The 72089-nt window shown below is 41.3% G+C and overlaps 1 long non-coding RNA gene across 1 annotated transcript; it reads right to left on the reverse strand.

The window, feature by feature from the left end:
- Nucleotides 1-20051: 20051 nt before the first annotated feature.
- Nucleotides 20052-56011, reverse strand: LOC146570450 (uncharacterized). Its single transcript, XR_014892999.1, has 4 exons — nt 55890-56011; nt 30307-30475; nt 26462-26631; nt 20052-26334 (listed from the first exon to the last, which is right to left on the reverse strand). It is a non-coding gene; the product is annotated as an uncharacterized LOC146570450 (long non-coding RNA).
- Between the last annotated feature and the right edge of the window lie 16078 nt (nt 56012-72089).

The raw sequence follows: 72089 nt of genomic DNA on the forward strand, positions 1-72089 counted from the left end.
TGCAGCATCTCCTTTATCCTGGTAAAGGCAGCAACTATGGCAGGTGAGTCCGGGAGCTGGAGAAGGCGGGGATCCCTCTCCATAATAGCTTCAGCAACGTTAACCATCACCAGCTTGCTCTTCAAATCGGGCGCTGTAAAGATGCGGTCGAGGATCGCTTGGATACGAGCCGTCTCCTCCAGACACTCGACGAGAGCTGCATCCGCTGGGTCCATACTGGTCGGTTCGTTCTGTCACGGCGGGGTGTGCCGGTGTGTGTGGAAACAGGACCCAAAAGCAGATGACGATGAGGAGTACTAAGGTTTAACAGAAAGGTGAGGCTTTATTTAAATGACGGCAGGGTTAAACCAGGAAACCAAAACAAACTGGCAAAACACTAAGAAACAAAACACTAAACTGGCAAAACACTAAGAAACAAAACACTAAAGGTACTAAGACCAAAAACTATAACTATAACTGAGGTGGAAAATAACAGGCAAAGACTAAGACTATAACTGTAACTCTGGTGAGATAAACAGACTAAGACTAACGTGGAATTAACAGACGAAAACTAGAACTATGGCTGAGGTAAACAGACGAACCGACAATGGCATGAAGAAAACAAAAGGCTTAAATACAGACATGAGGTGATCAGGGGAAGTGGGGACACATGAGGGAACAGCTGACAGACATAAACCTAATGACAGGACCAGGAGAGGAAAGCTAAATACAATGAACAAAGAACACATGACATTGTCAAAATAAAACAGGAAATACTAAAACTAAACATGACAACACAACTTAACAGACCTAATACGTGATGAATAAATACAAAACCCCAAAACATAGAAAACCCAGGAACAATAACTGCCTAAACTAAAGGCAGATAGGAAATAACACAAACTAAATCACATAACAAAATGAGACAAATACAAACATGAACTCAGAGCGCTGGGTCAGAGACCCAGCCTGTGACAATGTCCATACTTCTGGCTTATTTTGTACTTTATTTAGTTCAAATTGAACAGAAAGAGAGTTGTTTTTTTTTATTCAGTCTTTCACCTTTCTTTCCTTCCCTGAGCCATGCACCCTTGTTTCCTCTCATCTTCACTGTCTGATTCCCCCTTCATCCGTCTTCGTCTCCCCCCTTTGCTCTCCTCCTTTAATCAATCACTCTGGCCACTCATCTGTCCTTTCCCTCTCTGTCCCTCCCCCACTCGCTCTGTGCTACAGATCATCCATTTTAAAATCCTCACAGGTGTATTTCCTCCTGCTGTTTGGACTCTTAGTGTCTCGTGTCCACATTTATTTAAAGTACTACCAAATACTGCAGAGCAGGATAGTTTTTTTTAATAAACATATTTGTAATGTTTAAAACTATTTGCGTAATATGATCTAAAGAAAAAGTCTGATGCAAAGGCAGAGAGAAAAATAAGAGTGAAACATGTAGGCTGTTCAAATGAGCTTCAGGAAAAGATTCACTGAGTGCAGTGCAGAGAAGGTCTCAGCCTTGGCCGTCAGTCATCTTGACTTATACATCCATCGGAAGGTTCAGATTTATGCTGCACCTTATGATTGATTTCATGATTGATAATCTGTCCATTACTGTGTCAATAAGACACATGGAAGCAATAAATTATGCCTATCCAGAGCTCAAGGCAACAACTTTGCAACATAATGACTTAAGGCTTCAGCCCACAAGGCAAGACATGTAGTGATGTTACCAATTAGAAAAATCACAGAAAGTATTTTCCATTTTTCAGTATAGCATTCTGACAAGCACTGATGCATTTTTCTTCTTCCTGCTCAAAATGTTTATTGTGCTCAATATTTATGGCAAAATCTGATGTTAACACTTTTCCCATTTGTGCAGAAAAAGCTACTTTCACACAAGACAGTCTTTGGAGAATCAGATCACGACATCATCCACTGCTGTCTTGATATGTAGTGAAGGCAGGACACAAAATATACTCTTTAACTGTGGCTTTACTGGTCCTTTACCTGTGTTTTTCTCATGGACTGGCAGGAAGTGGAACGCGAGAAATCCAGGTAGAAATGACAGGTAGAAACAAAGAGATGGCAAACACATGCTAAGACAAAGGCTATATATATGTGTATATGTGTGTGTGTGTATATATATATATATATATATATATATATATATATATATATATATATATATATATATATATATACTGATCACATGGAAAAAGATAAGATCTTCTGGAGGAAAGTTCTGTGGTCAGACGAAACAAAAATCGAGCTTTTTGGCCACAATGCCCAGCAATATGTTTGGAGGAGAAAAGGTGAGGCCTTTAACCCCAAGAACTCCATGCCTGCAATCAAGCATGGTGGTGGGAGTATTATGCTGTGGGGCTGTTTTGCTGCCAATGGAACTGGTGCTTTACAGAGAGTAAATGGGATAAAGAAGAAAGAGGATTACCTTCAAATTCTTCAACATAACCTAAAATCCTCTGCATGAAGGTTGGGTCTTGGGCACAGTACGGTGTTCCAACAGGACAATGACCCCAAACACACATCAAAAGCGGTAAAGGAATGGCTAAATCAGGCTAGAATAAGGGTTTTAGAAAGGCCTTCCCAAAGTCCTGACTTAAACCCCATTGAAAACATGTGGACAATGCTGAAGAAACAAGTCCATGTCAGAAAGCCATCAAATTTAACTGAACTGCACCAATTCTGTGAAGAGGAGTGGTGAAAGATTCAACCAGAAGTTTGCTAGAAACTTGTGTATGGCTACCAAAAGCGCCTAATTGAAGTGAAAATGGCTGAGGGACATGTAACCAAATATTAGCACTGCTGTATGTATATTTTTGACCCAGCAGATGTGATCACTTTTTTCTGTTAACCCATAATAGAGTCATAAAGAGTTTTAGAAATAACGGGACACTCAGTAGAGCCATTATATTATGTTCTTTACAAGTGTATGTAAACTTTTGACCACAAGTGTATTTGCAAAAGTGCTCCGACGTTTTTGTAGACTTTTGTTACCCACCAGCTCAATAGCTGGCCAGGAGGTCAAGGCTCACTAGAGCCAGCAAGAACAGCGGACTCCTGGCACATCGTTTTCAGACGCTATGGGGTTTTTCGCTACTTAAGTTAAACATGATATATAAGTCTCTTAGATAACTTAAAAATGTTATTGTTGGGCTTTTTTCAGTGTTTTATTTGTTCCTTAGTAAATCGGTTTGTCTGAGATTAAAGTTATAGTTTTCACACAGCTAAATAAACGTCAAACAGAAAACCGATTAAACAGAAGTGTGAGATGACAGAGAATTTACTCCAATGTCATGTTATATTTTAGATAGCAAGGAGCGGACGTCTGACTTTATTAAACTCAGCTGAGCCAGCGGTGATGCAAATTTAAAGGCTAGACCGTCCCATTTCACAGCCTCGCCCTTCCGGCCTTCTGAGGACCCGGCCCACGTAGACCAGGTCCTCTGAAGGATGCAGCCCCTGAATTGAGACACAGCTTGTGTTCTGTCTCTGTAAAGACATTTGTAGTCTTGTCCCTGTATCCCCCCTTCGTGTTCCCTTGTTCTTCTCTCTGTGCTTTGTCCCCAGTGTGGTCTCTGGCCTGCTGCAGGGGAAGGGTGGCACAGTGAGCTCTCAGGGAGGCTCAGAGGTGTGCCGGAAGGGAGGTGCATGTGCTCAGGCTAATGATCCTTTTTTCCTTCTCCGCGCATTTAGTGACGAGAGAGTCGGAGGAGAAGGAGGTTTTTGCCAGCAGCTAAGGAATGCCTGTTCCCTGTGTACTGCGTACCAAAACAACAGAAAAGGCTGCTGAGGGTTGAATAAAGCCGTGTGTCGGGTCCATTCCTCACAGTCCCATTGTCTCCTCAGTCTGTCCCAGTCCTCGTCTCAGGTTCACATGTCCTAGTCTCAGGTTCACATGTCCTAGTCTGAGTTTCTGTGTGTGTGTCTTCCTGTTTAATTTTGATAGTGTCCTCTCTCGTGGATGTGGTGTTCAGTTTTGTGTCCCCTGTCTCATTAGTTATGATTCTGTTCAGCTGTGTTCCCATGCATCTCTACTTCCCTTACAACTTATACCTGTAAGTTGATTTGTAATCAGCCCCAAGAGATTAAGATTTATAAACTCTAAACTCTAAAGTTTATCTTAAAAATTTTCTTTAAAAAAAATCTTTTTTCCCCCAACCAATTTCTTCCTTTCTTCAAGAAAAAAAAACTCAAATTTTGCATTGATTTCACCTTTGGCTTTCCTTTGAACATCACATCTGCTATCTGAAAGACCCGCAGAGCGAGACGAAAGCAACACTTTGTTAAACAGCTGCTCTTAATTCCTCACTCATCACACTGTATCAATCCATTTTGCTTTAGAGCTTCAGCCCTCACCTTTTTCCCCTGTCTCTTCAGTCCACGCTCTGTAATCATGGCACAAGTGGCCTTGAAATGAGTTTTGCAGGTAATTTTCTGATGTTTTCATCAGGACTCTCAAAACGTCTCATCGGTTGAGGGTCTCATTTATGTGCTCTTTAACAAACAGGAGAAGTGTGATTTTTAAAAAATGACAAAGACGAGAGTAATAGAAATGAAGGCTTTCAAAGTCTCTTCTTTATTCACGCTGTGTGGAAAAGTCAAGGTGTCCTGAACTGTCAGTTAAAGCCTTTGTCGTGCTCCAAATTAAATGCAGTATTTTTATGTCTCCATTTTTGCTACTATGAAACAAAAGACTTTCTTCTCATGTGTACAGGACACCTACTAAAATTCAGGACTGGCTGCTGTGATGTTTGTTTTTTTGTTAATAACAAAGACCTGTTTTGCTAGATCTGGGGTGAGTTTTTAAAAGACAACAACTGTTGCTTCATTATAAGATCTTTTTCTCCGAGGAAAATGGAATAGCACCTTTGAAAGCACATTTGAGTCCGGACTGCTATAATCAAAATGGTTTTTGTAACTTGTGTTTTGTGGTGTATGTTTGTCCTCTTCCATGTACATCCCCGTAGGCTAGAGTAACAGCAATACGCCAGAGCAGAATAATGTGAGGCTGAAGTTCCAATAACCCTAAGACCTTGGTTATACTCTCCTTTGGATTTAAAAAAAAAAAACACACTGTAATGGTATTTTTCTGCCAGTACATTATCCTTTTTTAAAAGATTTTTTTAATGAAAGTTCACAGACTTCCATCAATGATAAAATGGAAATTTCCAGCATATTTTTCATACCATTAACGAATACTTCCTCTACTGGTAAAATTGTGTTTATAGTATCATATATGCATCTCCTTTCACTGTTAAAAAAAGTCACTCATTAAATGTACTCCTTTATATCCTTAAGCAGTGTTTGGAAGGTTACTTTTAAAATGTATTCCACTACAGATTACAGACTACATGACCCAAAATGTATTTTGTAACGTATTCTGTTACGTTACTCAATGAGTGTAATATTCTGAATACTTTGGGCTACTTAATATTATCATGCTTTTTACAACTACATGAATGTTGTAAATAGATTTTTGAATCTTAATATAAAATGAGTAACAGTAGGTGGACATTAGGTAAGGCTGCACTTTTTGCAGCGATCTCGTATAGAAAACTATTCCGCACATATATAAAACACGTCCGCGGCTCCGAACCGTAGTAAAGGGACCTCTGGCTAATACGTTGGACTCCGTGTCAGGCTCGTAGCCGAAAACTAGTTTTACTTTGTTAAACACAAACACAGTGTACAGTCGAGTCTTAATAGCTTACTTACAACTGGGCTCATCAGGCACTCTTTTTGGCTGCAGTGGTTATTAATATATTTACCTGCTTCCGTCTCCCATTTCTGCTCGGTGACAACTCATACTTTTCGATTCTTTTTCTCCCTCCCTCGCTCACAGACACATAACAGGTATGGCAGTTCATTCTCCCTGCAGCACGGACTACACTGCACATGAGGCTACATTCTTTAGGGCGATACCTGTAACACTCTGCTATTGCCTTCATATTAAATAATTTTTTGAATAATTTTTAAAAATATTTGTTCATGTCATTATGCGGGCCCCAAGTAGGGGGTGACATGGGCCGCTAGATTGGGGTCCGAAGGGAAGGTCCAAGGCGGGGGTACACATGTTCCTCTTCAACTTAATCCACAACTCACTTAGAATGTCCACTCCAAAATGCTCACGCTCACTCACACACATCCACAGAAATCCAGACAGCAGGGAATCTAGAAGGCGCTAGGTAGTGTGACAATCCAGCGAGGAAGCAGCCTCTCTTGCCATCTTAAGTAGTCTGCCAGGATCAGTGTGAATGAGCCACAGGTGTGTGTTCAGGGCGGGTTCAGTGGTGGGGAATCAAGGTCCAGTTCGGCCCTGGTGGGAGAGGTGAAGACAAAAAACACACACCATGACCTCTCCAGATCTTGAAAACCATGGCACTTCAGTTCTTAAGCACTTCAGTTCAAAATCCTCCTTGTTGCACAGCATTTTCTCTGCAGTTTTCAAAAAGCTCTCATCTGTTTAACTTTTGGTAGGGGAGAAAGGCTTGCTATATTTCATGACCATTAAACGTTAGAGTAGCCTCTGAAAATGAGGTCACAGTCACATCCAGTACAAAAACCTCTCCCTGCGGATACAAGATTCTAAATCGCAAAAAATAAGATAATGAGACTAAGTGATACAGGAGGGTAGGGGAAGCGCAAACATGGAGTAAGATGCTGTGTCTGTGAACACAGCTTTCAATCTGCATGTTCACTCAGTCACGTTCCACCTGAGCTTTGGAGAAAATAAGCTCAACCTTTCACTGGATTTTCAGAGTTAATACAACTCTGGCAGTCTGAGTAGATGTGTTGCTGTTTTGTTCCTCTGTCTGTTTTGAGCTTTGTCACAATTGTTTTTATCAGATAAAAAATAAGGGAAGCTATTTTTTTTATTGTTGTTTTTCTTTTAGAGCAACAACCTTTGTTTGATAAAGGTACTCACAGAAATACACAGCAGCTCTAAAACAGTTAGCAGTTCGACCAGTAAGGTGCTGTAGCCCAATCACTGGTGGCTCGGTATGTTTCCTTTAAAAAAAAAAAAGAAAAAAAAAGAAAACAGGTCCCTTGGTTAGACGAGTCAGAGTTTTTCCAGAACTTTTTTGTGCAAGCACTTTAAGTACAAAACCAGAAAATCTAAAGTCCCCACCAGCAATGTCTGCTTTTCACGGACTACTGGCTGTTTCTGTTGTGCGGGACGGTATGTGTGGACTCTAGATTGATCACTCCTGTCATAGCAGGATTGCTGCAGAGTGCTGAACACAAGCTGCTAATTGATAGAGCCTCTCTGGGCCTCATTCACTCCGACAGCCTGGAGACGAGACAGAAAACTCTCCAGGTTTAAAAGAACGACAGAAACAAAAAGAGCCCAGTAAAACCTAATCTACATGGACGGATAATATGTCATAACCATGGGCATCAGAGTCATTTCAGGTAAATACTGATAGGGGTGATTCACTGCCTCTGAAAATGTTGGATTAAATGTCATTTTAGGGCTATGAAGACCTCTGTCTGTAGGTAATTGTTGCTGAGAATGGAAGAATTTATCATCAGTACCAAAAGTGAGACAAGAAACATCACTGTCTGAAATGTGGACATAGCTGCTGTAAAGTAACACGCTGTGAACTATGTTAATTAAAGCTTCCAGTTACCTGAAGCTGACTGACTGTCACGGTCCGTGGAGATAGACCGTGTGGGAATGTGTGTGTTGGACCCAGACGCGAATACAAGCGAAGATGCAGGAGTGGATTAAACAAAAGCGAGCCTTTTATTATGGCTGATAACAGAACAAACCAGAGCGAGGGCAGTATAAGGGTAATAGTTCAAACAGAAAACCTAAACTGGACATAAACTAAGAAAAAGCTATGGCTGGAGATATGGAACACAGGGGGTGGTAACACAGACGACGCGACACAGACTACATGAAACACAGAGACTAAATACACAAGAGGAATGATCAGGGGAAGTGGCCACACATGGGAACACAGCTGACACAGATAAACATAACAAGACATGGCAGGAGTAAACAACACTGACGGGAGACTGTCAAAGTAAAACAGGAAGTACACAGGTGCAAACAGGAGGAGAGAGAGAGCACGGGCATAGTGGGCTGGGGAAACATGGAATGAAACAAGGAGGGGAGATGAGGGCTCACAGATACATAGAGGGGCACACAGGGGATAAAAGTCACAAGGGGAAGTCAAATAAGGAACACCACAACAGGACAACTTAGGAAACATGGCCTAAATAAGGAACGAAATACAAAAATACAAGAAACTAAGAATACTGGGCCCACATGGCCCAGGACCATGACACTGACGTTCCATTAGCCCTACATCCTCTATGAAATTCCAAAAATGTCCCCAAGCCTTATTATATATTCCTTGTTTGTCCTCCAGTACAGACACACTATTACTTGATTACTGTAGGTAGGTACACTTGTTCAACTTGTTAATGAAAATATCTATCAATATCAATCACATGACAGCAATCCAGTGCACTGAGGCATGCAGACATGGTCAAGATCACCTACTGAAGTCCAAACCATGCACCAGTATTGGGAAGACAATTTATTTAAGTGGTTCTAAATGTGGTGTAGTTGTTGATGCCACACGTGCTGGTCTGAGTATTTCAGAAACTGTTTATCTGCACAAACTAACATCTCTAGGCTTTACGGGGAATGTTCTCAGGGCAAAAATGCTCTCCTGATGATGCAGGTAAGATAAGATAAGATAGAACTTTATTAATCCCTCGGGTGGGTTCCTCTGGGAAATTCGACTTCCAAAAAGCACAGCAACGACCGAAGTTACAGTTACAGAATTGTTATATATATATATATATATATATATATATATATATATATATATATATATATGTACACACACACACACACACACACACACACACACACACACACACACATATATAAATACAGAGACAAATATAAATAAAATATACAAAGGGGATAAATAGAATAAATAGGAATAAAAAATAAAAATACAAGTGAATTGCACATTTCAAGTATTGAGTCTATTGCACTGTTGACTATTTACAAAAAGTATTGCACAAGGTATTGTACAGTGAGGTGAAGAGGCACTACAGCTTAGTTGTTCCCCCCTCCTTTGTCCTCCTGTTTCCCCTCCCTCTCCCCTCCAGAGAGGAGTTAAACAGTTTGATGGCGTGTGGGACAAAGGAGTTTTTAAGTCTGTTAGTTCTTGTCTTGGGGAGAAGCAACCTGTCACTGAACAGACTCTTCTGATTGTTTATGGCCGTGTGCAGAGGATGCCCAGCATTGTTCATAATGTCCATCAGTTTCTTTAATGTCCTTTTCTCTGCCACTGTCACCAGAGTGTCCAGCTTCATGCCGACCACAGAGCTAGCCTTCCTGATCAGTTTCTCCAGCCTGGATGAGTCCCTCTTTGCTGTGCTGCTCCCCCAGCACACCACAGCATAGAAAAGTACTCCAGCAACCACCGACTGGTAAAACATCCTCAGGAGCTTCCTGCAGATGTTAAAAGACCTCAGCCTCCTGAGGAAGTACAGTCGGCTTTGGGCTTTTTTATACAGGTGCTCTGTGTTGCATGACCAGTCCAGTTTATTGTCCACCCACAGCCCGAGGTACTTGTACTTGTTGACCACCTCCACCTCCTCCCCCTCTATCTGAACCGGCAGTGGACCTTCTCTGGACCTCCCGAAGTCCACAACCAGTTCCTTAGTCTTTGAGGTGTTGAGTTGCAGGTGGTTTGTGTGACTCCATGCGACAAAGTTCCTCACCAGACTTCTGTACTCCTCTTCCTGATCATCCCAGATACACCCCATGATGGCCGTGTTATCTGCAAACTTCTGAATATGGCATAATTCAGAGTTGTAGCAGAAGTCAGAGGTGTACAGGGTGAAGAGAAGAGGGGACAGCACAGTTCCCTGTGGTGCTCCTGTGCTGCTGACCACAGTGTCAGACATGATGTCCTTCAGCCTGACGTACTGTGGTCTGTCGGTGAGGTAGTCGGAGATCCAAGCCACCAGGCAGGGGTCCACCTCCATCCTGTTCAGTTTTTCCTGAAGCATACAGGGCCGGATGGTATTAAAGGCACTGGAAAAGTCAAGAAACAGTATCCTGACCGTGCCTTTTCCCCCATCCAGGTGTGAGTGGGCTCTGTGTAGGAGGTACAGGATGGCATCCTCCACTCCGACACCCGCCTTGTATGCAAACTGTAGTGGGTCCTGGGCATGTTGTACCTGTGGTCGGAGGAAGTTGAGGAAGAGCCGCTCTAGAGTCTTCATAAGATGTGACGTCAGTGCCACCGGTCGGAAGTCATTCAGCTCATTGGGCCGGTTCTTTTTGGGGACCGGGACGATGCAGGATGTCTTCCATAGGGCGGGCACTCTCCCCAGTCGCAGACTGAGGTTGAAGACTCGTTGTAGCGGCTCCCCAAGTTCAGCAGCACACGCCTTTAGCATCCTAGGACACACCTTGTCTGGGCCTGCTGCCTTTCTGGGGCGAAGCTTCCTCAGTTGCCTCCTGACCTGATCCACTGTGACACTGGGAGATGTTTGGGAGGAGGGGAGGGGGGGAGATGTCTTGCTGCTGAGAGAGGGATTGGAGGAGGGGGGTGTCATGGTGTCAGGAAGGGGGGGAAGCGAGGGAGGCAGGAGAGTGGGGAGAGGACTCTGTAGTGAAGGTGAGGGTGAGGGTGGGGGGGGGGGTTGTGGGCTGGTCAAACCTGTTGAAGTTGTTGAGTTCGTTTGCCTTCTCCACAGTCCCCCCCACTGTGCTTTTCTTGGTGTTGTGGCCTGTGATGGTTTTCACACCATTCCAGACCTCCCTCATATTGTTCCTCTCCAACTTCTGCTCCACCTTCCTCCTGTAGGTGTCCTTTGCTTCCCTCAGGCAGCGCTTCACCTCCCGCTGTGCTGCTTTCATCTCCTCCTTCACTTTGCTGCTGAAAGCCTTCTTCTTCATGTTGAGGACAGCTTTGACTTCCTGTGTTACCCACAGTTTGTTATTAGGATAACACCGTACCGTCTTAGCAGGGGCGACTGTGTCCACACAAAAGTTGAGGTAGTCTGTAAGACAGTGTGTCGCCCCCTCTATGTCCTCACCATGTGGGCTCAGGAGCACATCCCAGTCTGTGGTGTCATAGCAGTCTCTCAGAGCATCCTCCTTTTCTGGGGTCCATCTCCGGATGGAGCGCGTTGTGACAGGCTGCCTTTGGACGAGGGGTGTGTATTGTGGCTGTAGGTAAACCAGGTTGTGGTCTGACTTCCCTAGTGGGGGGAGGGGGGTGGCTCTGTATGCATCTCTCACATTAGCATACAGTAGGTCAATTGTCCTGTTGCTCCTTGTGGGACAATTCACAAACTGGTGAAAAGCAGCCAGAGTAGAATCCAGTGTGGCATGGTTAAAGTCTCCAGATATAATAATGAAAGCCTCGGGGTTTTGTGTCTGAAGTCTTGCTGTGACTGTGTGTATTTTCTCACAGGCAGCTGTTGCGTCGGCCCTCGGAGGGATGTAAACACACACACAGATCACATGACTGAACTCCCGAGGTAGATAATATGGCCGCAAGCTAACAGCTAGCAGCTCCAGGTCCGGACGGCATACCGAAACTTTAACGGAGACGTGTCCAGGGTTACAGTATCTGTTGTTAACGTAGACAATGAGTCCCCCACCTCTGCTTTTTCCGCTGGCCTGCGTGTCCCTATCGGCTCTCACGGATGTGAAACTGCATAGGTCTACGTTAGCCTGCGGCGTTAGCTCGGTTAGCCACGTCTCCGTGAAGATAAACAAGCTGCACTCACGGTATAGTCTGTGGTTGTTCAGAGCGCACAGTTCGTCAATCTTATTCTGTAACGAGTTCACGTTGCCCATGATCACTGTCGGGATTGATGGTTTGAATCGCCTCCGGTGATCCGCTCTCCTCGCTCCAGCTTTGCAGCCTCTGTAGCTCCTCTTTAGCTCGGCCGGGATGTTGTGTCGCATGCCGGTCTGTCCCTTTGTTCTTAGTGCCAGCAGCTCCGCTCTCGAATAGATGAAGGAGCTGGTTCCAGAAGTTTTGAAAAGTGCATTATCCATCTTGTATCGCTATATCTAAGAGGTATAAGTAGAGGAAGGTGAAAAAAAGTTTGAAAAGCCTAGTCTAAAAAAGTTAAAGTTGACAAAAAAGGTGCGGCGTTGCAGAGCTACTTGGAAAGGCTGCCGTCACTCCAGCGCCATCTTGATGATGTGTAAGAGGTAAGAGGAGTGCATGCAGACTGCTTCAAGCTGTTCCAGCCAAAGTATGTAGAAGAGCATCTCTGAATGCACAAAACATCGAATCTCAAAGGAGACTACAGCAGTCACCAGACCATACCTGGGTGCTCATCATGTCCATCCCTTTACATTCACAGTATTCCCATCTTCTGGTGGCTGCTTCCAACAAGATAACACATCATGTCACAAAGCACAGATGATCTCCAACTAGTTTCTCGAACAGTTCACTCTACTGAAATGGCCTCAGCAGTCACCAGACTATAGGGCCAATAGAGCACCTTTGTGATGTGGTTTGGATCTGAACCAACTGTGTCAGTATATTTTAGCATCAATATAGACCAAACCTCTGAGGAATGTTTCCTGCTCCTTGTTGAATCTGTGATGTAAGGAATTAAGACACTCATGAAGAAAAAACGGCCGACCCAGTACTAGCAATGTGTACCTATGTCACGAACCGGGCCGTATGGTCATGACAGAAAAAAAAAAAAAAAACGGACATGGTTAGGAATGTATTCCAAGCTGCTTTATTCTTTTAAACAAATAAAACAGAAAACAAACCCTACTGTCAAAAACAAACAGTGATGTGTTTAATCAGTACCACGAGTAGTGTGTAAAAGAATGGATGAGTGGAAGATGATGCATGTAATGGTGTCAAAAGCAAAAACCAAACCTAACGCAGCCAAAGTCCAACCTGGTGTCTCAGAGCCAACCAAAACTATGCCCTAAAAGGCTTTTTATATAGAGTCCTGGCACACTGGTGTTGCCAGTGTCACTGATTGTAAACGGGAACTCCGCCTCTCCAATGCCTGCAAACACACATGAGCCAAAAGGAAGGCAGGGTGCAGTGGGTTGTCACAACCTAATAATGTGTCAGGTGAGTGTATTTGATTCGGTAGTGGAAGGTTTGATGTCATTTGTCTCATCCGACGTGTAACATTTGTCTCTTAGTGCTTCTTCCCTCACAACATTTCTATTGGCTTTTGTTTAAATTAATGTTTGTTCATTTTTATAATCATTTTTTTTCCTTCTGGCTGGAAGGTTCTAAAATAGTCTTCTCATATGACACCCTGGGAGAAAGCCAAAGACGCGCTGCGTTTAGTGTACATGTCTGTCTATATTTGTAGTAACACTGCAGTAGCTGAACATGGTTGCTTTAACTAGTTCAGTCAGTGTTTGGAGCATGAGCTCCACACAAGCTCAATTCCATGGTCACATATTTTATGTGGAGTGGATTTCTCGCACCCGAAAGAATCCCTCATGATGAATATGGAAGAACAGAAACTGGCATTAAATACTGCAAATGGCTTGTCAGCCTTCCCCCACTCTGGTGTCAGTGCTTCACATCTTTTACGCTGTTCAATATTTGATGAGTGGATGATTTGACAGATGCTGATGAACCACAGGGTCTGATTCCTACTGCCCTCTTCCCTCCGACATTCCACCTCCCCCACCCCTTCATCATCCTCCTCCTCATTCCAGACTGGGCCAATGAGGCTATTTGACCTGTCACTCCAAGGCAACCATCATTTAACAAATGCTATGTCAGCTGAGCTACAAGATGACCGCTCAGCTATAAACCAGAGCCTCAGGCTCATGTCTCTGCTGCTGCTCAGATTTTATGCATCTTCACAAATATACAGGGCTGTGCAAAAGTCTTGAGTCACCCTTTGTGTCTTTATATTTTGGTAGAAAAATTGGAAATGGGTGCAGCAAATTTCCATTCATGTTTGCATAAGCCATTACAGGGTTTTCAGAGTTTTCAAGCTTTAGTATGTATTTGGTCTAACAACCTTTTCTTATTATTCAATACAGCCTTCAGAATAGTTCTCTGGGCTTCTTGAAGGACATTCAAAGCTCTTCTTTGGATGTTGGCTGCCTTTTGTTCTTTTGTCTGTTAAGATGATCCCACACTGCTTCAGTAATGTTGAGGTCTGGGGAGGATAACCAATGAATGATCAAGTCAAAGTCAACTTTATTTGTCAATTCTGCCACATGTACAGGACATACAGAGAATAGAAATTTAGTTACTCTCAAACCCTAGATGAAATAGCAAATGAACATTTAAATATAAGAGAGTGATTAAAAAATGCAAATAAAATAATTAAAAAGTAAAAATTTAAATAAATACAATACAAATTATAGTGTTCCATTGTGTGTATGCAGGCATGCTTTTACTGCATTGGCAGTGTTTTTGGGATCATTGTCAAACTTACAAAGGAAGCCCTTGCCAGTCAGACATTTTCCAGATGGAATTCCATGGTGGATCTGCATCTGTACTTTTCTTCATTTGTAATTATGTCAGTTTGAGAAGATCTGCAACACCACTGGCTGAAATGCACCCCTAAACCACAATAGAGTCTCCACCCTGTTTTATAGATGGCTGACATTATGCACTCCACACTGTATATAAATGCCACTTGTTTTGCACATATTCAACTCTGTATATTTTATATATTTTATTATTATTATTATTATTATTATTATTATTATTATTATTTTTACTATTTAATTTGTAAAAATGTGTATACACACACACACACACACACACACACACGCGTAGGAAAATATTTAGTATACACATCCAGAAATGCATACACTATTTTAAATTGTACATATATTTATTAGTTTCAGGTTGGCCATTCTTGTATTTTGCTCGTTTGTGTTGTTGTGTTTGCACATCTCTGTTGCTTGTGGGGCTCGCACACAAGAATTTCACTCGCATGTGCTGTGCCAGTGTGCCTGCACATGTGATGTGACAATAAAAAGTGATTTGATTTGATTTGATTTTGAAGGCACACAGTGCTGGACCTCTCAACTGCCCTTCTCCGTACAGACTGGATTGATCACTCCATCAGACCTGCTGCCACAGATTTCCAGTACAGGTCTTGTGTAATGCTGTACCTCAGCCTTTTCTCCATTCCCTTGCCTTAAGAATGGCTTCTTCACAGCCACCCTTCCACTGAGAGCATGTCTGATGAGGCTCCAGTGAACAGTAGATGGATTGGCTGAAGATCCATAAACATAAAATCATGGGGGATTTCATATTGAAATATATTTTAAATCCCACAGGATTTTATATCCTGGCACATCCCACAGGCAGCACGGTGGTTAGCACTGTTGCTGCACAGCAAGAAGGTCCTGAGTTCAATTTCATTATCAGGCCGGGGTCTTTCTGTGTGGAGTTTGGATGTTCTCCCCATGTTTGCATGGGTTCCCTCCGGGTACTCCGGCTTCCTCCCACCGTCCAAAGACATGCAGTTTGTGGGGATAGGTTAATTGATTAATCCAAATTGCCACTTGGTGTGAATGCAGGAGTGAGTGCAAATGGTTGTCTGTCTCTGTGCAATAGCCCTGCAACTGGCTGTACCCCGCCTCTCGCCCCATAACAGCTGGGATAGGCTCCAGTACCCCCCGCGATCCTGAAAAGGATAAGCGGATGGATGGATGGAGTTTATGGTATCAGTTGTTAGTTTTAGTTAGTCTAGTCTTTATTTATTTATTTATTTGTTCATTATTATTATTATTGTTGTTGTTGTTGTTGTTGTTGTTGTTGTTGTTATTATTATTATTATTATTATTATTATTATTATTATTATTATTACTACTACTATTATTAGTATTTATTTTTTATTGTAGTGGAAGGTTTACAGGGTAAATTAAAATCAGGATAAATATTTATTGATGCCCAAATGGAGATAAAGCAGGATATGCTTTAGACCTACCTTAAACCATATGATCTTAAAGAATCTTTTAATATTTAGTTAACATTTCTATTGTCTTATGTTCTGAAAATTCATATTCAAATCATGAAATATTGTACATTTAATGTCATCCTTGCAATCATCACCATTATCATCATCCAAAGAAACTAAATGTGACAGCTCTGTGACCCACATTCAGAGAAAACCATACAAAATTGTTCTGTGATTGTGAAAATAGAAAAAGAAATTACACGGTTTCCTTTTCTTCTGACAAAATTGGTGTGTTTGGCCCACTGTCTGATTACAGGTTGTGAAGGTAATTTTGCTGCAGAGTCCATACAGTAAATGTCAGAGACAGTCTCAGTATTACGTGGGCGAGGTAATGAGTCTGTGGCCTTCGAATTGATCAGTTTCCTAACAAGTGGAAATGCTGCTGGACTTGTTTGACCATCGAACTTGTCAAACAAGTCCAGCAGCATTACAGGCCTCCCCCCCGACCCTTCCTTCTTGCTCTTTGACAAAACCTTCATGAACCATTTTCTCTGACTTGTATCCTTGATGCTGTGCTCCGCTCACAAAACTGGATACATAACAAACCCACGCAAGTAATTGTTATCTGTGTTATCTGCCTATATAATATCCACTTATCAAAAGCATACAGAAATATGCAGTATATTCATATAAGAATTGTTGGTGGAACTAATTGTGAGAGGGAAGCCAAAGACTCATGAGTTCCATGGAGATCATTTTGCTGATTAGCATATTTTAGAGCCCTGAATTTTATTCATTGCTCGAGTAATCTTTCATTTTTGTTTTCACCACAAAAATAAATTTTGTGATAGAGCAACATGTTCTCATTCCAGGGCATCAAATTCTGCTGTTCTCTGTGACCAAAATCTCTTTAAACCAATACCAAGGAGGTCACAGAAGTGTCCCTAATGACCCGGTAGTGGCAAGATTTGATGCTAAAATAGATGTCTTCTGCACCTTTCTGCTCTCCTTTTTGGCTGAAACATTGAAAAGATCATTACTTCAATAGTTATCATATGAATCTTTCCTGTTTGCAATTGTTCGTAAATAGTACCAATTAAAAACAGTAAAGTGAATGGTGTTACTGGGCTTGTTGAAAATCTGCCAGGGGTTTGGAGAACAAACACATTTACAAGGAGCTCCCAAAGTACTGTAAGTAGTAAAAGACTTAATCGGACTGTTTGAGTTTCTCCTGTGGACCTGTTTAAACATCAGGGGGTACATTAAAGGGTCAGACAGTGAAATGGGAATAGGTTTTTCAGAGCATCTCACAACTAGTGCTGTTCTAACTTTGTTTCCCATCCTGCAGCTGCCGTTGTGCATTAATACTTGTGATTTCGGTATTTTAGCATCACCATCAGGACAAATGACATTAAAAAAATTATTATTATTTTAATGGTATGAAGTTAAAGGGATGAACACATAGGAAGACTAGGAGATGTGGTGACAATGAAAATGTTAGTGAAGTCCAGTGACTTGCAGCAATATCAATATCTAAATCAAAGCAGGCACGATCATTCACGTGTGATTCACGTTCAGTGAATCACAACTTTGAAGAAAGTGGTTAAAGCCAAAACCAATAAAAGGGAAACAATAGACAACTTAAACACCACCCCAAAGTAGCACTTCTCCGGTTTATGGACCAAATAAGGTGCAGTTGTCAAGTGGAAGCAAGATTCTACATGTGGATAAGGTAGATATTACTCTTTGCTCTTTCATGTTGTACTCATACAAAAAGTTTGGACCTGTATTATTATCAACATTTTTACTGTCAATTCCCTTATGATTAACCACAAACTACAAGCAAGACTGAATTTTCATTCTTTTTCTTCAGATGTTTAACAATACTAGCACTAGTATCCAAGTACCAACCCCAGTACTATCCTCCAAATCTGAAGTGGGCAATATACAAACTGTTAGGACTGCTATGGTAGGCCACACCAATGGGCTTATAAAAATATATCAAATTATATAATAATAATCAGCATAAATGAGTTCATCTTATTGATGTGACTCTCCACAGCAGTCCCAGTTTCTCTTGTGGCCCCCATGGGAAAATGAATTGCCCACCCTTGCTTTAAACGTTCCCTGGATTTGTATGCTACTTTTGCCCTGAAGCCACTGACCTGAATTGATTCAGTAGAAATGACTTGGGCACAGCAAATAAGACGTGGGAATTTATTTCACACTTCTTTAAAGCAATGGAGTGGTAGCAGTTTTCCCAGTTAGGAATTACAACCCCAAATGAATGCACAGTTAATGTAGTCATCTATTCTTCTCTTGGAAAGAAAGATAGGAGTTCCTCAAAAACGTCTTATTCACCAGCATATGTTCATATGTGAATTACAGAGGTGTTGCCAATATGATTGTATTTGAGTGGACTTGATAAATTAATATGATGAGGTGGATGGAGACACAAAGTATACAGCTGAGGGGGATCACGGAGTGAAAAGATAATTTTGCAGTTATTTGTGGTTCATCACTATCTGTCTTTTTAGTCCTTTCTTGCATATGAAAGCACAGATTTTATTGTATGTGCTTTAAGCAAACGCTGACGGTTTAGCTCCTCTTTGAAACATCTATTTGAGTGCATTCGTGTTAATGTCTCTGGCATACCACCTCTGCCATTCTGCTGTTTAGACACCAGACAGTCCTGCTGCTCTGAGTCTGAAACAGCAGGGGAATAGCGTCCTCCTCATGCTGAAGTCTCTGCGATAGAAATAAAGTGCCACATTCGAAGCAGTGTGCTGTTGGTCAGCCTGATTATGGTTTTTATGGCCAAATGAAGAGGTGGGTGCCACATTAAACATATCTCTGTGGTGAAGAGACCCAGGGCTACAGGTTAACTGACTACCCTGATGCAGGATGACACAAACACTCTGCAAAAATTTCCTGAAGGCCAAAGAGCGGTGACTAGCCTAGACTTTCCTCCACAATAATCTGACTTTAAATGCCACTGAATTACTGATTACTGAGAGTAATAATCCACAGATTCTGAGACTTTGGAACATGGTCATTCTGGGATAACCTGGGTTATACGTATGAAATACCAAGAGAAACTTTAATTGTCCTGGTTTTGTGTTTAAATTCCTGTCAATACAAAGAATTGCTCTTTTTGTGTTTCTTTCTGTGTTTTTTGATTACCTTCCCTTTCCTAGTCCATATCACCTGTGTTCTGCTATCCAATCACTCCTGTCATTTTTCACATTTCTTGTATTTTCCTAGAATTTCTAGTTCTTCCAGAATTTCTTGTGTTTGTTATGCTCTTTGTGTTTTCCTTTCCAGTTTCCAATTTTCCTTGTTTTTCTGAAATTTCCTGATTGCTTCTTGAGTTTTTATTGCATTTCTCATATTTCCAATGTTCCTTTCCTAGTTGTTTTTTTACCCTCACCATTTCTTGTGCTTCTAGTAATGCTCCTTGTGTTTCTAGTAAAGCTTGTGTTTTATGTTTTTTTTAAAGTATTTTTCACGTTTTCCTATGTTTTCTAGCATTTCTTACATTTCAAGTGTTCTTTGTGATTTCTTCGTTTATCCAGCATTTGTTATATTCCTAGTGTCTCTATGATTTCCTAGTTTACTTAGCATTTATCACTTGACTTATGTTAAGAGATATATTCTAAAACTCTTCTTCAGTAGAGAATCAGAGAACAGAAACACACAGATTTTCTTGCTAGCAAGGGCAGCCTCCTGAGCTCACACACCAAGAGTGATGCTCAGAGACTAAGCACTGAGGACCAGTGTTGGTCAAGTTACTTGAAAAAAGTAATCAGTAACTAATTACTGATTACTTCCCCAAAAAAGTAATCAGTAACTAATTACTGATTACTTCCCCAAAAAAGTAATCCCGTTACTTTACTGATTACTTCTTTTCAAAAGTAATTAATTACTTAGTTACTTAGTTACTTTTTAAAAACACGATTTACAACCTGAAGAGGTGATAAAGCGATAGATCTTTCAGCCCAATTCTACTTTTACTGCATAATCCATCATACAAAATGTAATCAAATGGAAAAGTCTCTTTTTAAAACTTGTTTTATTAGTTTTAATCTTTTAACTTTATGCATCAAGCAAAAATTTAATTATATGCAACATCCTCTGACTGGAAGAAATTAGTTTAACATTTAAACCTATTTTCTACACATTCCAGCACATAAAATAAAATATTTTTTGTGTTTACACTCAGTCTTTCAAATAGATGCAAGTAAAACACAGCAGAACATAAATAAAGTCAAAGACTAGCGGTCCTGTTGCTCTATTTTCACCTGTAAAGCAGGACTACGGTAGGCGGAGGTTTACCCTGGTGCAGGTGTGCCGCGGTCAGTTGAAGAATCCGCGAGTTTCTCTGTGAGTTTCCCATTACGTCATAGCACACTCGGTGCTTGCTTGGAAGTTTAGGGGTTTTTCGCTGTAAAAATAAGTTTTCTTCCCACGCACGATGGATGCTAATGTTTTTGTCACTTTTTATGGAATCAAACTCAAAGTAAGGTCAGTACTTCCACGCTTTAAACGCTGCACACTCATACTCTCTCCCGCACTCGATATGTGATCCATTGTTGATCTGCACACAGCTGTTGCCACGAACGTCGCACTCGCTTACGTCACTGTCGTGAGACATTCTCGCAAAAAATCACGGTTTTAGTAACGCCGTAATGCAGCGTTCCTACGGGAAAGTAACGGTAATCTAATTACCGTTTTTGCAATAGTAATCCCTTACTTTACTCGTTACTCGAAAAAAGTAATCAGATTACAGTAACACGTTACAAGTAACGTTACAAGTAACGCGTTACTGCCCATCTCTGCTGAGGACTGCCCTGGTCTTTTATTTATACACTTCAGTGGGTGCTTGTTCCTTACATTGGAATGTGTGTGTGTGTGTGTGTGTGTGTCAGAGTGTGACCCCATAAACGACTTCCCTTAACCTGCTGGTCTGGAAAATCCAACAGTTCATCTATATGTAAAAAAGCACTTAGACTAAAACTGACATAGCTACGTTAATCCTACCGTAAATGGTAAAATGGTAAATGGCCTGTATTTATATAGCGTAAAACAATAAGACAAGGTACGACCTCTCCCATACTCCTGGGATGTGCGGGTGAACGCCAGAACACCCTGGAATGTTACAGACCTCCTAGGATGAGACATTCTTTCAATATGCCACCAACTATATACTTCTAAACACAAATGATTACATGCAGTATTCTACCATATGCAAACTTATATCATTAAAACATTATACTGACTACTAAGTACAATTTTCCATTGACATTCCCTCCTGTTGTCAGTATAACTTTAAGTGAGATATCAGTATGTAACATCTTGTTGTACATTTTCTGTCACATCGTCATTAATCACACAAAGTCTTCATGTTCCAACAGGTCGGGGTCATCATCATCATTTGTCACGGCTGTATATGCACCAACAGTGTAAAATATTATGCGGTTAATCATGAGTTTTAGACATGACAGTATACACGTTACAAAGACACAAATTAAAAGTAAAAATATCCCAACTCCGATGAGTCGTCCTTTTAGCACCTGTAACCAGGAGCCAGTGTAGAGCCAACAAAACCAGTCACTTGTATCACATACATAGTCCTGATTTTGGGCCTGCTGGATTTGTCTCAAAGCATTCAGGGCGTCAGTCATGTTTGATGAATCTACATCGTCTTTATGTAAGTGCAGCAGGTGTTGTTGAAGAGGACGCAAAGTCCCCCTTTCTCTGCTAGTATCATGGAGTAGTTCTTCCCTGGGAGTTGGTCCAGGAACACATATAGTGTGGGGTGTGTTGATGTGCTGGGCATATGGGAACAGACATAATAGTCTGTATTTGCCGATTTTGCCTTTGTTCTGTCGTGGATATACTTATGGCTCTTCTACTGTCCATCCTCTGCAGAAAAACCCCTCTGTGGAAAGGGTGCTGGGTCCAGTTATCTTACTGCTGTTATGATCCCAGCAGTCTTCAGTGTGCCATCATATGCACAGTATAGTGACACAGCATTAGGTGATGTTCATAGGAAACTGCTGTCATCACCACCATAGCTTCTGGTTCCCGTGCTTTCACAGAATCATGATGTCATCCTTAGACTCCCTCTGCGCTGTCGATGGAGCTTGGCACGCTCCCCTCATCCGTCAGGTGCCCGTCTGTTGTCCACAATCTCCTCTGTTGGCCTCTGGAAATCCCCCTTGGCACAGCTCTCATTCCAACGCAGTTTCATGGTCCTTGCTGTGGCTCCAAAGTCTGATCTCATGATGGGCCCCAACCAGCCCGACCTTTGACCTCAACCACTGCCTGGGCTGTCAGCTATGCCTGGAATGGTTCTTGTTTCTCACTGGGCCTCTGAAGATTTCTCAGGAGATTACTGCTGCACCTGTATTTCCTTGCTAGGAGGAAAAACTTCTATTTGGAGAGCATGTCAACAATCATCAAACCACATTCTTTAGTTCAGTGAACTTCACTTATAGGCCATCAAAGCCTCATCTCAACATGGATGCACCACTTGCATAGGTTTGATACCCATAAATGAACTGTTAATCACACAAATCGCTGCAAAAATCAACTTAGTTTAATGTTAATTAATTCATTGTTTCATGTTAATCCTGGACCCCTCCTCTTGACGCATGGACACTCCCATGAGTCAACTCATCAAAATCAGATTCCTGTCTTAAAGAAAAAGTTAGCTAGATCACGTCCCAGGCAACATCAGGGCGTCTCCTCCTCTGGAGCAGCACCACCCTGGACCTATAATCCTGCAATAAAAGATGTCAATCGGTTTTGCATATTAAGTTTGCTTAACACCCGGCTCTGCCAGGAGCCTGCATACACTCCACCATGGCCTGGAAAACAAGATCTGGAAGTGAAATCAAACTTCACGCTTATAAACAATTGTATCATAAGGGTAATAAGTATTCAACATCAGCAAGACAAGTATCATGTGCAGGTTTTCTCAAATCAGTAAACTACAATTATTACCATAATTTGCCTCAGACATGGATCATCCCATGTACTCAGTCAACATTAATGTAATCGGTGACTTCTCTTAAGCAAAGTCACTCCACTCATGTATCACTAGGAGCTCAATAGTGGTCCGCTAATGACTCCCATATGAAACTATTCCATAAACACTGCATCTCGTATTTGTTTTTCTCATGTTACATGTCCGTCTCTGCTGAATCCTCTACATGCACTCTTAGAAAAACAAACATTAGCAACACACATAAATCATCCTGGTGACCAGGCGCAGGTCGACAGGTTCCAGAGGTGCTATAAAAAGACCATAAAGTTAGCCATCCATAGCTGTGGAAAGAATGTTATTCACATCATCAAAGTAACCTTCACATTTTCCCAAAAACACAGTGTAACAGCATCACCAACTCATAACCTGTAAACACAGTTTCTTCACACATAAACCCAGAAATCCTGTAGTAGAAAAACATCATTAAGTTGTGTCCTGCTGTAAATCACATGATCAAATCACATGATTAACATGCAGCAGCTGTGTTCAGAGCCCTTCCCGTGCTTTTCCCTTCCAGCACAGTACCACCTAAGAAGCTGGACATCTGTAGTGAGGCTTTTTTCCATGTCCTAAAGGTAAGGCTGCAATATTCTATGTGTATATATTGTTGAATTTTGCAGTTACTCATGTTTTCATTTTATATATTTTACTGTGGAGTCAGTCAAATATTCTTAAAGTTCAGATCCCCATAACATGTTGATGTTAATAAAAACCTACAAAAAAAGTTGATCTATTTTATACTGTAATGCAACTCAAAAATTGTGTTTCTTACGGTCTTGTTCTAATCCTCTTTTTTTTCTGTCATGTAGACTTCAGAAGACCCTGAAGGCTACCTGCGTCAGCGACCCCTGGCTTGTCCACTTCTGCTTGTCTCTGAAGGCAACTGCATGATAGCTGTTGGAACCACACCGGTGAGCACTTTTGACCGGAAGGATCTTAATGAGGGACTGCTCTATCTGATGGCATATTACTATGCCCTCCACCCCACATATCCAAAGTGCATTTCCACGCTGCTGTCTGTCTTGCAAACTGAAATACTCAAAGACTCCATCCATGACCGAGATTCAACCCCCTCTTACAAGAAGGCGCTTGGTGAGTGGAAGTCATTCATTGAGTGAGTCTCTCAGATGACAGACTCCATCTGCCTTGTTTATCAGACTCAGTGTTGGTCAGTGAGGTTGTTTTTTTTTTCTCTAGAAAAGTTGTTCAAATGTAAAACACATGTTTGTTTGTGTGGTCGTTAAACTTGTTCTTCTAAAATGTTATGTAATATAGGATTTGAAATAGTGATTGTTTTAAGCTTCAGCAAAATTTATTTTTGATACCAGCCATGAGTGTGTTATACTGTTATTATTCATGTTAAGAGTATCTGGAATATGCACTTCTTATATTGGCCATGTTACACAGTACCCTGCTGAAATGTATAATTTTAGACATGATTCTCCTGGAACAGACCTCAGTGAGTTACTGACCCATTGCTGTGTCAATAAAAGCACAAAATCTAAGAGTGCTTTTGCTGTCTTAATTTAAGATGAATTCCCTTATTTTTAGTAGCTTTTTGAAGAGATGGTGTCTTATTCTCGGGAATTTTTGCTGATTATTGTTCTCAGAGTCAAAACATAATTCTTATAGTTAGCTCAATCAAGAAAGAAACAATTCAGTTTTAAGAAAATTTGTCCTATGGTAAGGTGTTTTTTTTATGTGAAAAATCTAAATTAAGGTGTCGAATCTTAAAGTAAGCAAATAATTATTGAAAACAGCTTGTTCAAGAAAGCATAATACTCATTTTAGGTACAGATTTTCTAAATATCAAAGTATCTTTTACTTATAATAAGTCACATTTTCTTCAAATAAGCATACATTTTAGACAATTTTGTCTAGTTAAAAGGCATATGGCAGTTAAATTAATTTGCTAGTTTTAAGAATTCTAGTTAAGCAACTTCTGCTTACCCCATTGGCAGATTTTTTGCTCAAAACAAGAAAATTTTGTCAGATTTAAGAATATTTGGCTTGTTTCAAGTATAGCTGTTTTTGCAGTGTGCTGTAAAAAGAAATGTAAATGTTAGCACTGCGCGGGTGTATACACTCTTTCTCACAGTAATCTCTGTGAGCAACACAAGCCCATGAATAACACACCCCTGGTAGATTCACAAACACAGAAAGTGGCATTTAAAAGTTAAATCGGTACGGCCAAAGCTCATGCAACCTCAGATGTTGCTGTTAGCTTTCTGCTCCTGTAAAAAGAAGCACATAAATTCATCTACCCTTTTGTCCTGTCTAGGTGGAGGTTAACCTTGAGTCGTGGTCAAGTCTTGTCAGCTTTTACCAGTCAGTCAGTTTGTTTTTATTTCCATTCATTCATTCATTCATTCTTTCTTTCTTTGCTGATAGTGGAAACTATCGTCGCATTTGATCTCCACCCTCAGCAAAATGACGTCATTTCAAAAAGAAAAAGAAGAACTTTAGATCGGATTACCTCGCTGAATCCTTTTTAGGCAGGGACTCTTATTTTCTAATTGTCCCAAATAAGTGGCTTTCTCCTGAGCCCATTTTAATGTGGAGAAACTCACTTGTAACAATTTTCTCGACGACGTGTAGCACTTTTAATTCCCGACATGCAGATCTGCTTAAACAGAGATAATCGAACAAAACTTTCAGTGCACTGTGAAAGTATCAAAATAAAAAGGCCTTGTTACGTTACACAAGCTCCTCATCTCAGGAGGGTAAATCATACCATTAGCATGATTTATCATACTATCATACTAATTGGCAGGCTCAACTTCACAACAAAAGAAAAATCATCAGCTAGATTTACTCCAAACCAACAATCAGCCACACAACACGCAACATGACCCCAATGTCTTATTAGCTATGAGTTTAATCCCCAGGTCTGTGCTTTTCACTCATTTAGGCCACAGATCTATTTTATCCAGTTTTTCTTTTTTCCCGTCATCATAAAACGTGTGACATGTCATCAGGTATTTCACAAAAGACGTTTGTTCTTATGTATTCAGAGTTGTGTATCTGGGTGCAGGATTCACTCGCACATCAAAACAGGAAACACAGTGTTTTAGAGTCTCCACTCTAACAAACTCCAACACATCCCATTCACTCGTGCTAGAATTCAGTCACCTTTCATTAATCTAAAAATGATCAACTAATTTGAATCAGCTATTAACCCACTAAGATGAAAGGACAACAGAAATGCATGTTCAAAATCTTATCACAAAAATAGAATTTCTCTCATACTTGTGCTGCATCAATCAAGCAGGAAGCATCTGTCATGGCCTGGGTGGGCACCTGCAGGTCTCCGACAGCAGCCCCTCCTCCTTTGGGCGGAGTTCGGTTGCTCCTCCCTGGCTGACCACCTGTGAGCAATCATGCCAGCAGTAGATCAGACCTGCGCTCTCAACCATTCATCGCCTGAGTATCTGCTATCCCCATGTCAGTCGAGTGGAGCATCATAACCCTGTCCAACGTCATGTGATGACTTACTTGTGTTTCTTATCCTCAGAAGTAGCACCTGGTGTGGAGATCTCGTTTCTCTCACTCCCGCCTTCCTGGACCTGGTGCTAACACGACGTGGTCTGCCGGCCCACCACTCACTTGCCTGCCTCCCCACGCCTCGACTGCTTCCAGGCTTCCGCTCCACCTGTCCCCTCCACCTGAAACCAAGTAAGACAACTCAATTCAACTGTGGAGGATCGTTGATTGTCTGCTGGATCCCACTGACCGTGATCTCCTCTAATTCCAGTGCCCCGGCCCCTGCCTAGTCCTGTTTCTACCTCCCCGCTGCCTCTGCTGTTCAGCAGTCTCCTAGAGGTGTCTAGGTCGCCCTCATTTCCTTAGCTAATCTTACGCGCCACGAGTGTGGTGGCGTCGCTTTGCTTTTGCTTTTGTTTACCTGTGGGCGGAAATAAATCATTTTTTGTTCCCTACCGTCTCGCTTCCGGGTTGGTTTCTGCACCTGTGTCCATCTTTGTTCCCTCGTGCCGCAGGGCCGTGACAGCATCTCCCAATTTACTATATTAACAACTAAATTTATTGTCTGATCACTGGTTGGTCAAACCAGAATCTTTTTCCCATGAAAGTTAAACTGTTGTCCTGCAACCTAGAGAGTCAATTTTTTGCATTGGATAAATTCAGTATTTGATAACAAGTGTCTGCTAAATTTACACTATTTTAACACTGATGAGAGATGACAAGCTAATTTTCATTGCATGTGTGTTTGTGTTATTAGGCAGGTTTAATGCATGTCTGTGGAGCTGCATAGCCAGCAGAGCATGTTCTTAAAGCTGCCTTTCCTACACATTTCTCTGGTATTATTTAATCATTTTGTAACCGATGTGCTATGAGTCCACTGATCTTTGCATCACTTCTCATCACACTAAGTGACTTGGACAAGATGGTAAACAGACTCACATGCTTAAGATGTTGTCTAATCTTCATGAGCTCTCTTGTGTTTGGAAGTGTTAGTAGGGTTAATGCATGTTCTGCTTGTGTGTGATTTTGTATGTTTCTTTTTGCAGTGTTTCAGACTCCTTCACAATTTCCCACTTAAGCAGTCAGTTTTGACCAAATTTTGATTTCCCACTTTAAACACCAGCATTCTCACTTTCACTGTTGTCCTCTCCCACTTCAACAGTCCAATAGCAGGCAGTTCTCCTTCAGCTTCGTCCTGTGTTTCACTGTCTCTTCTTGCCATTGTAACGGAGTTAAAAATACATATGAAAAACATGCACTTACCTGTTCTTAATTATCATTTTAAGTGTGAATTTTATCATTTTTTTTAATTGTATTTTATTTTGAAAACCCAGAAACCGGATCTCACTCTAACGTTTAGAAGCTGCTAAGGCTTCCGCTCCTCACAGCGCGCGTTTGCACTGTGAGGGTAAGTCCTGTAATGAAAGGCTCTGGCATTTTTATGGTTTCTGGTGTGAATGTTGTTACATAAGTTGTACATGTCGATGTATATAGGTTCATATTGATGTTAGAAAGTTTCTGTGTAACTGAAACAAAGGCGGGTTGCTGTTAAATAGTGTTTCTGCCGTATTTATGCTCTTTGGCAGTAAGTCTTTGTCAGCCCCCTAGTGGTTGCTGCGCATAGCAGGAAATGTGTTTGGATTTACCGTTTTTCTGTGCTTTTTGTGATGTTGTTTTACATTGTAGGAGCTACAATTGCTGGTACCATCAGAAGACACCTGTTGAGTGTGTTTTATGTCTTCTGCAGGTACGTGAGCTTGTTAACAGCCATTTTGTCTGTAAAGCACAAGCAAGTGAAGATGTAATGCACTATTGTTAATTTGACCATTAGAGGGAAATGTTTAGTTGGTGATACTTATGTTATCCTGTTATTTTGTTTTATACGATTGTGGAATGTATTTTATTAGTCATAAGATTTCTTTTGTATACAAGCTCAGTATGACAGAGTGTAAAATGAGAGAAATTATTATTTTCCACCTTTTCTTTATTAAAAGGTTAATTGTAAGTCTGTTAAGACAGCGCGCGTTTGCACTGTGAGGGAGCTACAATTGCTGGTACCATCAGAAGACACCTGTTGAGTGTGTTTTATGTCTTCTGCAGGAATAAACTGTGAAAAGCCAACCTTCCTGAGCGTCTGTGATTTTTGAAGAGCTGGAAGTGTTACACCATTTTCTCCAAAGGTGGCAAATGTCAAACTCCAACAGTCTCCTCAGTTCTCCTCAAACATTCTTTTCCCATGCACAGTGAATTTGCAGTTTGTTGGAAACACAGTGCTATTCATCCAATCAGGCAGGATGATGGGTTTGCTTTTCTTCTCTGATGTTGTTTGTCGACACTGCTGCTGCTTGCTGGGACTCTTTGCTCAGGACTTTGCTGCTGTGTCTTTATCTGCCATATTATTGCTCTTTGGAGCTGCATTCCTTGTCTTCAGGGAGGAGTGAGAGCTCGCTTGTGAGTTTGAGAGACACATGGTGCTGTAAATAAGTTAGCCAGAAACTTGGCCTGAATGTTTCCAATGATGTTAAACTATAATTTTCTTCCGACCACTGCATGTGGAAAATTGATTCACCTGAAAGTGATAAACTAAGACATTTTCATTATTATTATCACTGCTTAATCAACACACATCTCTCTCTCTCTCTGTTTTTGTGAACAGTCCTTTAAGCAGAAAATGAGATTGTAGTTGTTCTTGGCTGATCAACACAAAACCTTTTCCCTATGATTATTTTTCATCTACAATGTAATGGTGACCTGCAGAATCACCACTCTCACAATCAGAGGCAATTACTTTTACACAGCGCACAAAAACACTGTGACGTCAGACACATTAACACTCACTTGTTTCATCTGCGTAAATAAATCATTTGGCCAATGGCATGTGCCATGGTGATCCATAAATATGATCACAAGTTTATTTAACTATTTTTCAACCCACCAAAACAAATAAACAAAAACATGATGCTGATGCTATGAACACTCTACACACATGAGTCAAGATGCAGAAAAACTGCTGCGCATCTGAAAGAAGAAGCTGAACTCACGCAAACACTGCACACTCCAGTTATCACAGTGATCATAGTTCTGTTTCCCTCTCTTTGAAGAGTTCTCAGCCAGCTCTCGATCTGATAATGTGTAGCTTGCTCATCAGCTCAGAAGAGACCGCAACGCAACCTCACACAGTGGTTGCGTGCTTTGACCCACACAGTGGCAAAGACTTGCACTTTCATATTCAATTCAGCTTCTGTAATCATGTATTTTTCAGCTGCTTCATACAGGGTTCAGCATATTAGTTGTTTTCACAGGTGTGCTCTATATCTCAATGGCTCATAATAAGATGACAGTCTTTCAAACAGGTCAAGTGCCTCTATGCACGTCATTAGTTTAAATATTTACCTATATCACTTCATCTGTCATTGTACTGAATTTGAGCAACCCTGAGCTTAATGCGGATTACTATTAACAACTGTATTGTGCTGTAAAATCAACTTACTTCCAGACACACACATATAGACATTTGCGCGCTAATTTGTCACGAAGTAATTTCGGCTACCTCTAAAACCTAAGTCTAATTCAGTTCCTTTCGGCGAACCCAACCTATTTTAATTTGTCACGAAGTAATTTCGGCTACCTCTAAAACCTAAGTCTAATTCAGTTCCTTTTGGCGAACCCAACCTATTTTAATTTCTCTGTCTCAACGTGTTTTCATTTGCCTAAACGTATTTTAATTTGTCACGAAGTAATTTCAGCTACCTCTAAAACTTAAGTCTAATTCAGCTCCTTTCGGTGAACCCAACCTAATTTATCACATTACTTTAAACCTTTGCGGCCATTTTATATACCAAAATAGTGTTTCTCACCCTCCAACGTCTCACTGGTGGTTCGGATCATCAGACTGAATCCCAGCGCCGTGGACCAGGCCACCGGCCCAGACCCGAATTAACGCCCTGGGGCTCTCTCCTCATCTAAGAGGGCTGTGCATAGGCTTCGGTGCTGGCTCCCCACGGCGTCATGAATCAGTGCTGGATCCTGGAACAGAGTCACAGATAACAGTTCTGATATTTTCTGATCCGGCTACGAAAGACCAAATAATGTTAAGAGATATATTCTAAAACTCTTCTTCAGTAGAGAATCAGAGAAGAGAAACACACAGATTTTCTTGCTAGCAAGGGCAGTCTCCTGAGCTCACACACCAAGAGTGAGGCTCAGAGACTAAGCACTGAGGACTGCCCTGGTCTTTTATTTATACACTTCAGTGGGTGCTTGTTCCTTACATTGGAATGTGTGTGTGTGTGTGTGTGTGTGTGTGTGTGTGTCAGAGTGTGATCCCATAAACGACTTCCTGCTGGTCTGGAAAATCCAACAGTTCATCTATATGTAAAAAAGCACTTAGACTAAAACTGACATAGCTACGTTAATCCTACCGTAAATGGTAAATGGCCTGTATTTATATAGCTTAAAACAATAAGACAAGGTACGACCTCTCCCATACTCCTAGGATGTGGGGGTGAACGCCAGAACACCCTGGAATGTTACAGACCTCCTAGGATGAGACATTCTTTCAATATGCCACCAACTATATACTTCTAAACACAAATGATTACATGCAGTATTCTACCATATGCAAACTTATATCATTAAAACATTATACTGACTACTAAGTACAATTTTCCATTGACAACTTGTATTGCTCCCAAGGAAAGCATGCATGCTAGATGAGGGGCATGTTCTCATACACCTTTGTAACACTGGACTTGTTTTTGCACCCATCCTGCTGGCTGTTAGAAACAATGTTACATACAGTTCTAAGGCACTGTGTCCTCATCCTCATGTGTTCAGATTATCTGAATCCTTCACAGTGTGCGCTGTAGGAATAGGTTCCCCGTGTTATAAATAACAAATATAAATGAGCTCAGTCACTAAAGAGACAGAGAAGACAAACAGAGTGATGACAGCAAAATTATGTAAGATGACACGCACAGACGCCTACACACACTCATCTACAGTGAGAGCAATGAACGATGTGAAACAGAAAACTGTAGAGCAACAAAGAGAGGTGTATGTCTGTGAAGGTTCTCAGTCATCCAACTTATCGTAGTCTAAGGAGCTCGGAAAGAAAAGCGTCTGGACTTCTTTAAAGTCTTGACTTGCATTGCTTGGAAGGGAGCTTGGAAAGAAAAGTCCAGACGCTTTTCTTTCCAAGTTCCGTAGACAAAGAGAGGTGTAATCATTGGACAGACTCCACAGAGGAAGATTTTGTTTACAGATCAATACAGTAAATCAGAGTTTCAAACCCACACAAGCAACCACACACTTTAGTGCTTTATTAGCACTGGTTCAACTCAATGTGAGAAAATACATTGAAACACTATCTAGAAAATAGCCCAGATGAATGAATAGAGTGTTACATGCAGTGTGTTTGATTACAGAATATTGAATGTTATGCTACATTTGCCTTGGCTAGAAGAAGAAAACAGATAGAATGAGAGAGATAGTTACAACAAAGTTGCAAGAGTTTAAGAAATGTAATCAGATACTGTTTGAGGAATCAGCAAACATAAATGTGGACCATCTGTGAGAGCTCACTGATACAAACTCTGTATCCATACATCTGCACATGAAACAGACATTTTCCAATCCAGGATCATGCTTGATTAGATCCTTCTTTTTTGACCTACCGCCTTCGATCATGAGGATGAAGAGATGTTCCCAAGCCAGCTGAGCGATATAATCTCTCCATCTTGACTCCTCTACTACCCAAAACATCTAATCTGAGACATCCAAGTGTCATCCTGGTCAAATGCCTGAACAACCTTGACTGGTGATGTGGAAGAGCAGCAGCATTACTCTGAGCTGCTCCTGAATGTACAATCTCCTCTCTCTAAGCCCAGCCACACTTGAATGAAGCACATTTATATTACTTGTATCCTCAGTCTTACTCTTCCAATCACTACCAAAAGATCGTAACTAGGAGTCTATCTGGAAATATAGTTACATTTATAGTCAATTTACAGCTTCATTTTTTACACTCAGTTTTCTCCTTGCCACTGAGGACGGGTGGTATCCATTTCACACAATATCACGTACTATGCTGTACGTTCCTGTACGTTATTAACTGAGTTAATAAAAGTGCAAAAAGTACACAGCAAAATCTCCAGTGTTAAATTAACAACCAGTGTTAAATTAAAAGTAACCTAGTCAGTTTTGAAGATTAACAATGGCTAACACTGAGCAGTGCTGATTTTCTAACACTGGAATATTTCTAACATTTTGAGTTATTTTCCAGTGTTAGAAAATGTTTTTCTAGTGAGTGGAGGTTGCACATCGATCACTGATTGGTCTCTAGGCCTGTGTGACTAAGGCCTGAGAATCAGTAATACTGTAAGTCAAGAGATAAAATGTTAGAAAAACAAAAATCCTATTTGTAATTATTATTTTGTATTTGTGTGTTAATGCATGTTTAAAATAGTCAGACAATGAAATATGTGTGAGCATTCCATCCATCACTTTAACAAAAGTCTAATGTCGATAACATTAGCATTCAGCGAGCACATTTCCCAATTAAACATTGACACTCTGTCAAATCCTCGTGGGAGCTGTCATGTGTTGTTGCAGCCACTGTCTCTACTGTCTGTCAGAGGGACTGTTCATCAGCTGTTTATGCAGAAAACCAGAGGTAAAGGTTCAGCACAGACTCACGTAATTTTTCTTCTTAGGGGTGACCAACCATGTGTGGAGGACAGATTGATACTGCCCGGCCTGAAGACCCACTAAAGTATGGCAAGCAATATAAAAACTTAATTTAAGTGTGAGTGTTTAATACCAGCTGCTTCATACAAGTACAAAGTAAGAAACAGACAGAGGTAAAAATCAAAGTAGACATGGAACATACAGCTGGACCCACAAAGAGAAAAACTGTAAATCAAGACAGCCCATATTATAATTACCCTGAGAAACAATTAACAGACCGAGGTTCAAAGGCTGGGAAGGTTTCACTGCAGAGGAAAATGCATGCTGCTTGGTTCTCTATTTGAATAGCAACATATGGATAAAATGCCAAAAAATGATGGAGCATTACAGAAGTCAGGTGAAGAGAGTGGATGATTTCCAATTTAATCAGCCAATTCAGTGGATTAGAAAGTCAAAACCAGACCAGATAAATTCACCATGAACTGTTTACAAAGTATGTCTTGTTCTTCTTATTAAATCTCTGACAATGACACTAAAATGTTCCCCATGTGTTTGTAGATAAACTATACAACTGTGGTGTTCCCAGTGCTGCAGCACTGAGTTTGCAGCAGCAACAGCAACTCTAAAGCAAAACTTTAGCTGCACAAAGACAACTCGTGAACAGCCTGTATTTTAAAGAGATTCATGTAGCAACCCACTGGGTTTCTGAGCTTAACGTTCAACGTTCCCAATGTCAGATTGTTGGAGCCAGAAATTTGGACAAGAAGCTAAAGTGCTAACTTAGCACATTCAGACTTTTAAGAAAAGGTATCGAGTATAGCATCAATGCATTTAGGACAAGAAAATTAAGCCAATACAAAAGTGCCTTAAACTTTCATGCAATCTGAAGGCCACCAGTAGTTATTAAAATGTCCTGACCTCTGCAAACACTTTCAGATAGAGTTGTGGACTCTGTCACTCATTTCAGGTCGTATGGAGCTAAAAAAAAAAAGTTAATCTATGTTGCAAATTGGTCATACCATATTTCAAATTGGAGGATTACCTGTGAAACTTAACTACATGCTCATTGGTTAATGACTTAACAGTCACCAATGATTAGTCAGTGAATATATGGTTTCATAGGTCACTCCCATCTTGAAGTCTAAAAAGCATCCAAATGGATGAAAAACAACCACTCCACTTACAGTTGTTAATTATTTATAGGGTAAATTATTTATAGCTAAATTGAGTCACTGAACTGGATATCTCAATCACGTTTCTGGTTTTGGAAGTTTTGCAGATTTTTTTAACTCTTCCCTTTCTGAATGAATTTGATCTAACATGATCTTTAAGCCATCACTGTCATTCATTATCTACCAGGTCACTGTTAACCCGTCTAACTGTAGATGGGTTAACTTCCCACCTGACCATCACAGAGTCTAGATACCCCTCACCCCCAACTGGTCGTGGCAGATAGCCGCTCCTCCCTGAGCCTGTTTTGAGGGTTCTTGATGTTAAAAGGGAATTTTTCCTTCCCAAGTACTTGCTCATAGAGGGTCTTTAGAATGTTGAGGTTTTCTCTGTAATATTTTAGGGTCTTTAAAACATCTTGAAGTGATTGGTTTTGATTTGGTTCTATATCAATAAAAATGAAATTAACTTTACCCAAACTTTCAGGCCCCTACTATGCGAAGGACATTTTCTACAAAACTACTTGAGCTTGGTCTTTCAAATATTTGGCTCTATGACTTTATGGATACAAACTCTCAGGTTAACTTGAAATGCCTTAATATTTGGATACCTGATCTCAGACAGCAGATGTGGAGGCCACAGTTTTGCAGGTTGGGGACTGATATTGTATTTACAGCTTACTGTTATGTTATGACAGTCCAAATCAGGTGAATGGTTTCACAGATATTAAAGCTTGAATATGGAAACAAAAACACATTTTCATCCAACTTCATTGTGATATTCCCCAGGTATGACACCACGCACAAAATCCAGATGAACCTTAGAAAAATCAAGGTCCTAATAGTATTGTATATAAAAATACCCGGGGAATATCACACTGAAGTTGCATGGAAATGTAGTTTTGTTTCCATATTCAAGATTTAATATCTGTGAAACCATTCACCTGATTTGGACTGTTCTCAATAATATGTTGTGCTTTGTGTATGAGAAGCTGTAAATAAAACGTCAGTTCCTTACCTGCACAACCATAGTTTCTATAGGCCTCTGCCACCAGTAATTGGACAGCAAGATCTTAACCTCATCCAGTATCTGTTTCTACATTGGATCTGTAAATTTCGTGGATGCAGCTTTCTTAGTCATAATATGATGAGCTGATAGTGTGAGGCCCATCACGCTAGTATTTTAATGTACAGAGTTTTGTCAAGGAGCTTTGACAGCAGAAAATAGACCAATGGATTGATCATATTCTGATTGCAACAGGTAGTTTCCCTGTCAAGACTGAACAATAATGATACAGATCACATGTTAATAGCAGGTGGAAATGGGGTCAGAGTTACCGTTTTAACTGCCTGGTGATTTCGTTTCATTTTGTCTCATATTGGCTCTTTAAAGGTTACAGACATAATAAAACGTGTTTTTTTTTTTCCTTGTTCTTGAAGGGCTGCTCCTTTGTGGATAAATGTTTCTTTTTAACAAGGCCATGAACATCACAGGATAGATCATATGTGATTGGAACGAAGTGAATCTGTGCAATAAAATGGATTCCAGCTGTCAGTGTGGCTGAGTTATTCAGGATATTTCTCCTCAGAGGGACTCATTGAAATTCAATGGGTACATTAGTTATCTGACTGTGGGCCCGGTGGCAACACAGTGTGACGCTGGCGCTGTTTTCCATTAATTTTTATCTGACTGGAAACAAGTTTTGTTTTCATAAAATTCATTTCTTTATCGACAGTTTACAGCAAAGAACGTAGCAGAAGTGGTGTGCAGATACACAAAAAAATAACACAAAGACAGGGACAGTATCTTTGGAAACACTCCAAACCTCTGCAGCTTTCACATAAAAACATCAGTGTTTCAGCCATAATCAGCCGTTGTCAGGTCAGAAGTTCCCATTCTTATCTAACACAAAACAAATACTCACTGACGTTAAACTGGAGCTCTTAGCACTTTATGGCAGTCCGTCACATTAATGAGGACATTCATGTTTCCTCCAAATGGCTCAGTGTAGAAATAACTCCCACTCGCACCCTCTTTGTAAGGGTAATTCACTTTGTTACAACTCGGTGTCCTTTCCTGCAGTGATAATAGTTTTGTATTCACCAGAAAAGCTCTGGGACCACTGTGACATAACTAAAAATGAATCACACTGGTCAACAAGCATCAGCAGTCACATGTAGAGATCCTACAGGGCTGTGCACGTTTTCTAGGGAACCAACATCAGATCAAACTCATGCCAGTAAGGATCTGATTTTACTGGACATGTCTCAGGATGTTTTTGCCCACGGGGAGTAGCACGGGGTGTCCCCCTGGGAATCTGATGCAGTTTTATCCAATTCTTTGGAGGAATACAAATCTGACCCCGCCAACTGACCCCGTAGGAGCTCCTTCGGGTATTTTTCAGAGGAGAAAATATAACCTGTTTCAGGATGGATCTTTCTATGCAGGCCTGAAAACCTGTTGAGAACTGGAAAAAACTCACAGCATACTGATTTGTTAAACTCATAGTAGACATCCAGAACAAAAAATGGAACCTTGCAGTCATCGACAGTGTTGGGCATAATGCATAATGTAATGCATTATGTAATTACATCACTATATTTTTTCAATAACCCATCACGGTACTGTACTGAATTCATCACAATCAGTGTCATTTGCAGGATCACTGAACAGCACACAGTTCCATGTGGAGTTCTGTTTACAGTAAATTCAATAAAAGAGATCATTTGAAAGAATTGTCAAGAATTATTGTAGTGCAGAGGCTGAAGTATAAACGATACAGTGATTAGATTCAGATGACGGCAAGATAGCAGAGCAGATTCCTGACAATGTTAGCAAGTAGAATTAGACCTCTAGAGTCTAGACGCTGGTGGTGGCAGCGATGAAGTAAATAGAGAATGAGACTCTCAGTGATCAGTCAGGATGTGCTGGAGATGGAGATTACACACATTGCACAAATGAGAGTCTCAAAGGCAGAACGGTGAGAGGTACTGAGATCTAAACCATATGGCCCGCAGAAGGCGAGCAAGAAAATGATCGGTTCAGAGCAATGATGACAAAACTGAGTTTGACAGCCTGGGAAGAAGAAGTAATAACAAATAGACTAGAGCTCAAATGCCCAGCAATGTAGGCAGACATGCATACAGATCCTTAAGCTTCATGAGAAGAAAACTCAACTGGTATGACCACGACATAAGACCTGAAGTACAGGACAAAAGCATTCTTCAAGGAACAGTCCAATGAAAGTGGAAAGCAGAAGAAAATAAAAAATAATGGTCCAACAACAGTGAGGAGTAGACAGGACAAAACTTCAGAAAATGAAATGTCTTCTGTTACTTCTGTTCTATTGTTGTCCAGTTTATATGGGTAGTGTCACTCTGACTCCATCAGGAATTAAGGGTCATAGCAAGACTGATACATTCTACTGGATGATCGGGGAGAAACTTATAAGCGTTTGAAAGAAGGTATGCAAATAGTGTCACAGAGTGTTTAGGTCAATATTAGGGAATATTTCACAATGCATTATTTGAAGACTTTCAGTTTTAGGCTAAAAGGTCAAAAACTGACTCAAGCCAAATTTTTAAAAGAATGTGGGATTTTATTGATCCATTCTCTTCCACTTATCCTTGTCAGGGTCAGAGGGGGCCTGGAGTCTATCCCATCTGTCTCAGGGCAAGAGGGAGTTTACACCCTGGACAGATCCCCAGTCTGTTGCAGGACTAACACATAGAGACAGACAACCATTCACACTCATGTTCACACCTTCAGTATAGGCAATCCAGAGTTACCAATTAACCTATCCCCACTAACTGCATGTCTTTGGAATGTGGGAGTAAGCTGGAGTACCCAGAGAGAACCCACGCAAACATGGGGAGAACTCCACAAAGAAAGTGGTATAAAACTCAGGGCCTTCTTGCTGTGAGGCAACAGTGCTAACCACCATGCCACCATGCTGCCTGTGGGATGTGCCAGGATATAAAATCCTGTGTGATTTAAAATATATTTCAATATAAAATCGCACAGGATTTTATATTGAAATATATTTGCTTTTCTTTTAATCAATTTTGGTATCAAGAATTAAGTTACCAATTACCAATAATTACCAATAATGACATCGTTCCTGTGGCTCTAATCGTAATGATCAAATGAAAGACATTTAGTGTCATGTATCTAATAAACTGTGTTGTAATCCTGAGGGCTCTCCTTCGTGAGCTCTCAAAAGTAGAGACAGTTTATTTTGATGAGTCTTTAAACCGCTTTGCTGTAAGCAAAAGTCAATAAACCTGTTTGTTTGATGCTTTTTGTTTTTTGTACTGGTATCTTCAGTGTTTGCACACATTTCAGTTTGCTGGTTAAAAAAGATTTCAGGTGAGCTATGGTTCAATTTCACATGGTCTACGGTTATTATTCCAACTCTTTTATGCTGTGTCGTATAGTCTTTTGTGTCTCCTTAAATAATATTACAGTTTCTACTTTTTGCGTTTACCCCAGAGTCCCTGTTGGATGTTTACCATGAGAATTACAATGGCTTTACTCTGTTAACTTTATCTCTGTGCTGTTTAGTTTGTTTGGTGTGTATATATCAGACATTTTTGGTTGCCGGTGTTGAAAATAGTGTCATGTGATGAGAGGAAAACAGCATATCAAATGATTTGATATGTGTATAACTGTACTAACAGTCTAAAATCTGTGAGTTTTGTTGTGATTTGGCGCTATATAAATAAAATTGAATTGAATTGAATTATTATGTGTGTCTGTTCGTTTGCAGCCTGACCAAGCTTGCCAGTGTTAGAAATCCAGGATGTGCTGTTAAGGTTCTCATTAGTCAGTAGCCAATAAGCATCCTCCTTTTTGACTCTGAGGAGGATCCTCATTTACTAAACATAAACATAAACTCATTAGGAAAGTGGTTGCTATAGTTCAAAAGAGCCATTTCCCATTGATTTCTGTACAAGTAGAAGTTTTTTTACCAACCAGAGAAGCTACCCCCTGCTGGGCATTCAAAAAAATTGAGATTTAAGACATTTCTTTGCATGTTGGCTTTATAAACCCCACAAGCTGTGTAAATCTTTTATATTCAGTCTGTGGTTCATCACTACCTGTTATTAATTTTATCACATGATCCATTGTTAATATCTCGGTACTGATGAGAGCAGTTTTCAAATTTCAGTTCTCTTCAAAAAGTGTGCATCATTGTCTGTAAATCCTTTGTTTTCCTCACTGTGAATCCAATCTGAATCCAGTCAACATTCAAAGCCATTATATCCGGAGAGATAATAGCACCGTGTTATAGCACTTACATGCTCTGGCTGAGGAAGGGCTGGCCATAAACACAGAAATGATGCAATGGAAACCTCGGGGATCATCCCTTTACATTCACACCATCTGATTTTTGCTGCTGAAGGAATCTGTAGGTGTCTCCTGGTTATTTCTGTCTTTCTGATTTGGTTCCTGTCCTGTCTCCCTCCTACATTCAATCACTGCCTTTGTCTCTCGCTCTCTTCCACTCTCCGCTGTGCTCTCTATGCAACGACCACGTGCAGCCTCAGGCTCTCCATTAAATCTTCATATTAGAGAGATGTCGTGCTGCCGTCACTGTAATGACTGTGGGATCTTCATTTGCTTTCAGGTCGATTCTCCACGCTTTACATCTCTCATTTTCCCCTCCATATGTTCCTCGCAGGATTTATTACCGCCTATCTGCGGCTTTCCCATATCTGCGATGCAGCCGGGGGGGGGGGGTCATTTGAAAAGTAAAAGCTGTGGCTGTGGGAGCTAATCTGCCTGTATGTTAAGGCTTAATCCACATTGATCTACAGATGAACCCAGATCAGAGGAGATTAGATAAGGCTTGCTCACCAAACAGCCACCATGCTTCCTGCGTCGCATGCAGCTCTGAAGCTCTGAAGATGTATATGAATCATGTCTCGCTGCATGAGCTTCAGCAACAGGAGCATCCGCCACTGGACATAATAATAAAAACACACCATTGTTACAAAATACAGGAAACAAAGGTCAAAGGTCAGGGAAACTGGAATTGCTGTTTTCAGTTGTAGTGGAATCAAGGGTTGGTCTTTTTCTTCTGTGTCACTGTTTTAGTGGCTTTACTGAGAGTTTTTGTGCAAAGATAAGAGGTGAGAAAAGCATCCGTTTCCCTTTTCAAGCTGCTGTGATTCAGTTTGAGCCGTTCAATAATGAATGGCATATTCTGCGTGAATGAGGCAACAGACATCCTGCTGCTCTTCACTTCAATAATAAAACAAACATCAGATGCTCTCTGTGTCAACACAACAGGCATGCTGAGCACCGCTGTGTGTGTGTGTGCAGCTGCAGGTGGCGTACTCACTTTGTCAACCACAACTGGAAATAAAACAAAACAAAACAAAAAACATACCATATATTAAGGATAATTTGTAGCATTACATGACTAAAAATAAGAAGTAAACTCTGACATTTAGTTGATGGGCAGTGAAGATTCTGAGTACGCTACAGCTCCTGATTAATCAACTTTATAACTTTATAAAGCATTAACTTTATAAGCTGATTCAAATGCTTAAACAACTTTATATGTGTGTGTATAAATATGGATAAAAAAAACCCACACACACACACCCAGCTCGCCCCTGCGGGCAGTTTTATCCTTCAAGCTCGGGTCCTCTACCAGAGGCCTGGGAGCTTGAGGGTCCTGCGCAGTATCTTAGCTGTTCCCAGGACTGCACTCTTCTGGACAGAGATCTCCGATGTTGTTCCCGGGATCTGCTGGAGCCACTCGCCAAGCTTGGGAGCCACCGCACCTAGTGCTCCGATTACCACGTGGACCACCGTTACCTTCACCCTCCACATCCTCTCGAGCTCTTCTCTGAGCCCTTGGTATTTCTCCAGCTTCTCGTGTTCCTTCGTTCTGATGTAAGAAAGAATATATATTGTATTCATTCGGAACCACTACATCAATCACTACGGCCGTCTTCTTCTGTTTGTCTACCACCACTATGTATGGCTGGTTAGCCACCACCATTTTGTTCGTCTGTATCTGGAAGTCCCACAGGATCTTAGCTCGGTCATTCTCCACCACCCTTGGGGGCTTCTCCCATTTTGACCTCGGAACTTCCAGGCCATATTCGGCACAGATGTTTCTGTATACTAGTGATGGCCAAATGAAGCTTTCTGAAGCACTGAAGCTTATATTGAAAAACGGTTCATTACTCGAAGCTTTTCAACACAGTCCTCTCTGGTGACATCTGGTGGCCAAAAATATGAAGAGCAGCTTGAATCCACAAAATAAAACCAACTGCTTCATTATGATTGCCCATTCAACTGAGTGGAATTCTGTCTGATATTGGGTCGCTGTTGTGTTGCTTTGAACGTGTATTTTTTGGTGGTTAAGAAAATGTATTTTATTTGTTTAATAAATAGTTTTGACCAGTAAACTCTCCTTGTTTAAATATGCACCATGGTGTGGTCTTTCTTTGCTTGTGACTTCTTGATGTTGGTAAATACAATAATTGAAAAATACCACGTTACATATAAAATATACATATAATAATGTACAACACATTATGGAGTATGCTTCTGCTCTGAGGTCTTGCCTCCATGCACTTATGCAATTAATCGCTAGACGGGTGTATTTATAAATAATATTATATTAGGGAAATTTTCCCAGACATATTTTTGACCTGGGGGTAGAATTGATTGTGAAATGGAAAAGGAAAATGCTTATGAACTTGCAAATTAAAATCATGATGCATTTAAGGTAACCCCTTTTTATTTTTCTTTAAAAAGAGAATTTGTTCTAGTGTGCGATGGCCGAACCTGTTCCTTTTCGTGGATATCATTTCTCCTGTCTTAAGGAAAATCCCTTCACATGGCACAGAGGAGGCTGGAGTGCAGAGAAACTGGTAGAGATGCAGTTATACATTCTACCTGGGCCCCACCAACTATCAGCTAAAGAGAATAAATAAATTAAATTGCTGCACATTTGGCAGACTAACATTTTCAGATTAATTAAACAATAAAATATATATTTTTACAACATTACATGTAAAGAGTCAAGTGGAAGTTTTTTAAGTTAAGCAACAAAGTTAAGTTATTTAATGATATTTATATTATGGAAGCAGATTTTTGACATTTTACCTTTTTCCCGTTTTCAGATATAATAAACACGCACAAAACAAAAGCAAACAGCCAGAACACAAAGCTGGAAACCCACCCGATTGACAAAAATCAACTCAAAATTCTCCCACACAACAGAACCTCCTCTATTCCTCGCTGGCTCCAAATCTCTCAGTGGAATGATCAGTGGTTCGCTATCTGTCACCATCAAAACAATCCACAAATCCCACGAATGATTCGCTTCATTATAAACCATTGAATCAGATACCGAAGCAGTTAGGTTCTAAATGAAGCTTCGGACGTCACTGATCACGTGACTCTGGCCAAACGAATCAAGCTTCGACACAGTGCTTCTGAAGCAGTGTGTTGATGTTTTTGACACACGCACCGGAGCTTCAGCTTCAAGCGGGCCATCACTACTGTATACTATGCCGGGCACTTGGTTATGGCGTTCCATGTATGCCTTGCCTGCTAGCATCTTGCACCCTGCTGTTATGTGCTGGATTGTCTCAGGGGCATCTTTACACAGCCTGCTCCTGGGGTCTTGCCTGGTGTGATATACCCCAGCCTCTATCGATCTTGTACTCAGAGCTTGTTCTTGTGCTGCCATGATTAGTGTCTCTGTGCTGTCATTCAGTCCAGTTTTGTCCAGCCACTGGTAGGATTTCTGGATATCAGACACCTCCTCTATCTGCCGGTGGTACATACCGTGCAGGGGCCTGTCCTTCCATGATGGTTCCTCGTCTCCCTCCTCTTTCTTGGGTTTCTGCTGCCTGAGGTATTCACTGAGCACTCGGTCAGTTGGGGCCATCTTCCCAATGTATTCTTGGATGTTCGTTGTCTCATCCTGGACTGTGGTGCTGACACTCACCAGTCCCCGGCTCCCTTCCTTCCGCTTAGCGTATAGCCTCAGGGTGCTGGACTTCGGGTGAAACCCTCCATGCATGGTAAGGAGCTTTCTTGTCTTGATGTCAGTGGCTTCTATCTCCTCCTTTGGCCAGCCTATTACCCCAGCAGGGTACATGATCACGGGCAGGGCGTAGGTGTTGATAGCCCGGATCTTGTTCTTACCGTTCAGCTGACTCCTCAGGACTTGCCTGACCCTCTGCAGGTACTTGGTGGTTGCAGCTTTCCTAGCGGCCTCTTCATGATTCCCATTCTCCTGCGGGGTCCCCAGGTACTTGTAACTGTCCTCTATGTCTGCAATGTTGCCTTCTGGTAGTTTGATCCCCTCCGTTCTGACTACCTTCCCTCTCTTTGTTACTATCCGACTACACTTCTCCAGCCCGAATGACATTCCGATGTCATTGCTGTATATCCTGGTGGTGTGGATCAGTGAATCGATGTCTTGTTCACTCTTGGCATACAGCTTGATGTCATCCATGTACAGGAGGTGGCTGACAACTGCTCCATTCCGTAGTTGGTATCTGTAGCCAGTCTTGTCAATTATCTCACTGAGGGGGTTAAGGCCTATGCAGAACAGCAGTGGGGACAGAGCATCTCCTTGGTAGATCCCGCACTTGATGGTGACTTGTGCTATGGGCTTGGAGTTGGCCTCTAGTGCTGTACGCCACATCCCCATTGAGTTCCTGATGAAGGCTCTTAGGGTCCTGTTGATCTTGTACAATTCTAGGCATTCCAGTATCCAGCTGTGGGGCATTGAGTCATAGGCCTTCTTGTAATCAATCCAGGCAGTGCACAGGTTGGTCAGCCTGGTCTTGCAGTTTCGGCTGACTGTTCTGTCTACCAGTAGCTGGTGTTTTGCGCCTCTGGTATTCTTGCCTATCCCTTTCTGTGCCCCACTCATGTATTGACCCATGTGCCTGTTTATCTTAGCCGCTATGATGCCTGACAGGAGCTTCCATGTGGTGCTGAGGCAGTAGTTGGAGGGGACCGGTCCCTTCTGGGGGGTCCTTGAGGATCAGGACTGTCCGGCCTTCGGTTAGCCATTCCGGGTGTCTCTCATCAACTAGCAGCTGGTTCATTTGTGCTGCCAGGCGCTTGTGGAGTGCAGTCAGCTTCTTCAGCCAGTAGGCGTGAACCATGTCAGAGCCTTGTGCTGTCCAACTCTTCATACTGGAGACCCTTTCTTGGATATCTGCCACGGTGATGGTTACTGGACCATGTTCGGGGAGGTCGCTGTGGTCTGCCCTCAGATCCACTAGCCACTGAGCATGGAGAAACTCCACACTGGTGAAAAATGAAAAAAGAGAGTGTAGGAAAGCTGAGCGCAGATGGAGAAAAATAAACCTCCAGGTTCATTATGACATCTATAAACTTCACAATTATAATTTACAACTGAGGAGTGCAAGGAGGTCCTGCTTCTCTGACATCATCACCAAAAACAGTCATGATGCTCGGGTCTTATTTTCTACAGTTGACAGGCTAACAAACCCTCCTGTGTCAGCTGAACTTTATTCGACCATGGCCTGCAATGACTTTACCAAATTCTTCACAGAAAAAATCCAAAAGATTAGACAAGCAATTGGTACATCAATAGCAGATTCAGGATATGTACTGTGTCCACCAAAAAACTGTTTAAACACCATCAATTTCACACTATTAACAGCAAAGACCTGGAGGACATCTTAGGTCAACTGAACTCCTCCTCTTGCTGTTTAGATGTCCTGCCAACAAGTTTTTTCAAAAAGGTCTCAAAGACTTTGGAGTCAGACCTGTTACAGATCTTCAACTTTTCTTTAATGTCAGGTGTGTTTCCAGAACCACTAAAAACTGCTGTAATTAAACCTATACTGAAAAAGGACAATCTTGACAAGACACAAATGAACAACTACAGGCCGATCTCAAATCTCCCATTTCTAAGTAAGATCATTGAAAAAGCAGTTTCTCAACAGCTCAATTACTTCTTAAAACAGAATAACTGCTATGATGCCTTCCAGTCAGGTTTTAGACAGAACCACACACTGAAACCACTCTGACCAAAGTGTTTAATGGCATATGTCTAAATACATACAGTGGAAAAATGTCAGTCTTAGTTTTACTGGATCTCAGTGCAGCATTTGATACAGTTGACCACAACATATTACTCAAACGACTGGAGAATTGGGCAGGTCTTTCAGGAACTGTACTAAACTGGTTCAAAACATACTTAGTAAACAGGAAATACTTTGTATCAATAGGTAACTTCACATCTGAGCAGACAAGCATCACATGTGGAGTTCCCCAAGGTTCCATCTTGGGACCCCCTCTGTTTAACATTTACATGCTCCCACTGGCACAGATTATAAAGAACAACAAAATAAACTATCATAGCTATGCAGATGACACACAAATATATATCACAATGTCACCAGGAGATCAAGGCCCTGTACAGGCTCTTGGTAAATGCATTGAGGAAATTAATGACTGGTTGTGCCACAATTTTCTCCAGCTAAACAAAAACAAAACTGAGGTAATAGTCTTTGGTGCCAAAGACAAACGATTACAGGTCACCAGGGAACTTCAATCTATACACCTAAAAACCACAAACCAGGCGAGAAATTTGGGTGTAGTGATGGATGCAGACCTAAACTTAGAAAAGCAAATTAAGACAATAACAAAATCTGCTTACTATCACCTCAAGAATATTTCAAGGATAAAAGAACTAGTCCATGCATTCATCTTTAGCAGGCTTGATTACTGTAACAGCATCTTTACAGGTCTACCTAAAAAATCAGTCAGACAACTACAGCTCATTCAGAACTCTGCTGCTCGAGTCCTCACTAAGACCAAAAAAGTGGACCACATCAGTCCAGCTCTGAGGTCTTTACACTGGCTGCCTGTCCGTCAGAGGATAGACTTTAAAGTTCTGATGCTGGTCTATGAAGCTCTGAATGGTTTAGGATCAAAATACATCAGTGACCTCCTGACCCAGTATGAACCTTCCAGATCCCTCAGGTCATCTGGATCCGGTTTTTTATCAGTTCCCAGAGTCAGAACCAGACACGGAGAAGCTGCATTCAGTTTTTATGCTCCATATATCTGGAACAAACTCCCAGAAAGCCTCAGACACTTTTAAGCTTAAATTTCAAAACTTAAATTTTAACTACTGATTTTATCTACTGTTCTGATTTTACCTACTGTTTTTTTGTTTTGTTTTTTAATCAATTTTAAATCATGCTTTTTATTTGTTTTTGTTTTTAATGTCTCTGTAAACAGTGTTGGGGAGTAACGGAATACATGTACCGCCGTTACGTATTTAGAATACAAAATATGAGTAACTGTATTCCGTTACAGTTACCGTTTAAAAAGGTGGTATTCAGAATACAGTTACTTTGTTGAAATAAATGGATTACACTGCGATACTTTCCTGTTTCATTTTGTCGCGGGTCAGGACTGTTTGGGTTTTGTTTGACAGCTACGTTCTTTCGTTCCAGGCGGCAGCGTTACGGTTGCCATGGTTACAGGGCGACGCTCTCTCTCTCTCTCTCTGCGACTGTGTGTTTCCTGGGTGAGAGAGCGCCTTTTCGTTGTTGTTGTTGTGCTAAGCTAACAGGCAGAATGCTACAAGCATAGCTCTAAAGAATGCAGCATCATGGGCAGTGTAGTCCGTGTTGCAGGGAGAATGGACTGCCATACACGTTATGTGTCTGTGAGCGCGAGGAGGGAGAAAAAGGCGAGTGGAAAGGTACGAGTTGTTATCGAGCAAAAACGGGAGCTGGAAGCATGTAAATATAATAATAACCACTTCAGCCAAGAAGAGTGCCTGACGAGCCCAGCTGTAAGTAAGCTATTAAGACTCGACTGTACACCGTGTTCGTGTTTTCCTCCGAAAACAATAAGTTCCGTTGGAGCAGTCTTTCAACGCCTCTCTCTGTCTCTCGCAAGAAAAATTGACCCACACAACAAAGTAAAGCTATTTTTCGGCTATGAGCCGACAGGGACCCCGCCGTATTAGTCAGAGGTCCCTTTACTACAGTTCAGAGTCGCGGACCTTCAGTAATAGTAATAAATCACACATTCACGTTGTTGTAAAAAGCACGATAATATATTAAGTAATCCAAAGTATTCAGAATACGTTACTCTCATTGAGTAACGTAACGGAATACGTTACAGAATACATTTTGGGGCATGTATTCTGTAACGGAATACATTTTAAAAGTAACCTTCCCAACACTGTCTGTAAAGCACTTTGAATCACCTTGTTGTTGAATTGTGCTATGTAAATAAACTTGCCTTGCCTTGCCTTTATGCGATTAATGCATTTTATACATGGTCGCTGAAATAAATAAATATAAATAGATACTAAGTCTCACTCATGTCATAACCCGGTGCCTAACACACTGTCAGCACAAGACATCTTGTAAAGACCGGAGATACAGAAACAACTTTGATCAAATTGCATTATTTTACACCTTGGAAATGAAAACAGACAGACATTACATTACCTTAGAATTCTGGATTGTTTCATTGGTTACTTTAAATATTTGTTATTATTTATTTGAAAGCAACACTTTCTGATAAATATGTACAGATTTTTCTCAGTTTTGCCTTCCATGACACCTCCTGTGCTCGTGGCCTATAGAGGTGGCAATCCCTGAGGCCGAAAAATGAAGCCAGCGACTGCAGTTCCTCTAGTGGCCACCAGATGGTGTCTCCCAAAGTGACTCGATTCACATCGACTCCCATATTAAAATATCCCATTTACAGCAGAAATAAACATATCTACAGACCACTTCAAAACAGGTCTCCGTGCATAGTTTTCCAATTCATAACAAGTACACAGATTATAGCTAATATCTGTGTTTGTGCATTGCAGTTGTACACTCTTATGTCCAACTTGCTAACTAAAGCTGTGGTTTATAATTTAGCATGCTGCACCATTTTGAGATCCAAAGACCATCATGGTGATGTTGAGGCTTTAAAATTTGGTGTCTTAAACCTGTTGCAGTAGCTATATTTTATACATTCAATGTGTGGCTATGTAGTTATGCACAAACAACATGGCTGCCTGTGGCTCACATTGATGTGTGAATGCCATATTTTCCTTTCATGCTGTATAAATTACACTGACAGGAAAGATGTCATTAAGAAATATCTATTAAGGATAAAGTAGAACTGTCCATGTTCAAAAGCATATCTATGCACAATGTGGATTTAATGTGATTTTATACATAAAATGAGGGATTTGTGTGTTTCTCTGTAGCTGTAATCTCAGGCTGTGTCTGTGCAGTTAAAAAATAGGTGGGGGTGTATTTATGTGTGTCAGTAGGAATGCAAAGGGCAGAGCAGTGAGATGGAGGAGAGGATCTTCCATTATAGATCTGACCTGAGGGGTCACACACACACACACACACACACACACACACACACACACACACACACACACTGAGCTGAGAGAAGTTGACCATTAGTTTCCTCCCCATCACTCCACCTGCTGACTGCAACTGTCTCGCTCTGATTTATTTCCTCTTATTGACTGTCTGCTCGTGTGTCTGTTTGTCTTCCACCGCAGAGCAAATCTTCCCTCTGAAATCAGCCATTTGCTCCTCTATGATGCTGTTTTGAGTCTCGTGATCATCTCGACTGGCAGCTGACCTTCTCCTGTGCCGATGCTGATCTTGTTGAAGTTACCTTTTGCTGGTGTCATGCAGTTGATAATCCTCTCTGAGGATCCCCGAAGCAACACTAAACAAGGTGAGTCTCCTCCTTAGTTCGTTATGATCTCTCTGAGGACATGGTTGGAGGAGCTCGTGGTGGTGCCCACGCCCATGTCTCATTTAGCTGGGGTTACACCAACATCAGTCTCTCTGACAAGCTTAAATGGGAGGTTTCAGTCAATATTCTCAGATAAATGAATCCCTTTCACTGTCTACTAAGCAGTAACTACACCAACATTGAAACTGAGAAGAAGAGGATTTAGCTCAATTTTACGTTTGAAAACCAACACAATCCGATTGTTAAGTGATGACGTGAGGAATCCTACTTCCGGGCCTAAAGTAGTCTGCGTTTAATATGGCTTTTGTGTTATTAACATGTTTAATGTTTTGTATTTTCTTCTATTTAATCTCAAAAAGCTCCTAAAGCAGTCAGTGATCACTGTTGACCTCCCTCGGCTTTTATTACCGCTAACTATTTATTTAAGCTCAGTTTTTAAAACCTTAGGATGTAACTACAGCCCAGCCCATGCAGCAGTATATGAATGACTAACCTCATATGTGGACGGATTATCTCAGTTGTTCTCCTGGCTGAAGTTTGGTCCTTTTACAGCATCCTGCCATGCGATTACATTTGTTCCTGACCACCGAGAACACGTTAACTTTTATCGAGTGGAAAAAAAGTTAGCTGTTTATATTATGCTAACATAGCTGTGTCGCTAGCGGTCACGTAGCACATCATTATATACCAGCTAGATCATTTTATTAAAGATGAAAGACTTTAGACAGTTTTCAACTCTCAGTAATGCCATAGTGATCGTTTGATATATGAACCTGCAGCGGAGTTTAGGTCCAGACACGGCTAGTGACGTCAGACTGAACAACCGGATTACTGCTGCTTCTTCATATATATGTAACCATCAACAAACAGAAAACCAAGCATTTATTCAGTTGATCAGTTTTTAGATCACTATGTGCTTGAGGAGGTGTTACTCTTCCACATCAAAAGGAGCCAGTTGAGGTGATCTGGCAATACTAGGGTGCCTCCTGGGTGCCACCTAAGTGAGGAGTTTTGGGATGTCCTACCATGAGGAGGCTCTCGGGCAGATCCAGGAGACACTGGAAAGATTAAATATGTCACCTGGCGCAGGAACACCTGAGGAGAAGGAGGTCTGGGCATCCCAGTTTAGACTGCAGCCCCTGCAACCCAGACCCAAATAAACACTAGAAAATGGATGGATGAAAGAAATGTAAAAGTCAGATTTTGGTCTTAATATTTCAATTTGGACTAAATATTTGGAGTTAATATTTTACTTTGTAGTGCAGTTTGCTCATATATTAATATATCCAAGATTTTAACAGTGGCCCTCATTTAAAGCCCTGTGGAACCTGCTGTTGCTGAATGTGAAAAACATCTTATTGTCAGAACTTATTATTAAACAGTAAGAAGAAGAAGAAGCAGCTGATAAACACTTACTTTTTCCAAGTATAGGGCAATGTTTAGGAATATGTTTGATCTTCTATATTTATTATTGTTTTAAGAATAGAGGTATCTGGTCCTGAGAATAGCATTATAGGTTGCTTGCATTTATTGGTCACTTTCTAGAATTTCTCTTAGACTCAGCCAAATGTAAGCTTCACAAGTTTCTGACAGCTTGTGATTCGTGTTTTTTTTTTTTTTTGTTAACGTATAATCAAAGTTGTCTTTTGACGTCTTAACTACAGAAATGGAACAGGAGCTGCATCATCTGTCAAGCAGCCAAGAATTACTGCTGTCACTGATGATCGGGGCCTCAAAGAGAGGAAAAAAAGACTGACGAGAGCGTATGACAGCAGTGTAACTTATACATAAATGGTAAATGGCCTGTATTTATATAGCGCTTTACTAGTCCCTAAGGACCCCAAAGCGCTTTACATATCCAGTCATCCACCCATTCACACACACATTCACACACTGGTGATGGCAAGCTACATTGTAGCCACAGCCACCCTGGGGCGCACTGACAGAGGCGAGGCTGCCAGACACTGGCGCCACCAGGCCCTCTGACCACCACCAGTAGGCAACGGGTGAAGTGTCTTGCCCAAGGACACAACGACCGAGACTGTCCAAGCCGGGGCTCGAACCGGCAACCTTCCGATTACTAGGCGAACTCCCAACTCTTGAGCCACGATCGCCCCACTGGAAGCTGGAAAAATGTGGAATTTATTTTAGTGCTCAACTTTTTCATATTTGACATTTAGGGCTTTAAACTAACAGAATCTAGGGGGGAAGTTTCCCCAGCAGAATGAGTTTGAAGGACCTCAAAGAGCGGAAAAAAAGACTGACGAGAGCGTATGACAGCAGTGTAACTTATACATAAGCTGGAAAAATGTGGAATTTTTTTTTTGTGCTCAACTTTTTCATATTTTACATTTAGGGCTTTAAACTAACAGAATCTAGGGGGAAAGTTTCCCCAGCAGAATGAGTTTGAAGGACCTCAAAGAGCGGAAAAAAAGACTGACGAGAGTGTATGACAGCAGTGTAACTTATACATAAGCTGGAAAAATGTGGAATTTTTTTTTTGTGCTCAACTTTTTCATATTTTACATTTAGGGCTTTAAACTAACAGCCTCTAGGGGGAAAGTTTCCCAGCAGAATGAGTTTGAAGGGCTTTTAAGCATACATATGTGGACAAAAGTGACCCTTGTTTGCCGAGCTGCAGTTGGGTAAAGTTGTTGCATTATACTGTGATGTTTTAGACATGAGTTTGCTTCAATCAGCCATCTTTGTGGACAAAGATAAAAAGTTTTTTACATTGTCATCAATCGTGGTTGGAGCAGCAACACAGTCAACAAATCAGCCTTTTAATTACAATAATAAACGTACTGCACCCCCTGATTTGTCAGTCCTAAGATGACAGCAGTGCAGAATAAACCCTGACTGCGTTCATGACATGATGTGTCCAAACAAATGAACACAAGACAAGTCGAAACATCACGTTTTCTCCACCAAAAGTGGCCCACGAACATCACAGAGAGCGTGAAAGTTTACATGCTTAAACTGATGAAGGTTCACATTCCTCCAACCCCAACCTCCGATCTGTAAGTGATTATTAATGAGTCTCATTACAATCTTATCTAGGCATCATGAACAACTCACAGGAGCTAAAGTTGTGTTTGTTGCCTTCAGCAGTTTGTAAGAGTCTTTCCTTTTATTGTTTCACGTACCGTCACCATCATTGGGTTCTATGCACATGGCCTGATGGTGGTAACAAATCCAGCAGTATCCCATATGGAAAAGATATATATATATATATATATATATATATATATATATATATATATATATATATATATATAAATCTTATAAAGTTTGTATCTGTCTTGTGTGAAACTTGTATGAAAAGCATACAAGAGTGAAAGCAGATATAAGATCCCTTGGTGGCTGTAGCTCAGGTGGCAGAGCAGGTCAGCCACTAATCAGAAGGTTGGTGGTTCGATCCCAGGCTGCCTCCTGGCTGTGTGCCAAATATCCTTGGGCAAGATACTAACCCCATGTTGCCTACTGGTGGTGGTCAGAGAGCCCGGTGGCGCCAGTGTCCGGCAGCCTCGCCTCTGTCAGTGCGCCCCAGGGCAGCTGTGGCTACAATGTAGCTTGCCATTGCTAATGTGTGGGTGAATGACTGAATGTAGTGTAAAGCGTTTTGAGGTCCTTAGGGACTGAGTAAAAGCGCTATACAAACGCAGGCCATTGAAAAATTATATAAATGAAACTTGGATGTTTTGGATACTTCCTAAAACAATATATGAAAGTAATGAGAAAGTGGCCACTTTCATGAGTAAATCATATAAGCCTTATATGATTCACTATATGAAGCAAGCTAAAGCTGATGCAAGTCTTTTATACGTTTTTCCTATTTCTTTTCCATATGGGTATATTCAAACCATGCTCATATGAATGAACTCTGAGAAAACAATTCTTCTTGACTGACCTGTTTCAAGGACTTGATGTCACATCACTCTGGTTTGGAGTGTGTTTTTGGTTTGAAATGAATTTAAACGTTGTCTTAATGTTATTAAAGCTAACTTGGCAACACTGAGGTTTAAATAAGTGAGATACAAAGATGGAGAGTTGGTTTGTGCCTTTTTGGAGCTAATTTTTTTTCCAGCCTACATACTTTATCTTTCTTTTCAAATGTGCTGCGGCTTAACAAAAACAAAAGCAAACAGAAACATGTTGCAAAATCAGACAAAACACAGTAAAAATGGAAAAAACAGCAAAAAAAAAAAAGAGAAAAAAATATGAAACAAAACGGAAGATTTCTGGGGAAACAATAGGAAACAACGACACAAAACTCTGTTGTGTCGTTGTGCTTTTTCAACATTTTTCTTTTTGTTGGCGTTTCTTGAGCTGCTGTTGGTTGGCCTTTCAGGACCACCATACGTCATTAATTAAGACTCAGCAGAATCTGAAGGATTATAATCGAGTGTTTTATTAGATTCTGATAAACGTTTTAAACTTTTCATTCTTTCACCTGTTGACTAATAATGGTGAAATATAAAAAATAATTCAAAAGTAGACCTAGTCTGCATGCAAGTCTGATGTAAATACAAATAGAAAGACTTTAAGGATCATGTTATTACTTGCAGAAGAGGAAAGTTGTTAAGAAATTGTTTCAGCGCATTATTATCGGTGTGCTGAATAACTGAAGCATCATTTAAACTGTTGAATCTGAAGTCACATATCTCCCAATTTGAATTCAGAGCTTTTTGGTCTGTTTAATAAATAATATATCACTTACTGATTCATAAGAAATTAAATTGGTATAAAGATCAAGTTACTTGCTGATATCCTGCTTGCCTGTGTTTCTACCTCTGCTTTCTCGCTTAGTTTGACACTTTTAAATAAAAAACTCATATCCAGTTTTTCTCACCAAAAATCTTTTCATCTCTGAGGTCTAATCTTTTCTGCATTCACATAAATACATTTTTGAAGGATTTTTAATACTTTGTTCCTTTTTATCCAGCGACCTTTCATTGCTCTCTTGCTGTGAGTGATGCTTACCTTTCTAAAGAAAATCACAATATAAAAGCACCTGACCTGAAACTTAATAATATGGAAGTATCGACACACAAATCCAATTTAACAGTGTGATTTCATCCTACTTTTAGTTTTGTTATCAAAAAAACATCTTAAGTTGTCTGATGTTGATTTTAAGTGACCACAGCCGCGTGTAGAATATGTCAGGGGCTAGTTTTAAGTCTTCATTAAAGATTGTGGCATCAAAGATGGACCCGACCACATATTTGCACTCTACACAGACTTTACTTCCAGTTGTTGTTCTTTCTACAGGCTTGCAGCTTTTCAGCTCCCAGCTGAATACACAATACAACAACTACAACTGGAGCCAGCACCAACTTATGAGCTGAATGAGCTCAGGTGTATCAGCCTTCCCCACAGCCAGACCATGAACCATGCCCCGCCGCACAGATCCATACATTTTCTTAATCCAGCTCAGGGCTGTGCAGAGAGGTTTAAAGGGGCGGGTGCTCAAAGTTAAAAAGGGGCACATTGAACCAGGCTGAATAACAACAACACACATTCATCAAGAATCTAATATGGGCAACAAGGCAAAGCAAACGTAGCTGATGCTTTACCTGATGGGTACAATGTTGCTGTTGAGGGGTTGCTGTGGATAGTGCTGGAGGGCAGGGCTGTGTTGATCTGAGACTGTAAACATTCAAAAGTCCATAGGAGAGATGGTAGCTGATTAAACAAGTGTCATGAGATAATAACAAAATGCAAAGATTGGTGACAGCACTTGGAACCATAAGGCAACAAAAAACTGTGAGAAATAATTTAGGCTCTGCCTGTGATTCACTCTTTGCTTCTCTTCTTCCTTCCATCCCATCATTTCATATATCACTCTCCACTTGCTGTCTATCTGAGAACAAGGCACAACTTGCTATTGCAATAAACTATAATCTAATTATCCACACCTAACAACTCTTGCACTTAATCTAAATGATGACAGAAAAATGTCATAGCCCTGCCTTTAGTAGCCTCACACAGCTCCTACTGTTTCCTCCTCATGTCCTTACCAGGCATGTCTGGGCAATGTTATATCATGAGTAATATTTTTTTAAATCCAGCTAAATAAAACACACACATGCATGCACACACACTGACATTTTAGATCTTCAGAATACTGTATATACTATGGGCATCATGGTGCTGATCCAGAATCTTTTTTTTATTATTATTTATTACTAGAGCTACAATAATAAAGCAATGAGGAGGGGGAAGTAATAAATATGAAATAATGTCATTATGATGATTCCATTTGTTTCACTATCCACTCTGTGCAGGGGCAAAGCTTATTACATTTTTAAACTGTAGAGATACAATCATTTTACTGCTGTAAAATCCAAATTTTGTCTTATTTAAAATATAAATCTAATATAATCTGCTTCTTAATGTATGTTCTTTAAAATACAGTGTGTTTTAATATATTATAATTATAATAATGCATAATTATGTGGACATGCATATTAGATCGTTTTTTAGTGAAATATAATCCCTCCAGAAAGGCAGGAAAAGCCCTGTAACTTGCTTTAAAACGAAATATGTTTCTAAATACTTTAAAACTAAATATGTTCCCTAAAACGGTGACAGAGCTACAGACCCATGACAGCCTTACACAGGTAGCCAGCAGCTATGACCAGCACTACTTGTGCAGTTAATAAAAGGACAGGTAATGTTTGTCACGCTGTTGCACACACAGCACGCTCGTTTGTTTCAGTTCGTCAGTTGCAACAAGACAGCTTACCAACGTGTACGTAATAAGCTAATACTCCTGTGTGCTATACACTACAGTGTACGCTGTACACCTACTTACTGGTTTTGTCGCATCAGTCTGTGTCTCTGAGTTAACTTGTGTTTCTCCTACAGCTCCGGACCGCAAAAAATGCGCGTGCTCTTTGTGAGCTCGTTCCCGGCTCGTAACCAGCGCGTTCTGCCGTCAAGGGCGATCATTGGTTAAATCTGATCATGTGACTGATGCAAGCCAGATCCTTTTATTTAGCAAAACTGTGATTAATAGTTAAATATTATTGTTGAGGGGCACAGACAAGACTCTGCACGCACACACACATTAAAAAATTTTTTTTTTTAAAAACTTTTTTTAAAAAGTTGCCTCAACAAAAGGGCACCTTGGGCACCCATCAGGAAAGGGGCGGGTGCTCAAGCCCCTCTAGCCCCCCCCCCCACCCCCCCCTCTGCACGTGCCTGATCCAGCCTGATACTTATCCTTATCCACTTATCCAACTCACGGTCAAGGTGAGAGAACCTGTGGTCTGGAAGATATCCCAGCAATTATTAAACAGTGTGACATTCATTTTGTAAATTATAGTCCCATTTAGAAGATAAATGATGACATGTACCCAAAAAACCATGACTAATTTCAGTGTGTTTCATTACAGAATCATTTTAGATTCAGAAAATGATCTTCAGCTTTTGGTACTAATCAACACTGAAGAGTTAGCAGCTTAGTTTTATCAGTAGATATGTTTAGTTATGGTCATCCCATATGGAAAAGATATACCGTAATTGTCGGGCTATAAGCCGCTACTTTTTGCACAAGCTTTGAACCCTGCGGCTTTTAGTCAGGTGCGGCTTTTCTATGGATTGTCCATGATTTTTGACATATCGTAAGACGATTTGTTTTGTTTGTTCCGCTGTTGTACGGCACTACGTTGCCTGGTGGAAGGGCATGTGATCAGACACACAGTATCGGGGTTAAAGAGTGGTATGTTGGTCACATGTCCATCCGCCAGGCAACATAGTGCCGTACAAGTAGCGCGAAAAACAAACTTCAAAGTAGCGCTATGCGTTCAGCAGGAGGCGTGGATGATGAGCGGCGTGGATGATGAGCATAACTTGCAAAAAGCAAGTTATGCTCAACTCCACCGGTGGAATCTGACAGCGTGGAAAAGTGTGAAAACATCCATGATCACCAACGGATTTCGAAGGGCTGGACTGCTGCATGATGGAGAGGAGGACACCGCCACGGCCCTTCAGAGGGTGTTCAACTCTGACACTGACAACGAGGATTTCTTTGGTTTTAAAAGTGACAACAAAGGAAAGAAGCTGAGAGTGGATGACGTAGCCATCCTGAGCCTGTTCGTATCCGACACTGGAGAAGAGGACTTTGGTGGTTTCAGTGTGCAGGAAGAAGAGAAAGATGGTGGTGAATGACTGACCTTTCTTCTTGTTAAAGCTGTGTCACTGTACCTGAGCCTAAAAGGTAGGCCGAATCTATTTTTCTGGTGTGCTGTAGGTTATTGTTATGTACTACATTTGTTACTCATTTATGAAGCACAGTACATGTTTCGTACTTGTAATTACCGCTACTTGTACATATACCTAAAAAGTTATGCAAATATGTACCCATAACTTGTTTTTCAAAATATTAATAAAAGGGGTGTGTCTCCAAACAGCCATCTCTTTCCTGACAATTCCCTTTGTGCACATTCTCTTACATACGATAAGTCAACATTGAAACACCTGCGGCTTTTGGTCAGGTGCGGCTAATGTATGTACAAAACAGGATTTTCCCCTGATTTTAGCTTGTGCGGCTAATATTCAGGTGCGCTTTGTAGTCCGGGAAATACGGTATATATAAATCTTATAAAGTTTGTATCTGTCTTGTGTGAAACTTGTATGAAAAGCATACAAGAGTGAGATATAAGATCCCTTGAAAAATTATATAAATGAAACTTGGATGTTTTGGATACTTCCTAAAAAAAATATACGAAAGTAATGAGAAAATTGCCACTTTCATGTGTAAATCATATAAGCCTTATATGATTCACTATACGAAGCAAGCTAAAGCTGATGCAAGTCTTTTATAAGTTTTTCCTATTTCTTTTCCATATGGGATATCCGCTCCAAAACCAAAAGCTAGATACCGTAATCCAGAAATACAAAAACACGAGGCTTCAAAATGATGGGTTACATCAACACTCCAGAGAACAGGCTCCAGGTCAGGCCTATGTGGTGATTGACAAATTGCAATCATATGAGTGTGTGGCATTCCTCTGATTCACAGTCAATCCACTTGACATTTGTGACATCTGGTTTTAAAAATCAATTTAAGGTGACATTTGAAAAAACTCAGCATGCATGCTGCTATCCACATTACACACACACACACACACATACTGTAAACACACAGATCTCTATGGGCTCAAATTGTGGTCAAAATTCGTACTTCTAACTTGAAACTTGTGTGCAGAGTTTCACACTAGAGATGGCACGATACCACTTTTTTATGTCCGATACCGATACCGATATCCTAAATTTGGATATTTGCCGATACCGATATGAATCCGATATAGTGTTTTTTAATCAACAAAACTGTTTTTTAAATATCTTGCTGCATTTTGTATAAGTTCATACTCAAGTTTAAAACAACAACTACACTAAAGCTATTCTGTTATACCTGTATGCAAAAAAAAAAATTTCATAGTTCAGCAATACTGATCAATCTAATAAACTTAAACCTACACCATCCTCCCTATTCTGGTATTTTAAAGAGTACTTAGCGTAAATATTAAGCAACCTAACTAATAGGGTTCCAACTCCCAGCAACAACAAAAATAAATAAATAAAAACTAGGGAACCACCCCTCACGCTCCACCTCATGATGCTTAATCGACGTAATCAACCTTAATTTGATGCAGTGTGAAAAAAAATGCACAGAAATCAATTATTTTTCAAGAAATATTAAATAGATTCAACATCTTTCTTCAACAAAATTGCAGACTGCACAGATGGTACCTTCCCAAAGGAAAAAGTACTATAGCTTACTAGGGTATATATATTAGACTTAATAGTTACTATCTACAGTAATTGACTTCTATTCATTTTACATCAAATTAAAACTTTGGGTGTCAGATAATTATTTATTAAAAGCTAGACCTAAGCTGATTTAAATCACGCTTTTCTCCCCTCGTGTGTTTAATGATAAATATGGTGGTCAGCACCAATGTTCCCTCTAATTGGATCTAACTGAGTTTTGCAAACTACAAAGTTTTTAGCTACTGTTTACCTAAAAATGCAGCCAAGACGTTTTTTTAAATAAACATTTCAAACTATTTTCAAGACATTCAGCTGTTCTGCATCAAATTTGATGCCACACAATTTATTTGTGCCACTCTAAAAAATAAAAAAATAATTTCTGTCCACTATGAGATAAAGTAGAACAACAGCCTGATACCTGCAGGCCTGACAACAGGAGATGTATCACTCCTGTAACACCTGTAACATTCAGCAGTCGCCTCATTGTTCTGACACACACAACAAAACTATTGACTACACTACACACTAACTACACAGGATTTGCGCAAAATCTCTCACATCTCAAAACACCACTGTCACTCCTAAAACTTCCCCCCTTCCTAAATAACTAAATGCCATGTTGCCATCTCATTTTTTGATTGGTCGACATGGTGCATTTTTCCACCAATAGGAAAGGGTGGGGGGTATTTTGGTTTTGTTTTTGCTCACAGGCTTTTGAGCGTTTTCCTTATAAAACCCCGTTTTTACCGTTTCTTCCTGCAGTAAATATAAACAACAACCAAACATTGCAGATATTTTTATCATAGCTCTGGTTTTACGTGGCCTATCAACACAATTTAAAAACTGGTATAAAGTCCACACTTTTTCCGTCAATTGTTCCGTCTGTCCTGCTCACATCTCCAATGGTTGTACACGTTGTCATTAACGTGGCTTCACTCCACATCAGCCGCTTTGCTAGCTAAAACACCGGCGTCGGCACATAAGGACGCTGTCACAGCCTGTCAACGACGTTGATTAGCTGCGTATATACGAATGTGAATCGCATGATTGGCTGGACTATGGGATAAGGTGGCATCATTCTAATCCCATACAGGAGCAGCCAGTCACTTACTGACTAACACTGCAAAACAGAATTGTTAAAGTATTAATGTTAATTTCGATTCAGGTTAGATTTTGTTTTTGTGCGCAACGCAGATTTTCTGTGCGCAGAGACCGTGCCAGCAGTGTGCAATTGCGCATGTGCGCAGCTTAGAGGGAACATTGGTCAGCACTGACATGGATTCATATCCCTCAGTCCACTGGATTAACATGGAGGCTCTGCTTTTTATTTACTTGTTGCCATGGTAAATCCTACTCACACATGCACTTAGCTCTGGTTGAACACTCAGAGTTGAACTTACTCTGATTGTCTGTTCTGGAATGGGAAACTCAGAGTTGCAAATCTCAGAGCTAATCAGCTCTGACTTCTAAACGTCTGGTCTTTCTGAGTTAAAAAAAAAATAACAATGCTCTCGGTTTATGAGTCGGTCCAGAAGAAAACTCAGCTGCACATTTCCCAGCCGTCCAAAGCTGTTTTTTGCATTGCCTTCAAAGACATTCATGAAAATTCACGATGTTACTGAATTGTCTGTTTCAATATCTGTTTGTTCTTACTCGGTCATCTTATTCAGAGACTGCTGTGCTAATCCTTCCAGAGACTGTATATTCTGTATATAAAGGTGTTTATGCTTAACAAGAAAAAAATTCAGTGTGAAAAAAGTGATTATCCCAAGAGTGCAGAGTAGGGCTGGGCGATATATCGAGTTTTTTAAAAATATCGATATATTTTCATACGAGATATAAGATGTGACAATATCGTTTATATCGATGTAGTCTATGTTACGTTATAATTATACTTGTGGAGCCGCAGGTTTGCCTCTCTTTCGTCCACTTTTGTCTCTACGCAACGTTACTCGGCCTCGCCTCTCTTTCACTGAACACAACCCCCCCCTCCCCCATAGCTTCACCTGCAGGCAATGACAAGATGAAAGCGAGTTACCGCGGATCGCCCCGTGCGTGGGGCTGGACGGTGTCAACGTGTTAACGAGCTAACCGCGCTAACGACATGCAGCCCGGAAGGGGTGCACGGCCTAAAATCCTTTCATTTTCTCAAAAATCGACAGTGCGCCTTATGTATGAATTCTGGTTGTGCTTACTGACCGCGAACCGATTTTATGTGGTACACAGCGCTCAGCAATCTGTCAAAAAATGTTTTAATATGACTTTGCTAAGCTACGGAGCTGCACCGCTTGATGGATTGTTGGAGGATTGTGGCTACTGAGGAGGAGCCTCGCGGAGTGATATGTACTGTGCTTCAACGTAATATTACCGTACTGTGTGTGTATAAGGACCACAAATGGCACCTGTTCAGAGACGTGGTGCAGCTGTGAAATCTGTCTCTTTGTTATTATGCTCAGCGTCTATTAGTTTACATTTTGACTGCACAATTGTGAGCTTTTTGTTATGCACAAAAACAACATTGTTTTCTTTTATTTATGGACCATGATTATTTAATAAATGCTGATAATTTATTTTTGAGTAATTTCTTCATGTACATCTATGCTGTATGTAAATAAAAGTGCCCGTGTGACATCTGGGACACAGTGTGACTAAGAACTCTCTTTTTGTTCTTAACTTATGGCTTTAAAAAAAATATCGAGATATATATCTTATATCACCATCCAGCTAAAAAATATCGAGATATGAATTTTGGGTCATATCGCCCAGCCCTAGTGCAGAGACACTTCATCTAAGACAGGGGTGCCCAATCCCAGTCCTCGAGAGCTACTGCTCTGCAGCTTTTAGATGCGTCCTTGTTCCAGCACACCTGAATCAAATGAATGCTTCGTTATCAGGCCTTTGCCAGACTTGATGGCATGCCGAAGAGGTAATCCAACTATTTGATTCAGCTGTGTTGGGAGTAGGGATGCATCTAAAAACTGCAGGACAGTAGCTCTCGAGGACTGGGATTGGGCACCCCTGATCTAAGAGGTCACAAAACGCCCCAGAACAACATCCAAAAACCTGCAGGCCTCACTTGCCTCAGTTAAGGTCAGTGTTCTTGACTCTATCATAAGAAAAAGACTGGTCAAAAAAATGGCCTGCATGATAGATTTCCAAGACAAAAACCACTGCTGAGCAAAAGGAACACTTTTGCCAGAAACTATCTTGAAAAAAAAATACTCAACTGACAAGTTAAAAGTTTAATTTTTTAGAAGGTGTGTGTCCCATTATATCTGACTTAAAAGTAACGTAGCATTTCAGAAAAGGAACATCATACTTGCAGTAAAATATGTTGATGGTAGTGTGATGGTCTGGGGGTGTTCTGCCTCCTCAGGACTTGGAACACTTGCTGTGGTAAATGGAACCATGAATTCTGCCGTCTGCTAAAACTTCCTGAAGGAGAATGTCTCACCATCTGCTTGTGATCTCCAGCTGAAGCGCATTTGGTTCTGCAGCAGGACAATGATCCAAAAAACAACAGCAAGTCCACCATTGAATGGCTTAAGGAAAGCAAAATGAAGACTTTGAAGTGTCCAAGCCAAAGTTATGTGTTGCCTGAGCCCATGGATCTTCCCCTCTTCTTGGTAGCCTCCTGCCAAGTCATTTGAGGGTTGCTGTCCTCAGCTCCTGCCAGACTACCAGATGTCTTACTTTATCCTCCTATTTTTCCTTTGACGCTGTTGCTGGCCTTCTGGCACCAACCATTAGCAGGACTCCACCCTAGCCGTTGGCCACCTAGTGTGACTCATCACTGTGAGCCTTCAATTTGTCCTGCTGATGGGCTCTGCGTTTGTCATTAAAAACCTGCAAACAAGTATGACTATATATGTGAAAACCTACACTGCACTCTGGCCTCACAACCTGGTAAGACCTGATCACATGACTGACACATATACCCTGTGTTGCATTTAGTGCACTAACCTTCACATTTTAAGAGATGAGCGACATCCTTGTGTGTTTTTAGGCATTTCTAGATTAATTGGTGTAACCTGACCTTGTACTTGGATCTTTTTTCTTTCAACGCAAGCCGTACAAGGTGCTGCTGTCATCTTTATAAAGAGAAGTAGCTCGAGACAGCTATGGCTCCGAAGCAAAATAGGGAGAAACCCGGCACCCGCAGTGGCTTGCAAGATGGTAGTGAACAACAAGGCCAAGCGGAACAGCGAGGCCAGGAATCTCCATATGCAGACAATGTGCTGACTGAAGTATTAAAAATTGGAAGTACGCTGCAGACTGTCGCGGCTGATATTACTTCGATTAAGACTAAACCTCCCTATTCCTGCTCTACCACACCCACCCACACACACAGGGTTTGGGGTGCAGGTATGTCACCAGGGTGCAGGGGAGCCACTCCCCCTCTGTCCCCTTCTGCCTGTGCCTCAATTTTATTCTGCAACCTAGACATCCACATTACTCACACTCTCACATAACACATACATATAGGGCCTTGGGGGTGGGCACGTTTTACAGCATCCAGAGGATGGCGCTGGTGCCCTACCCTCAATTTTAAATGCATTTAGACACTAAGGGTTTTCGGGAGGAGCCGTGCTGCTCTCTGACAGGAAGCAGGAACCATGCTCTCCTGTGTTTTAAATGCACTTTAGAACAGCAACACTACATATGAGCGGGCGGAGGGAGGTTTGGGGTCTTCACCCCGGTTGTGTTAGCCATCAGGGCTAGGGCTGGGAGGAGGTGCTGGCCGTCAGATTGGGGTCTGGGATGCGAGGCCTCCCTGCTACTGCAGATAAGAAGGTGGTCCGCTTGCCTCCACCCCAGAGAAAAGGGTTACATCTCCTGGGTCTAGGTGCAGCACGTACAAACTCCAAAACACTTGCAAACTCCAAAACATTGGCAAACTCCAAAACACATGCAAAATCCAAAACACTTGCAAACTCCAAAACACTTGCATACTCCAAAACACATGCAAAATCCAAAACACTTGCAAACTCCAAAACACTTGCAAACTCCAAAACACTTGCAAACTCCAAAACACTTGCATACTCCAAAACACATGCAAAATCCAAAACACTTGCAAACTCCAAAACACTTGCAAACTCCAAAACACATGCAAAATCCAAAACACTTGCAAACTCCAAAACACTTGCAAACTCAAAAACACATGCAAATTCCAAAACACAACGGAAGTGCTCCAGGACGCTAGGGGCAGTGTTGAGCTTTTGTTACCTAGTAACTACACAAGCCAGGAAGTACCAATGACCGGATTTGGGCTGTATCCCAATTCAGGGTCTGCAGCCTTAAAGGCCACATTTTAAGGCCGATTACGTCACAGCGACACGACGAAGGCTGTCCCAATTCAAAGGCTGCTCGAAATGTGGCCCTCAAATGTGTCCTTAATTTCCCTGAATTTTAAGGATGAGTCAGCGTAGCCTTCATGGCCCAACATATCCCAGACTTCATAGCGCGGCGGTGGTGTGGATAATTTTGCCAAAATAAACGGCGGAAGCAGAGCCGCCGATGAGTAAACTTTCAGAAGTAAGTACTGAATATTATGTCACTTATTTATGCGCAAATGTTTTTATAATGATGAACATTAAAACAGTACTGTTGGCCACATGTCGGAAAGTTATGTGACATTAGCGATGTCTGTACTAACTTGGTTTTAAAGCCTTTACTTCAAAATATACGCCGTTCAATAGTTGACTTTAATCTTACAGAGAATGTGATGATTTTATGGATAATTAAAGTCAGTCATATATCCACAAAAACGAAAGTCAGTGATGCTGCTCGGTTTGCAGTCCTGAATATCATGGCACAAGCAGGATTCACTGCACTGTTAATGTTAGCTATGTTGTATTGTTTGGTGGTGTCGAGCCAAACGGACTTTAACGTGTGTTTGAACAAGCTGACGGTTCACTCGTTAAGCTGAAAGAAAGATGCTTTAATCACAGCAGTCACACATGTGTCCACTGTACCATCTGGGAACTCTTCTTGTTTCGTAATAACACAAACACTAAATCCTCCTTCTTTTGTGCTGTATTGTAGCAGTGTATACACCTGAGACTGTCACCTGTCTGTCCTGCACTCTCTCTCTGTTTCTTTCTCTCTGATTGTGTAATAAAAGTATGAACATGTATTAATAAGTTACACTTGTGTTTGAATCCTGCAGCTTATCACACATTTGATTTCCATGTGTGACAACTGCAAGTGTCCAGAGTGAGGACAGACTGAGGGACCCACTGCTGCACATCATCTGTGAGGCTTTGCACCCCTGATGATCCACCAGGACAAACTCAGCAGTGTGTGAGGAAGAGGAGGAGGAAGAGCCAGCAGCAGCTGACAGATGGAGAGAATAGACAGACTGTTCCCTGGTTGTGAAGGACTGCTAGGAAAGTTATAAGTAATTGTCTGTCCTGAATCAGTTTTATTAGGTAATTTTCAAATAATTGTATCCTCCCAGTGTTTTCAGTGTGGGAGAAAGTACTCAGGGCCTTCAAGTTACACACTATGAAAGGCAGCAACAAGTTTAATGTTCAGAAACCTAAAGTATGTATCAGCAGCAGAATGGAACTAAAAATAAATGTTTGTTCCAGTTCTATGAAGCTTTGAGTATTTTGGATTAGTAGCACTGCTGTGTTTGTTGCATCATATTGCTGTAATTGTTTATGTGCTTTATATATTCTGAGGTAAGTTGATCTATAGTGTTACATCATATTCTATAAGGATGTTATGTGTTTGTATACTTTCTGCCCAGTTTGACCCATTTAGCAGAAGTCAGCCTATTTAAGGCTCTGATATCTATTCTGTATGACTTAAAGCAGTTATGACATGGTCTGATTTTCTCACCCAATAAAGGAATATTTCATATATCAGTCTACTCTTCATTCTATCAGAAACAGTTATCACAGCTTGTACATTTTCTTTTTATAAATATATGTAAGCAATGAGCCAAATTTAGTAATGCCAACATAATGAAGGAAAAAGATTTGTCTCTTATATATGATACACCTATATATGCACTGTCAAAGATACTTGTCTTTGAGTGAAGATTTAAGATGATAAGACATATAAATAGCTGCAACTTGAATCTGTACTGAGGCTCAGTATTTCATGTTCACTGCTGTAATAGCTAATAATGACTAATATAATAACTATAATATTGGCCATATTATATTTACATTACCAAAGTGACATGACTTTAGTCTCATGAACAACATTAGCTAATTGTTATTTACTAACTAATCTTAAATGACTGTTCAGTACAGAAATTAAGCCCAAAAATCATGTTTTACCTCAGATACTTATCAAATCACACAGAGCTCTTGTAGAAACAAACAAACAAATGAACAAAATATGTTCTCCCTCATTTCTGTCAAACCAAGTTGTATGACACGTTTCCAGCGGTTAGTATCATGGTTGCTAGGCAACCTGGGAAGCGTGACGGAGACTAGACTGTCCCATACAGACAAACTTGCCGTTTATTTTGCAAATCGAGCTCAACACCGCCCCTAGCGTCCTGGAGCACTTCCGTTGTGTTTTGGAATTTGCATGTGTTTTTTAGTTTGCAAGTGTTTTGGATTTTGCAAGTGTTTTGGATTTTGCAAGTGTTTTGGAGTTTGCAAGTGTTTTGGAGTTTGTACGTGCTAGGGGCCGCCGTAGTTTTTTCCCATTTCAAGTTGATAAAAATGTTTTCTCTGTTCAGGAGTTTTGGCTGAACAAGCACTTTGCAATAATCTAGAGATCTCAGACCTACCATTTATCAGCTCAAACATCCAACGACATGAATGCTTTAAAAGCATCAACATCAGCGCTTCTCTGACAGCATGGTGGGAGTTTCTAAAATTGACAGCATCTTCATTAATCCCATGCAAACGTACACCTATCTGGAACAACCCTGACATATTACAAAACAATAATATGATAAACTTTTCAGATTGGAGTGGTAAAGGAATCAAATATTTAGAACATATACTAGAAGGAACAGAATTTATTTCATTTGACAGACTAGTTACACAATATGGGATCAACAAGAAAAGATTTTTAGAATATCAACAAATTAAATCCATAGTAAAAAAGAAATTTAAACCGGGTCAAGTTGAACTACAAACACCACCAAGTGTGGTTCAATTTCTTACTCTTAAAACCCCCAAATTACTTTCCAAAATATACAGAATGCTTTCTAAAACAGATGAATCAATATCACTTCCTATTGCAAAATGGGAAGCGGATTTATCAGTTAACTTAGACCTAAACTTCTGGTCCCAGATTTGCTTAAAAACCTTTCATCTAATTAGAAATCCCAGTCTTCAATTAATTCAATACAAAATATTACATAGAGTGCACTATACAGGTCATCGGATGTTCAAGATGGGCTTTACGTCTACCAACAACTGCTCACACTGCCAAACCAATTCACCGGACAATTATATCCACGCTCTTTGGTTCTGTCCACCAGTTCAGAAGTTTTGGCGCGAGATATGTGAAGACTTATCGAAGTGTCTGAAATGTAACATTCCAACTTCCCCCCTAGTGTGTTTGTTGGGCAGCTTAGATAATGTCACTTCAGAAAAGAATATCGCCCATATGGTTTTCACTGCCCTATGCATAGCCAAGAAAACAGTCCTCATGAACTGGAAAAATAAAAATAATCTTAATTCTAACCAATATAGAAATTATCTATTAGATTACATTAGTCTTGATACAGCCTCTGCCACCACATCAGATTAATTGCTCTGGGCTCCTTTGATCAGCTCCATCACCTAGTGGGGGTGGGGGGTCATAGTTTGGTCCCGCCTTCACTGTTGTGATTGGTGTGGGGGTAGGGACAGGCTTAGGGCGTCGGGGGGTTCCCCGGAGGCATTTTCCTTGGGGGGGCTCAACCCGGGGTAGCGGTCATGTCCGGTTAGGGGCTCTGTTGGCTCTCAGGTGACTGTTTCCTCGCGGCTGCGTGCAGCGGGACTAGGGGAGGGTCTGTGCTGACGGACGTGGGTTACTGACCTGGTAGCCTGGCTGCCCCTGGGTGGGTCCAGGATGGGCGTGAGGTTCTGGGGGCGCTCCGTCTCTGGGCTGGGGCCCGGGCCGGGCCTCGGGGGCTTGGGTCCTGGTTGGTGTGTTGCCGGGGTTGTGGGCGGGTGGGTGCATGGGGGCCCAGCCCTGGAGCAGGGTGCCGCCGGTGCATCGAGCCACCTGGGGGGCTCTTCAACTGGTGGGGAAGATTGTCACATCTTGCAGGAGCTTTCCTCTCCTCAGGGGCTCTCTCTACAGGAGGGGGAGATACAGGAGAGGTGGAGGAAGATCTCAGCCTGGGTGTTTATTGTCTTATGTAGTCTGGAAGAAGAGTGGATGGTGGGGTGGGTGCAGTTTTCTCTGTGGTGGGGTTGGGTGGACTGTCCAGGGCTCTGTGGGGCCGGGAGGCGCTGCTGCGCTGGGCCCCGGTCTGGATGGGCCTGGGCCCCCTTTCCCTGGTGGGTCGCGGAGTATGGGGGTGCCTACTGGGGTCAGCGGGGGAGCTGGCCCCAGGGAGGGGTCACTTGCCCCTTCCTTCCTTCCCTCCCCATCTCCAGCTGCCTCCCTCTTCCCGCTCCACCACAACCACCCACACATGCAGGACCTTGGAGTAGGGGTATGTCACCAGGGTGCAGAGGAGGCCATCCCCCCCCCCCCCCCCCCGTCCCCTTCTGGCTGCCTCTGCCTCAATTTTATCCCACAACTTAGACATTCACATTACTCACACTCTCATTACACATACATATAGGATCTTGGGGGTGGGCACGATACACGGAATCCAAAGTACCATCAGGGTGTACACCCCACCCCTGGCGTCGTTGCCCACCTCTCAATGTTAAATACACGTAGACATTGAGGGCCAGCAGGAGGGACCATGTGCTTACCTGCTGCTCTCTGGCAGGTAGCTCCATGCCCTCCTGGGTTTTAAATGCACCTTAGAACACACATGCATCAACACTACAATGAGCGGGTGGAGGGAGGTTTGGAGTCTTCTCTCACCCCCATTCTCTGCGACCTGCTGGAGCGGGGGGGCTAGGAGGAGGAGTTGGCCGTCCGACTGCGGTCTGGAGTGTGGGGCCTCCCTGCTGCGGAGTCGGGGCGGTCTGCCTCCCCCCACCGCAGGGAAAAGGGTAACACCACCTGGGTCTGGGTGCAGTTCCCCCCCTCCAGGGGCAAGGGTACCTAGACCCGGGGCTTAGAGTACGCTTGGGGAGTGTGATCGTGTGTACAGCGTCTCTTTATGTCTGTCTCCACGTTGGTTGAGTGTGGAGTAAGTGTATATGAGAGCATGAGGGTGGGAATGGATGTTTGTATATGTGTGTGCCTGTATTTCTGTGTCTATATGTCAGGTTGGGTGTCAGGCGCCACCTCTCTGGGGACATCTCAGGCCCTCCAAGGTATGGAGGCCTATCTCCCCCTACCACCACTTCCCCTGCCAGTGGCGGACTCCCTCAGACATCGGTGCGTTGGTGGTTCTTTGTGTCCGGGGATGGGCGTCCAGGTACACACTGGCTCACTCCTTGGCAGCCGCTTATCGGGGCCTGGAGCCTGGGGCTTGCTCGGGCCACTTCGGAGGTGGGGTGCCCCCGGCCTCTCGGCCTGGGGCTCGGTCACTCAGGCACGGCTGGCTGCCGGCGGAGCTCACGGGCGCGTCACTGCAACTCCCCCTGGCTTCTGCTCCGCAGCTGCTGAGTGAGCCCTCATCTGGGACTCTCCTCAGCTCTTTCTGGGACAGTGGCGCGGCTGCCCCTCTGTTGGTCTTCCTTGGTCTCTTGTGTTCTGGGGGCCTCTGGATGTCTGGAGTTTTGATCTCCTCCATACCTGCTTCATGCCCTGGAGGACGGGGCTGTGGCCCCCCCACACCCTCTAGCAGATCATTACATGAAGGAACCTTTTAAAAAACAAAAAACAAACGCGTCCATGCTCACAGGTGTACACACGGGTGATCACACCCACAAACTACACCCTTTTTGGCTCCTACCTCAAAGCACATGGTGTTCTGTTGATCTTATGTGCTGCACAATAATGTTTAATATTTAGTATTTACTGTCATATTCCCATATATCATTGTGATGTTGTTTATTCTATTACTCTTGTTCTCTTCTGCTTGTTTTCTTTTTTCTTTTTCAGCAGGTGATCCAGGTGATTGATATATGCATTTTTTTTCTTTTTCTTTCTGCTCATTCTGTTGGTTTTTGGTTTTTGCCCTTCTCCCCCGTCCCTCTTCTCAGCTGTTTCTCTTTCCCTCTTTCTTTCTCCCCTTCTTTCCCCCAGTCAAGTCTGTCCCATATTCAGTAAGTGAAAATAAAATAAACAATAAAAGGTGAATCAAATGGACCATTATGGCAAGGCTGGGATGGTCAATTTGGTAAAGTAAATCCATTGGGCATCTTTCTTTGCCTTTAGACAACAATTCTGATGGCAAAAGAGCCAAACGGGACAGACAGAAAAAAAAAAAAAAAAAAGCTAATTGTTATTTACTAACTAATCTTAAATGACTGTTCAGTACAGAAATTAAGCCCAAAAATCATGTTTTACCTCAGATACTTATCAAATCACACAGAGCTCTTGTAGAAACAAACAAACAAATGAACAAAATATGTTCTCCCTCATTTCTGTCAAACCAAGTTGTATGACACGTTTCCAGCGGTTAGTATCATGGTTGCTAGGCAACCTGGGAAGCGTGACGGAGACTAGACTGTCCCATACAGACAAACTTGCCGTTTATTTTGCAAATCGAGCTCAACACCGCCCCTAGCGTCCTGGAGCACTTCCGTTGTGTTTTGGAATTTGCATGTGTTTTGGATTTTGCAAGTGTTTTGGATTTTGCAAGTGTTTTGGAGTTTGTACGTGCTAGGGGCCGCTGTAGTTTTTTCCCATTTCAAGTTAATAAAAATGTTTTCTCTGTTCAGGGGTTTTGGCTGGTGGCAATTTCTGGGGTTAATCAGTTGGGAAGGGAGAATGATCACTCCAAAATGCAGGAGCACTGGTTCCAAATTATTGCTAATTTTCTCGCAAAATGACAGGAAAATTTATTAGAATAATGACATGGAATATAAATGGATGTGGTAGTCTTGCTAAAAGACGTAAAATATGGTCTTATTTAAAAACAACACAAGTGGACGTAGTATTTCTACAGGAGACACATTTAAACCAAGGTGAAGAGTCAAAATTTAAAACGGGGTGGTCAGGTCACATTTTCTACAGCTCCTTCTCCAGTGCTCGCAATGGGGTTATCATCCTCATCAAAAGAAATATTAATATTTGTACTGGTAAAGGAATTTAAAGATGCAGAGGGAAGAATAATATGTGTTCAGGCACGGATTGAAGGTGTGATCATGATTCTTTGCAATATCTATGCTCCAAGTATGGGAGACCCACTTTTTTATCACAACGTTAACAAAATCGTGGGGGAGATGGAAGGACAAATACTTTTAGCTGGAGATTTTAATGAAGTCATGGATGGTGCCCTCGACAGGAGTAGTTTCGGGAGTTCTGTTGGTAATAAAACCAGAGAGGCAGTCCACATGTTAAAAGACGACATGGGGCTGACGGATGTATGGCGGTTAAGTAATCCAACTAAAAGGGAATACACCTTCTACTCAGTGTTGCCAACTCCTCAGTAAGGAAAATCGCTATTGGCTGTCCTAAAAGTCGCTAGAAGTCGCTAAATGACGTCATCGCCTAATTTGCATAATTGGTCATGCTAATCTAATCGTAACCTATGTTGTGTTTTGGAAATTGTGGCAGTCTCATGGCATAAATGTTATTAGCGACTTATTTAAAGATGGGGAATTTATGACCTATAGAGACCTTGTTCAAACATACAAATTGAAAGGGAAAATTTCTGGAGATATTTGCAAATTAGACATTGTATGACGTTGAAGTTCAGAAGGGGACATGAAAATCTAGTTCTAAATTTTATAAATATGCCTCAGGAGCACCACACAGCATCATGTTTTTATAGGTTGGTAAATGATAATAGAAGTGGGGAATGTTCGAATAGTAAAACTTTGTGGCAGAAAGATTTAAATGCACCAATTCCAAACAAAAAATGGATGGGCATTTTGGCGGAAAATGGGATTTATGTTAAGGAGGCGAGGAGCAAATGCATACAATGTAAAATTCTACATAGATATTATCATACTCCAACAAGATTACACCGTATGAAGCTTATGGCTGACTATCTCTGTTGGAAATGTAAAATTGAGGCGGGGACTTTCCTACATTG

This window comes from Mchenga conophoros, linkage group LG7, assembly GCF_057382185.1.
Source record: "Mchenga conophoros isolate Kocher_MC1m ecotype Shallow Benthic linkage group LG7, M_conophoros_male_GT1.1, whole genome shotgun sequence".
Classification (NCBI taxonomy): domain Eukaryota; kingdom Metazoa; phylum Chordata; class Actinopteri; order Cichliformes; family Cichlidae; genus Mchenga; species Mchenga conophoros.